Raw genomic sequence first — 72,089 nt, 5'->3', positions numbered from 1 at the left:
GCCGCATATTCAGCCGCAAACAATGGTCTTGTTCATTTTTTACGGGTCCGTTTACGATAGGGCCGTAGATTCATACATAGTGTGCACTGTGCAGCCGCATATCCTATACTTCCAAGCATACACACGAACCACCAAAAATACCGCCGCACAATTACAGCCGCAAATACAGCCGCACTCTTACAACGTGTGAACCGAGCCTAAATCTGTAAGTGTACCCTGAGGTACTCTCACAGAGTTTGTAGAATTTCACGCCATATCGTCATCTCTTATTGGGACGGTACTGGCGGAAAAGACGTGTCTGGGGGGCAGCGTACGCTACGCTACTCCCAGACACGTCACTGGATGATGAGGAGGATGAGGATGAATGGAGGAACAAAGGACCCCCCATTCATCCTCACTGGCTGTTTCGGTGTCGGAGGCAATAATAATGTATGCGTCCGATACCGAAAACACCCTGGGGGCCATCTTTATATGGGGATTGGTATATGGGGTATGTAGTGGTGTAGTGTAAAACTTTATTCAATGTAGTGTGGTGTAATGTAGTGTTTTTTTTACATGTTTTTTACAGTAAGTATACAAAAAAAACCTACGCCAAAAATGGTGTTGCTGATGAATGCCGCACTTATGTGCGGCACTTATCAGCAGACAGTGGCAGTAGGATATAAAAAAAAACCACCCTACGCCAAAAAGGAGGAGTTGCTGATTAGCAGCGCACTTTCGTGCGATGCTGATCAACACTCAGCGGCGATAGGGTGCGGAAAATAGAAAAAAAAAAAATGGGAAAATTTTTTTTTTTTTTTACTACATTCTGAACATCCCTGTAGTGGCTGATACGTGTATTACACTTATCAGCCGCTAGGGGGCAGCAGAGCGCAAGATCCGAAAATAGACGACGCTGGAGCCGGAAAAATACGAAAAAAGACGACGCTGGAGCCGGAAAAAGCCGATCGGGACTCACGGAAGAAGCCGAAGTCCCGACAAGATGAAGAGGACGCCGGGAACCCGGAAGACGCCGATCAGGACCCCGGGACAGGTGAGTAATGTACAAATACCTGCTCCGGACCCCTCAGCTACCTAGCTGAGGGGTCCGGAGCAGGTATTTATTACTTGTGGGGACTTTGATCGCCGTGAACGGCCGGCCGGCTGGCCGGCCGTTCACGGCGATCGGGACGGTGGTACCGTGACCACCATTACTTTTTACAGTAATGGCGGTCGGTGCCGTCCTCGGACAGCACCGACCGCCATTTTTTTCCGGGTCATCGGGCCACCGATGGCCCGGAAAGGTTCCGATCGCCGCTATGGGCTTATAAGCCAATAGCGGCGATCGTCGGCATGGGGGGGGTTAACAACCCTCCATGCCGACAGGGAGAGATGGCCTGCTATGTATTATAGCAGGCTATCTCCCCCGATCGGGACCCGGCCGGCCGCGGCGCCCGTTTAAAGGGCTGACGTACCGGTACGTCATGGGTCCTTAAGTGACAGTGATCCATGACGTGCCGGTACGTCATGGGTCCTTAAGAGGTTAAAGTTTTTTTTTTGTTTTTTTTTTACATTTTTTTATTTACATTTTCTACACATATTATTATTTTTATTTATATACATATTCGTTTTATATATTCTTCTTATATATTATTGTATTTTAATGCAATGTAGTATATAGCCATATGCCTTTCTTTATTGGTGTTACAGGTGTCTGTGTTGATTGAAGTGGGAGGGTCTGAGTCCTCCTCCCCTTTTAATGTCATCTTGGTTTGTGATATATAGTGCTGTTCTGTTTTATCAGTATCATGACTCTTGAGAAAGGAACCGGTGCGGTTCCGAAACGCGTTGAGTCTCCACAATAAAATATATATTTTTATTACTCACTGTGCCTCGATTTCAAGTTGGACCTGCGCCCCATAATCCGTGTAGTCTGGAGTTGGAGGTTGTTTACAAAACAGATGGTGTCAGTGAAGTTTATCCTGGCCGGTACTGAATTAGGATGCGGGTGCAATTCACCATTGCCTACAATTAGGGATGAGCGAACTTTTGAAAAGTTCGGTTCGGTTCGATCCCCCGAACTTTCCTGAAGTTCGGATTCTTACAAACCGAACCGAAAACGAACCTTGCAATAATGGCTGAATAATTGCAGCTACAATAGTGGGAGTGTGATAGAGTATAGTTTCGTGTAGTTGCAGTTGCTATTACAATGAAAAAAGTGGAAAAAATCAAAGTGCAAAAATAGTGAAAAAAAAATAGCTGGCAAATCGGCAATAATGCCGACTCCTCAAATGGTTAATATATTTAATTAATAGAACACATTTTCATTGTAATAAAGTCACTTTCGTTGTTCAATAATTTAATTAAAAAGAATCCATCATTGTGCAGTTAAATATACTGTTAAAATAAATATATATATATATATATATATATATATATATATATAAATAAATGTATATTTATATATATATGTACAGATATTCTGCAGCACGCTAGCATACGTGGAAAAAATGTGATTTATTTACACAAGGGTACAAAAAATATAGAGATGCGACGTTTTGACCCTCTCACAGGGTCATTATCAAGCATGCTTGATAATGACCCTGTAAGAGGGTCGAAACGTTGCATCTCTATATTTTTTGTACCCTTGTGTAAATAAATCACATTTTTTTCACGTATGCTGGCGTGCTGCAGAATATCTGTACATACTATTGGGGATCCCCGAGCCAGGGGACTGGCTCTGTACAGCACCCGCCTCATGAGCGTTTGCATGTGCGGCTTTCTCCTGTATCTATTTATATATAAATATATATGTATTTATTTTTTTACAGTATATTTAATTGCACAAGTATAGATTCATTTAAATTAAATTATTGAACAACGAAACTAATTTTATTACATCGAAAATGTGTTTTATTAATTAAATATTAATTATTACAGGAAGCTCTTTTAAAGCCGTTAATTCATATTCCCGGTAATAGAGCTCACTGTAATAATTAATACTTTACTTTAATTAAAACATCAAATGTTTCTTCTAATTATGCTATCACAATAGCATTATTAGAAGAAACATTTTGAATCATATGTGCGCTCAGCTGATCAGCTGATCGGCTGAGCGCACATATAATTAGCGGGTCTGCAGCACAGTGACTTCATTGTGCTGCGGACCAGTGAAGAGGACATATGGGGACATCAGAGGGTGAGTATACAGCTCTCCCCACCCCCTCCCCAGCACTGCACCAATCCCAGCAAGGAAGGGGGGTCACTTAACCCCTTCCTTGCTTGTATGGGCGCAGTCTGACATCAGTCTGGCCCCCAAGGGGTTAAGGGGGATGCAATGCATCCTCCCTTAACCCCTTGGGGGCCAGACTGTAAGCAGCGATCTGTAAAGATGCTGCATACTGTAAGGTGCACAACACCGCTCACGGTGATGGGTGTTTTTTGTGTGTTTCTCCCTTTTTGTTTTTCAGATATCAGTATCCTGTGGATTACGTCAGATTTGATGGACTATGACGATGACCAGCAGTTGTTTGGATTTTTTTTTTTAAATAAAATGGTCAATGAGGGGTGTGGGGGTGTTTTTATTTGAATACTTGGGGGTGATGGTTTGCCCTATGAAATATACAGGGTCCATAGAGAGGTATTGTTGCCAGGACTGCAGCAAGTGATAGAGGAGGCAGAGGAGGGAGGTAGTCTGCCTGTATCTATGGGGGATGCTACTATTGTGTTGTTATTAAAAGCTAGGAAGGATAAGTTAGAGGTTGGGTCGTACAGGCCGATCTCATTGATTAATATTGATGCTAAATTACTTGCTAAAGTTTTGGCCATGCGTCTGGGTAAGGTTATTGGGAAGTTGGTACATGAGGACCAGTGTGGTTTTATACCCAGCCGGATGACTAGATACAATATTAGGAGACTGTACGAGAATATGCAGTTGGCTGAGAGGGGAGGGTCCCACTCCATCCTGTCTTTGGACGCTATTAAGGCGTTTGACAGGGTGGAGTGGGACTACCTATGGGAGGTGTTTCGGCAGTTTGGGGTGGGGGATAGATTTATTGGCATGGTGCAGTTATTATACTCAGATGTAAGGGCTTCAGTGATGGTTAATGGTGTTTGGTCTGAACCCTTTAGGCTCAGTAGAGGGACAAGGCAGGGTTGTCCTCTATCTCCCCTCCTCTTTGCTCTCGGGGTGGAGCCCCTTGCATTGAAGATTAGAGCAGAATCAAGTATTGAGGGTTGTAAAAGGAGGGGCAGATAAAATATCTTTATACGCTGGAGATTTGTTGTTGTTCCTCAAAGAACAGGATAAAGCCATACCAGTGGTGATGAGTTTGATGCAAGATTTAGGTAAATTTTCAGGCTTAAAAATTAATTGGTCGAAATCGGTGTTGATGCCGTTGGATCAGGGAAGTAACTTATTGTTTCCGTTGTTACGGGTGTTGGGGGAGGGGGATAGTTTCACTTATTTGGGGATAAATGTTTCAAGGAAAATAGAAGAGTTTCATGAACTTAACACTATACGTTTTATAAAGGAGTTAGAGAATAAGGTTAATATGTGGCAAACTCTGCCGATCTCCAGAGCTTATAGAATAGTTCTCCTGAAATCTGTTTGTCTGCCCAAACTTTTATACATTTTCTGTGCCTCTCCATTGTGGATTGAGAATTGGCTCTTTAAAAGGATTAGGGTGTTATTTATCTCTTTAATTTGGGGACGGAAGAGAATCTGGATGAAGTTGGAGGGGTTGTGTCTCCCAGTAGAAAGAGGATGGTTGAATGTTCCGGATGTCAGTATGTATTTTCTTGCGTCACAATTTTTTGGTTGGTGAAATGGGAGAACAGTGCTTTTCTCAAAAGGTTGGGAAGGAGTAAAGATGGAGAGGAGAGGGATATCTTTCGTGTATTGGAATCAGGATGAATGGAAAGGATGTAGTATGGTAGTATTGTTGGTAAAAGTATGGAAGAAATTGAAAAGCTTGCTTGGAATAGAGGGTTTGTTGGAATTTGCACCCCTGTGGGATAACAGAATTCTTAGTGAAGTCAATAAGATAGGGATGCAAAAAATGTCAAAAGATTCCGGAATAGTATGTGTGAAAGATATTTGGGATGTGCAGGGGATTTAACCCCTTAACGACAAAGGGCGTATAGGTACGCCCTATTGCCGGTAAGGGCGTTCAGAGCGGGGCCGCGCGGCGACCCCGCTCTGAACCGCGGAGGTTCAAGGTGCCGCGTGTAGCCCGGGACCGTAGGTATTAGCGGGCACGGTCCGATCGCCGTGCCCGCTAATACAGTAATCAGATGCAGCTGTCAAACATGACAGCTGCATCCGATTACCGGATCCAGCATCTCCCTGGTGTCTAGTGGCGGAGATCGCTCCTCCGGGATGTTATCCCGGAGAAGCGATCTCCGTTTCTGAAGCCGGCCGGGGACCGCTCCAAGATGGCGCCGTCCCCGTCTCGGCACTCGTTTGTTTCCGGCTGCAGCAGCCGAAAGCAAACGAGTGCCGATCTCATGGATCTCTGCAGCATATCTATGCTGCAGAGATCTCAATGAGAGATCAAAGTGTATATACTAGAAGTCCCCTAGGGGGCTTCTAGTATATGTGTAAAAAAAATAAGAAAAGTGTTGTTGTGAATAAAAAGCCCCCTCCCCTAATAAAAGTCTGAATCACCCCCCTTTTCCCAGGTTATAAATAAAAGTAAATAAATAAATAAACAAACATGTTTGCTATCGCTGCGTGCGTAATCGCCCAAACTATTAATTAATCACATTCCTGATCTCGTACGGTAAACGGCGTAAGCGCAAAAAAATACCAAAGTGCAAAATTGGACATTTTTGGTCGCATCAAATCCAGAAAAATTGTAATAAAAAGCGATCAAAAAGTCGTATATCAATCAAGGTACCGATAGAAAGAAAATATCATGGGGCAAAGAATGACACCTGACACAGCCCCATAGACCAAAGGATAAAAGCGCTATAAGCCTGGGAATGGAGCGGTTTTAAGTGACGTATATTTGTTGACAATGGTTTGAATTTTTTACAGGCCATCCGATACAATATAAGTTATACATGTTACATATCGTTTTAATCGTAACAACTTGAGGAACGTGCATAACAAGTCAGTTTTACCCCAGGGCGAATGGCGTAAAAACACATTTCCCCCAAATAAACAAAATGCGTTTTTTTTTTTCAATTTCACCACACTTTGAATTTTTTACTGGTTTTGCAGTGTACTTTATGCATAAAGTCAGCCTGTCATTGCAAAGTACAATTAGTGATGCAAAAAATAAGGGCTCATGTGGGTTTCTAGGTGGAAAAATGCAACTGCTATGGCCTTTTATGCACAAGGAGGAAAAAACGAAAACGCAATAATCGAAATTGGCTCTGTCCTTAAGGGGTTAAAGTTGGGAGAGATTGAAGTGCGAATTTAATGTAGGTGAGAATGGTTGGTTGGAATACGTAAGATTGAAATATGCCCTGCGGGTATCGGTCCTGGCGGGGAAGTTCAATGTTCATGGGAACAATGTCCTGATAGACAAAATAAGAAGGGAGCCCTATCAAAGAAAATGTGTATCTAGAGTTTACAAAAGCTTTGTTGATCTGAGTGCGGGCAGGGTGAACAGCAAACATAAATGGGAGACCGAAATTGGGGAGGTAGGAGATGTCCAATGGTCAACGATATGTGGTAATGTGAGGAGAGTGTCGCTTGTGGGTAATCATAAGGTAACACAGTTTAATATTATACATCATTTGTATTATACTCCTATGTTTCTGGCCAGGATAGGGAAGAGGAAAGATGATAAATGTCCGAGATGTAGTATGGGACAGGCGGGGTTTGCCCATATGATTTGGGGGTGTGCGGAGTTGACCTCCTTCTGGGAACAGGTGTTTTATTTTCACACAAAATTACTGACATATTTTACTGTGTCTGAGCATGGCCTATGTCTTGATATAAGCTTTTGATTCTATATCACTTTGATTCTAGGAACGTTCCTCCTCATGTGCTGAAACTTGTCGACCTGGATATAGCAAAGCTCTTAACCAAAGAATACACTGCTGCTATCTATGTGTGCCTTGTGCTGCTGGGAAATATTCTAATAGAATGGGTGAGCAGAAGTGCATGTTTTAGAGACTAGAAAATCTGTTATCCCAGCTAAATCTAGGTTTCTGTGTTATTGCTTTCTATAAAGTGTTCAAGTAGTTGAAACACCTCAACCCAACAAAGTGCTTAGGATAAGCTGATAAGCTATTTATAAACACTGTGCCCAGCATGCATTGCTTTCTCTCAGCTCTCCATCACCGTCCTCCCACCTACCTACTCCCCTCCCCCAGCACTCCTGCCAGTTCCCCACCCAAAGCTGTCACAGTAGTGAGTGAGGTTACAGCACCTGATGAATGCATTCCCTTTCTGCTCTTTCCGTGGCATCATTGGTCACAAATGCAGCATGCTGTAACCACACCTCACTTTGCCCAATGTCCCAATAAAGATATATATGTATATGTGTATGTGACACGGAGATGGTGATGTAAGCTGGAGGGGTTGGTCAGAGATGGTGATGTCCATCAATCGGGGGGTGGGGGTTGAGCTAACAAACAAGATCCAGACAGGCCTCCTGTTACAACAGAAGATGATGTGTTGTCTCAGAAGAGAGGGAGGAGCTGGAGTCAATACACATTTTGTAGTTCTTCTGTTTTAGCAGTGGCTTTTACTGCTTTATTTCCCTTATGTCCCATCAGAAGCACAAGTAGTGGGGATTTCTTCACCCCGTGGCCCGATAAAACTCACAGAACTTTAAACCTCTTAATGACATTGTCAATTTTTTCTTTTGCGTTTTTGACTTTTTAGCGTGTTGTGTTCAGATTTATAATTTTATATAGTTTTATAATATCAATATTATTATGTGTAAACAGGATATACAGTGATAAGTGTTAATAGTTGCAATAATGATGCAGCGGTCTTTCGGAAGAGTACCACAAGGGAGCGCTGATCAGCACTCGGAATCCTCTTATATGGCCCAATATGGGGCTAAGAGAATAAAGGTCCCTTCACTCACAGCAGGTTTGGCCATCAGTATGATGCTGATGCTCTCCCGAGATTTTTTTTTTTTTTTTTTTTTTTGAGAGTCCGAGGAGCGTGCTCTCACCCAAGTGCACAAAAAGGTGCAGACGTGCCACACAAAAAAGTGCAACAAGGATGCGGTCTATCGCAAGCCCACTCTAAAAAGAGATGGGCCCCCAACCAACCACATTCCCTCCCCTTCCGGGCCAGAAGGCACCTGCAAAGGTTCGGGACAAATATCCTCTCACTGCCGAAGCAGAGAGAGGACCAATGCCGCTCATAGCAACCACCCCAGCGTTAGCTAAGGCGTTCGCCGATGAGCAGCCGTACCAAACGGTTTGGCTATCTCCCGAAGGAGACCCAGGGGTGCAGGGAGGCAAGGAACCTGATGGCCACACATGCCTCCCCTAGACCTCTAGGGGGACACCCAGAAGGGCGACCGCAACCTAGAAAATCCTTGTGACAAAACACACGTGAAAAGTGAACACACAGTGACAAAAATTAAATTAAATAAATAAAGATGTGTGCTGTGTGATACAGCCCGGACATCCGGCCGGATCTATAAAAATTACCCATAGCTCTCAACAGCCGGAGACCGGAAAGCTAAAGGTGAGTGTGCTCAAGGGGTGATAGTGAAGTACCGTGCTAAGTGCTTTCACTCAGTGGGATCCCATCTCCAGTGAGTTACGGCACCCTGGGGTCACCACTCCCAGGGCACTTCTGGCACCTCGGCTCTCAGCCCCCTCGAGCCCCTGGCACAGATCCGGAGGGTCATGGCATCTTGCACCGGCTGACTTGCCGCGCCAGCCACCTGCTCAACCCTTATTCCCTCCGTGTGTTTCCCTGCTCTCTCACGAGCGGTACTACACTTGATCTTAGCCAAAAGGCCGAGAAGCGATGCTCTCCCGAGATGCCACAGATAGACTCTCTGACCCCTTTGTTATCAGAAAGTCAAAACCACCACTAGAGCTGTCTGGCTGTGTCTCACCTCTCCCCATAGGTTATGGAGAGGGTAGGAGAGATGTGCTGGCCAACAGCTACTGAAGATGCATGGCCATATTAATTAAGCTTCAGGCTCTTGGGTCTATAACACACAGAGCTCCTCAAGGTGGCATCAATTGTTTTGCTCCAGACATCAGGAAAGGAAAGCTGTTTTGAAGACACAAGAAGACCAGGAGTCAAATGCAGAACGTTCAGATTCGGAAAAACGTTGCAGAACCCAGACAGTTAGGCAAGTCCGCTCAACACTAAACATAAGGGAAGTTTGCCATTTTTAATGTAAATCTGTTTTCCCTAAGTGCTTTCAGCAGCACAAAACTCTTTCTTGTCTGTATTCACTAAATTGCACAAAGCAGTGGAGTTTAGGAGGGTTCCGTTTAAAAGCATCTCTTAACCCCTTCCCTCCGCAGGACGTGCCGGCACGTCCTGCTTTGGGTGGGGAGGCTCAGAGGGGTCGTGCCACGTCGGAATGACCCTAATCCCGGCTCGGCAATCCATCTATTTGGTCTGCTGCAGACCAGAATAATAGAGCATTAATCTAATGGATCAGTGCTCTATTATATACCTATATCTGTAGGGGCAAAAATGCAAGCGCTATGGCCATTTAAACACAAAGATGAAAATACGAAAACGCAAAAACGAAAAATTACCCGGGAGGGAAGAAGTTAATAATGAAAAGCTTTATCTGCCCTTTCAGTCTGTAAGGGCACCGAAATCCCCACTATTTTTCATAAGGAAAAACAGATTTAGGCTATGTTCACACACTGTATTTTTGCTCAGTATTTTGGTCAGTATTTTGCAAGCAAAACCAGGAGTGAATTAAAGTCACTGTAAGGTTATGTTCCCACACTGTTGAAATTGAGTGGATGGCCACCATTTAATTGCAAATAATTGCCATTATTTTAAAACAATAGCCATTATTTGCCATTAAATGATGCCCATCCACTCAATTTCAGCGGTGTGGGAACATAACCTTACAGTGTTTTTAATTCACTCCTGGTTTTGGTTGCAAAATACTGACCAAAATACTGTGTGGAAACATAGCCTTACAGTGAAATCGTACACTTATGAATAATTTACTGTTTTTTTAGGAGACGATTCATAAATACCATTGTGTTCAATATGTTCACTTTTCTTTTCATCACTATTTTATGTCTTTCCTCCTTAGATGCAGATAAATGTGAACAGTGCCCAGAAGATGAATGGCCAAATTTAGGAAATTCTGGTTGCCTAAAAAGACCGCTAGATTTCTTATCCTTTCATGATCCACTTGGAATATTGTTCACATCACTTATTGTTATATTATATGTTTTCTCAGTTATTGTTCTAGCTATATTTATTAGATATAGAGAGACGCCTATAGTGAAGGCCAATAACAGGAATCTCAGTTACACCATCCTCATCTCCCTTATGTTGTGCTTTCTATGTTCCCTTCTGTTCATAGGTAATCCGGCCAAGCTGACTTGTTTGTTACAGAATATTATCTTCAATTTAGTTTTTGTTGTTGCTGTTTCTTCTATTTTGGCAAAAACCATCACAGTATTAATAGCCTTTAATGTCACTAAACCCAATAACAGATTTGGAAAACTTTTTAGAAATATTTCCCATGTGTTTATTGTATTTTGCTTTATAGGTGAATTTAGTATCTGTATATACTGGATACATTTCTATCCCCCATATCCTGATAGAGATTCAGTGTCTAAACCCGGGATCCTTATATTACATTGTAATGTCGGCTCCCAGGTGATATTTTATCTCGCTCTCGGGTATAACAGCTTCCTCGCTCTTCTATGTTTTCTTGTGGCTTACTTTGCTAAAAAGTTGCCCGATAGATTCAATGAAGCTCATCACATCACCTTCAGCATGTTGGTGTTCTGTAGTGTATGGATCTCATTTATACCGGCGTATATCAGCACTAGAGGCAGGTACATGACCGCCGTGCAGGTATTCGCCATCTTAGCTTCCAGTGCCGGACTATTAGGATTCATATTCTTCCCCAAATGTTTCATTATAATATTTAGACAGGAATTAAATGTAAAAAAGTCCCCGTATATTAGAAGCTAATAGTGTTTTTTATGACTTTTAAATGATGCCATAGACATTTATTATGACATTTAACATGTGTAGGGACTTTAGGGAATAACTCTTTAATTATGTTCTGTTCCACTTTTCCTGTAAATGTATATGGATTTGAATTTAACATTATTGTATCACTATGAACACCCCTTTCCATGGACCTATTATAGCATATGGACATCATGTGGCTGGAACGATTTCCTGCTCTGGACACGCTTATAAGTGCCAGAAAAGAGACTCGCTCAGCACAATCACTTTGGCACTGCTAGCCCTGACTGAAGCAATGAAAAAGAGAAGACCAGCTGTATTCCTATCTAAACCAATACAATTATACTTTTAGGACTTATCAAGTTAAATGTTGTTGTAAATACATGTTACTATACTGGATTGGATAAATGGAGGTCATATATTCATGCAATATAATGAGATGTGAAACAGATATGAATGAATAATTTCAGCTGTACCTTGGTACAAGAAGAGCTTACAGTTTTTCAAAATTGTAACTTGGGTTAAGAGCATTGCTCCCTGTACTGGGTGAAAGGGGGAGAGGGGCAGGGGCACGGTCTGCGCAGCGGGTTCCACAGCGCTGTACTCATACCCAGGAACTCTCCCTCACCTTTCAAATCAGGGCAGATCTGTCAACCCTTGTGTTTCTCTTCCTCTCGATTCCTGCTATAATGTGCCTGCACTCACACTCAGCTATACACACTGCTGCTATAATGTGCCTGCACTCACACTCAGCTATACACACTGCTGCTATACTGTGCCTGCACTTACACGCAGCCATTCAAACTGCTGTATATAAAGTTTCTGTCTCTGTTCCTGCCCAGCTGTGCGACTTTTACTTCCTGATTGGTCCATGCTGAACACACACCCCTTCCTCATTGCTGTCATGTGACCACACAGACCTCTGACAGCAGCCCTGCTTCTCTATTCTAGCCTTTTGTACTACGCTACTGCATTATGGGGATCTGAAGCTCTATCCTGTATCTACAAACTGCTGCTCTTTTTTCAGGTTTATGCTCTTACTACACATTATACACCACATGCGGATTGCTATACTGTACAGTAACTTATATATCACATATCCAGCTGCAGTGTTATCAGGGTTATACAGTTACTATACATTATACACCACATGCTGCTATACTGTACAGTAACTTATATATCACATATCCAGCTGCTGCTGTGTTATCAGGGTTATACAGTTACTATACATTATACACCACATGCTGCTATACTGTACAGTAACTTATATATCACATATCCAGCTGCAGTGTTATCAGGGTTATACAGTTACTATACATTATACACCACATGCTGATTGCTATACTGTACAGTAACTTATATATCACATATCCAGCTGCTGCTGTGTTATCAGGGTTATACAGTTACTATATATTATACACCACATGCTGCTATACTGTACAGTAACTTATGTATCACATATCCAGCTGCAGTGTTATCAGGGTTATACAGTTACTATACATTATACACCACATGCTGATTGCTATACTGTACAGTAACTTATATATCACATATCCAGCTGCTGCTGTGTTATCAGGGTTATACAGTTACTATATATTATACACCACATGCTGCTATACTGTACAGTAACTTATATATCACATATCCAGCTGCTGTGTTATCAGGGTTATACAGTTACTATACATTATACACCACATGCTGCTATACTGTACAGTAACTTATATATCACATATCCAGCTGCTGTGTTATCAGGGTTATACAGTTACTATACATTATACTCCACATGCTGCTTGCTATACTGTACAGTAACTTATATATCACATATCCAGCTGCTGTGTTATCAGGGTTATACAGTTACTATACATTATACACCACATGCTGCTATACTGTACAGTAACTTATATATCACATAACCAGCTGCTGTGTTATCAGGGTTATACAGTTACTATACATTATACACCACATGCTGATTGCTATACTGTACAGTAACTTATATCACATATCCAGCTGCTGTGTTATCAGGGTTATACAGTTATGATACATTATACACATCATGCTGATTGCTATACTGTACAGTAACTTATAATATCACATATCCACCTGCTGTGTTATCAGGGTTATACAGTTACTATACATTATACACCACATGCTGCTATACTGTACAGTAACTTATATATCACATATCCAGCTGCTGTGTTATCAGGGTTATACAGTTACTATACATTATACACCACATGCTGCTATACTGTACAGTAACTTATATATCACATATCCAGCTGCTGCTGTGTTATCAGGGTTATACAGTTATGATACATTATACACATCATGCTGATTGCTATACTGTACAGTAACTTATATATCACATATCCAGCTGCTGCAGTGCTATCAGGGTTATACAGTTACTATACATTATACACCACATACTGCTATACTGTACAGTAACTTATAATATCACATATCCACCTGCTGTGCTATCAGGGTTATACAGTTACTATACATTATACACCACATGCTGATTGCTATACTGTACAGTAACTTATATATCACATATCCAGCTGTTTCTCATTGTTTGTTTCTCATCTGTTTTAAATGTTATTCAGAATAAAAATCATCATTTTTGGGGTTTGGAGCCAATTGTCTACTTTGGTTTAAAAATAGATTTGGATTACAAGCATGGTACCGGAACAAATTATAATCCAAGGCCCCACTGTAAAAAAAACATCACATGTACAAAAAGTCCTTAAGCCGGCTTTCCAATAAAATGTCCACTTTCATCCACTTAATTTTGAAAATACAGAGATGAACCAACCTGTAGAACAAATTCCTGAAGAGTAAAAATGCTTTGATCACACAACGATTTTCAACAGGCATTATCTGATATTCAAAAAAAAAAAAAAAACAGCCGTTATAACGTTATGATGTTTAACATACCTTGGCGGCCGTCATTGCAATGAGGTCCGTTGGTTCAGTATATTATTTTAGTTTAGGTTGAATGATGGCCACGTTAAACACCCTTGGGTATACCTATATTTTAAGGTCCATTAAATTTTCTTAAAAAGATGGTGAAAGGACGGCCAAAAAAGCAACTTAACCCCTTCCCCCGTACAAGATTTTTGGCAAATTTCTAACTCCTCACATTCGAAGACTCATAACTCATATAATGAGACACAAAATGCTTTTTTCTTGCAGGACAAATAGACCTTTTTAATAACATCCTTTATTTTATCATATAACACGCTGCAAAACAAGAAAAAAAATTTTTCTGGGCAAAAATTGTAAAACAAAATCTGCAGTTATGCATCTATTAACGGATTTTGCTCCTACACTGTTCACTTTGCAATAAAACTGTAATGTGTAATTTTTATTATTTAGTAGTGATGAGCGAATACTGTTTGAATAGATATTCGATCGAATAGTAAGGTATTTGATCTATCGAATATTATCGAATAGTTCGCTGAATATTTGAAAAATATTCGATAAGCGTTCAAATCCCCCAGCTTCCGGTTTTTACCTCCAAGTGGTCAAATAGATGTTTTTCAATATTCAAATACTTGTTCCCATAGACTTTAATGGGATCGAATATTCGGGAGATATTCGTACGAATATCAAATATACGAATATTTCACTATTCGCTCATCATTATTATTTAGGTCAATATAATAATTTTTATTTATAAAGCGGCAACAGATTCCGCAGCACTTTACAATTGAGGGGCGTACATACATAGACACAAATCAGACACTGCAGAAAAACATATGCAAACGCAAGGAGTGAGGGCCCTGCTTACAAGAGCGTACAGACTGTGAGGAAAGGGTAAGAGACAAAAGGCAAGTTAGAAATTCTGATAGGCCTGCTTAAAAAGATGAGTTTTGAGGGCACATTTGAGGCTTTGGGTATTGGACATGAGTCTAACTTTCTTGGCTAATGCATTCCATAAAGCTGGTGCAGGTCAGGTAAATGAAAAACGGAGAGTGAAACAGAGCATGGAGAGGAGAAGCTAGTGGTCAACAGTGTCAAAAGCTGCCGAGAGATCCAGGAAAATTAGTAGGGAGCAGTCACCTTTAGACTTGGCAGTGAGGAGATCATTACAGATTTCAGTTAGCGCAGTTTCCGTAGAATGGAGAGGACGGAAAGCAGAATGAGGGGGATCAAGAAGAGAGTTAGATGGGAATAGACCAACTGTTCCAAGAGTTGGCTGTACAGCTAGCCAGAGAAGGTTTTTTTGTTTTTTTTTCCCAGAAGTGGAGTGATGACAATGTTTGAAAATTGAGGGAAAGATCCCAGAAGAAAGTAAGAGGTTAGATGATTTAAGTTAAGTAAGTAGTGAGAGCAGGAGAGAGAGACTGGACAAGGTGTGAGGGAATAGAGTCACTAGAGCAGGTTGTAGGACGAGAGGAGGAGAGGAGTCTGGAGACTTCCTCCTCTGTCACTGGTTCAAAGGCTAAGACGAATGAGGGGGATGAAATTTGAGAGGCAATGGGGTCAATACTACTTCGGGACTGGGAGATGATCTCCTGACGGATGGTATCTTTTTTGTCTTTAAAGTAAAGGCCCTATTACACTAAAAGATTATAGGCCGTATGTGGCCAATATCAGACGTTACGGGCGATAATCATCTTTTGTAATTGAAGACAACGATCAGGCAACAGGAACAATGTCAGCTGATCGTTGTTGTCGTTTATCTTTCAACATGTTGAAAGACAAATGACCAGGATAGCAACAACCTGTTGCCATTGCGCCATTGCCCACGCGGAATAGGAGCAGCGGCATAAGACCGCTGCCATCCTCCATGGGCTGCCCGGATGTGTGCCAGGGTTGTGGTCGTCTGTGTTTGGGAAACGGGGGGGGGGGGGGTGTCAATGGTTGTTTTGAGGATGTTGTGATAGTATTTGGCAGGCAGATTAGGACAGGAGAGGGAAGAGATAGGAACACAGAAAAAAAAAAGGAAAAAAAATTGGTCAGCTCTCCTAGAACACTGTTCACACTAGGCAGGAGCACGTTGCCATGGCTGAAATTGCAAACACACAAAAACACAGAAAAATGCAACAGCTCACCGCAACAGCAAGATACAGACCCACCATAGACATGAAAATAATTAAAAGCAGCCCCCCCAACTGCCCAAAAAATTCCCACAAAAATAATGAGTCTCTTGGTTACTATTTGCAAACAGCGTAAACTGCCTCACCACGATAAGGTGGACTCATATCGAGGCAGACCCTACACTGTATGTAGACTATGGCCTCTCCATGGCATATAATACGCCTATGCTCTGGGCATGCAAGATCCGTCTAATACCTGCAAAAATAATTGCATCACCTGGGTGAGACAGGTGGAGTGCACGACCAAATAGAGGCAGCCACTCCCCCAACTGGAACACAGAAAAAAAAAAAAGGAAAAAAAATTGGTCAGCTCTCCTAGAACACTGTTCACACTAGGCAGGAGCACGTTGCCATGGCTGAAATTGCAAACACACAAAAACACAGAAAAATGCAACAGCTCACCGCAACAGCAAGATACAGACCCACCATAGACATGAAAATAATTAAAAGCAGCCCCCCCCAACTGCCCAAAAAATTTCCCCACACAAATAATGAGTCTCTTGGAAGAGATAGGAGGCAGTGATGACTGTATATTGGGTTCAAGGGTGCAATATTGGAGGTCAGGGGTCTTGTCTAGAATATAATTGGACCATCCCCTTGATCTTCAGCCACAGATACCTGCCAACAAAACACAACTACTGGCAGGAAGATAAACACAAAGATTCTCTCTAGTTCGCTAAAATTCAATCCTTTATTTGAATAATTGCTAAAAGGCCGACGCATTTCGGGCTTACTAGCCCTTAACCATGGGTCTGTTCTGTCGGGTCATTTGCGACTCACAGGTAGAGAGGCCATCACCCAGAATAAGGTGGGAAACAATCACAGTCCATTCCCCACAGCTGTAAATGAAAGGGCAGCATGCATATCCACGCCGCAGGAAGACTTGCCCGTCACAGAAAGAATCAAAGCAAACAAAGTTTAACAGGGAAGTGGTCAGACAGCAGCAACTTAGCAGGTGAAGTTGGGTGTGTCCATGCAACAATAAAGTGAGCAAAGAGAATAAGCCGGTTCAGACTAACAAAAAACAAAACATAGAGCATGCACAAAATAAAACTAAAAGTACAATCACAGTCGTGCTCTGGGACCCTAGAACCATGATGAGGACCCTACAGTTCTTACAGGTCTAGTGTCCCAGAGCAGGTGTGCTACTACTGTGTATGTTTATGCTCGGGACTGAAGGTTGCTTTCACACTCTGGACACTTGGGGGGAGATTTATCAAGGGGTGTAAAATTTAGACTGGTGCAAACTGGCCACAGCAACCAATCACAGCTCATCTTCCAGCTCTGGTGAAAGGAAAGAGGTGCTGTGATTCGTTGCTGTGGCCAGTTTGCACCAGTCTAAATTTTACACCCTTTGATAAATCTCCCCCTTGGTGTCTCACTTTTCTGTATGTATTGCACAGCTGAAGGTATCACAAGGGTTAATATTACACTTATTCTGTGTTGTTATTGTTCAATTCTTAGACTGGGTTCCACACACACCAAACACTCAGATCCTGTTCCTTCCAGAAGATCCCCAATAGTGGGAAATAAGTCCCATCCTCTACTATAAGAGCTACCTGAAGGTCCTTAGGTGGGGTCCTCTAGCCAGATCTAGTTATTTCTAGAGAGGGTGGACAGATTGCTGTTCCTGCAGAAGTTTACTCCAGGGCCTGGCCTGTGGACCAGGTCTCCAGACAGGGACTCTATGCTACTGATTTCTCTCAAGTGCCTTTAAAAGTACTATGCAGTGAAAAAAAAAACAAAGCTGGGGTAGCTAACTCAAAGGGAAAACCTTGTCTACGTCAAGTTGACTATTCCTTATCTAGTCAGGACGTTCCAAATAAAGTATCCGTTCGGCTGCATTGGAGCAAAGTGGGACTAAGCCGAAGTACTCCATTGATCTTTGCTTGGCCATCTCGAGGAACCTTGAGGGGCAAGATTCGCCCAGTTATGCAACCCCGGGGCTTGTGCTACAAGACCTTGCACTCCATGATCTCTTCTGGCAGAAGGCGGTGTCTCCCAAACTGTGAGTACGAGTTTCTTCTATCAAGATTGTCTACAAAGCCAAGTCACTCTGACAGAGTACTGTTACTACTTAGCCAAGGCTCCTTGGTGGCCCCTTAGCCTACACAAGTGAAGTCTAACCAAGCTACACCTAACTTAACCTACAAAGCCAAAAAACACAGAAGCTATTCACACTTACATACTGTACCTCAAGTATCCAGTCCAAGAGTACAGTGTTTTTCAGAAGGAGAAAGGACTATTTGAACTGTCTACATTTTGCACCTTACTGCCAAAAGCACTATTTTGTGTATTGCACTAAAGATTTGCTCACTAAACAGTTCAACCCGGTTAAGAACTTGGACTCTGTGGTTACTTGGTTTTGCACCTTCCACTTTGTTCTATCTTTACCTAGTGCCAGTGTGAGGGTGAGCATACAACTCTTGGCCACCATGACAAGTGCTTAAGTGGTACCCCTAACACCCTGCCCACTGCTAACTCCAACATCTAGCAGGAGCACTGCACCGGCCTTTGACCCTTTTCAATTAGCCCAACTGTGGTTATTCTCATGCAGCATTTTTTGGAATACACTTGAGAAGACTTTGCCCCCTTCTCCTGTCTCACTGACACCCACCAGCTCTTCAGAACAGATGACCCTACCATTTTGGGACATTTGTTCAGGCCTTTCTATCTCTGCCTGCAATTAGCAACCTTACCCTTGTGTGAATAGAGGACATTAATTAGAGATGAGCGAGTAGGGAAATATTCGAAAGCTTGAAATTCGATTCAAACGGACAGTGATGTTCAAATATCGAATACCATTAAAGTCTTTGGGAGAAAAATGTTTGTTTCTTGGAAACCTAAATTTGACCACTTGGAGGGCACCTCAGAAAATGCTGCAAACACCTCTGAAATCAACTGGGACAACAGGGAAGCAAGTCTGTGTGCATCTAACATACCCAAACCACAGTATTACGGCATTATCACAGCCTCTCAACAATACACTCCAAACACAATATAACCTCTATGTAAAGTGGAAAAAACACCACTCTACATTAGCATGGACAGAAAACCACATTCTAAGCAAAAGAAACATTTTCATGTGCCCCTTTAAATCACATTGCCTATAGATGGCAAACCACACCCACCGTTTACTCTCATTGTATGTGTGTGTGTATGTATGTGTGTGTGTGTGTGTGTGTGTGTGTGTGTGTGTTTCTATGATGTGGTCAGACACATCCTCTTTAAATTTTCAAAATCATCTGGCACTTTCAGATGCCCTTCATTACACATACAAGGATGTGGGTCTCATGGGAAAATGGAGTTAGGGGTCCTTGAGGTGAGCCCTTTCAAAATGAAGTTAGAGGCCCTTTAGATGAGCGCTCTAAAAATTGATTCTGTGGCCCTTGAAGTTTTTAAGTCAATTCAATAAAAAAAAAAAATATTGAATTAGATATTGAAGATTAAAACAAAACATCAGATAAAGTGGCCTCTATCAACCTGCCAGCTTCTGCCTTCGAAAAATCTACAAAATTCAAGGAAGGCCTAGGACACCCCTAACAACCAGAAATAAAATGGTATGAGATGGACAACACAAGGATCCTCCCGATTAGTATGATTACACTTCTAATCCTATGTATGTCAGAGAGGACAAGTGCGTTAGCCTTGGCAAACCAGGGTACAGTAAATCACATGCCTAATCACCAAAAAGGTCCCAGGTATGACACTTGTTAAACTTGGAGCTGGAGGTGCGGTCAGTGTTGCAGAACAGGGAGACAGTACTGCAACATTTACCTATTTTTTTATTTTTTTTTTTATGTAAACCAAACAAAATTTTAAATTTAAATTTTAATTGAATTTGATGGTTTTAAAATTAAAGATAAAAAAAACACACACTAATACCACCTCTACTGACATGATTAATCCTGCATTCTAAACAGTGTGTACTTCCACTTAAAGGCATAGGGAAAGAAAATTAGCAATCCAAACTCAGAGTAGTGACAAAAAATAAGGTAAGAGCGCCAAAAATTGAGCTTTAGGCCCTTGAGGTGAAGACAAGTCAGAGTTGAGACCTTCTACCTTCTTAAGATTGATTTTGATGCCATTAAGGTGAGCCCTCCAAAAAGTCATTTTGAAGCAGTTGAGGTGAGTCCTACAAACATTATTTTAGGCCATTGTGGTGAAACCTACAAACATTATCTTGTAGGCCCTTGAGGTGAGCCCTTGAAAAAATTATATGGTTGGAGTCTTTTGTCGTCGGGAAGGCCAGCACCTCCAAGGTGTAGAGGGACAGTTCCAGCCACGTGTCCCGTTTGGACATCCAAAAAGTGTAGGGCGCAGAGGGATTGGGGAGGACAGGGTTACGGTCGGCCAGGTACTCAGAACCTGGAGGGACAAAGCAAAACTCAAGGAACCCCAAGAACCACAAAAGCAAATTCAGCTGAATACAATGTGCATGCTTATAATGGAATTAACCGTTGATTGAAGTGTGCAAAATGCACAGACGGCCCACAGAGTGTCATTTATGGGCCACCCACAGTCACGGACACAAGACCAAAAAAGTCTAAAAAGCCCAGACCATAAAACATAACCATATAAGTGACGGTCCTATTCTTTCCCCATCCAGGCTGCAGGCAAATGCACATACAAGGGAACCTATAGTCATTTGCTTCGGCCCATAGTCTAGAATAAGTCCAACACTGCCTGAAATTACAAACAGTATTAGGACCCTGAATTACAGATGTGTACAAGGGGTCTGAGTGTTTGGCCAGCAGCTATTGGATGTGTATGGTCAGCTTCAAATATTTTTATCTTTACTGCTGAGATACAGAGGGCCGCATAGGGCTCGTCTCTATGATGTAATATTACAGAATCATAAACCAATAAGGGAGAAAATAAAGTTGTAGTTATTTCTTATCACACAAACATGTTTGGAAGAAGATTCCACCTGCGGCAATAAGGGAGTGATACAAAAATAAATCAAGAAACACCTGCGAATGACAAATTCCCAAAGCTTCTCTGTACATAGGATGTAATGCAGCAAGATGTGTATATAAGGAGCTCCGCTGTCTGCACTATGGCTTCCTTCCCCAGCATGCTGCCTGTGTGATGGAGGGACAGACCTAAACCTGACTGGGGGTCTCCCCTCCTGGTGACAGAGTCAGGATTTCATCTGCACATCAACATTCTTCAAGATTTTTGGAGAATTCCTAAGTAACTTATCACATCAAGTCTGACTGGTGACTTCTATTCCGTATGATCTACAGCTGCACAAGAATGATCCTGTGTTTTATATGGACAATGCTCTGTACAATGTAAGTACTGGGATATAGACTGTGTATATAATGTATAGTGATGATGCTGGGCTTACATCTATGTAACAGAGTGTGTGTGACCAGATGAGACCCTGGGACCTGGAGTCTCCACTTACCTTACACTTATTCTTCATTCCTCTTCTTCTTCATACACTTGTATTATAATTATTGTGCAAGTTATATATCTTATACAGTACTTTACTACTTGAAAAAATCCAGTATGTGTGTTTAACCCTTTAAGGATACTGTTTTTTTTTTTTTTTAAATAAAAGAGTCATCACTCTTATTTTTCCTCTACAAAACTGTATAGGGGGTCAGTGCCCTGTTACGCCGCTCTTTATTCTAGTCATTCTAGCATCAATTATACTAAAAAACACAGGAGAAGAAATGTACAGAAAAATGCAGATCCCCTTTTCTGACTTCTGTAACTGTATGGGTGGAGGGGGGGGGCTATTTATTGGGCAATAATCTGTAGTTCTTTTGGTATTATGTTTGTGTAGATTGGACCTTTTGATCATTCATTTTATTTTTGGGTATACTATAGGAGCGCCCCACCACCACCACCATTATACTTTAATAGTTTCGGACACATCTGTATGAGACAATATCATTTTATTTTATTTATTTTTAGGAATGGGGGGGGGGGATTGATTGGATTTTCTTTTTTACTACAGGATGTATTTATTTATTTTTACAAATGTTTACATTTTATAAGCATACAATAAAATGTAAACGTTTGTAAAAATAAAAACATCCATCCTGTAATAAAAAAAAAAATTATAAAATAATATAATACTTCCGTCAGTCTTTTTCAAAAGCAAAATCAGGAGTGGAACTGACAGGGCAAAAAGATGCAATAATGAAAAGGTTTGCACGGTTCCTGGGTTTTCAACAAACTCCTGGTTTTGGTTGAAAAAAAGACTGACAGGAATACTATGTATCATTATATTATTGCTGGGAGATGAGCTGCCACACCAATGACTTGTGATGAGCGAACATGTTCGTAAATGTTCGTATGTTAGTACGAACATGGCGCTAATTGTTTGTGTTCGTCACTCACGAACAATTTGTTGGATGATCGGAATGGTTCTAACGATAATTTTCAAACATAATCGAACTTGCGAACGTACGCCACTGCGGAATTTACATTTTGCGTCTGATAATCTGTATGCTTGTGCGTTACTCCAGACAAAAACCTACGCAATCTGTACGCAAATGAAATGCGTTATTTACGCTTTGCACCTGATGATGTGTACGCATGTGCATAGACCAAAACATACGCGTATACTGTATGTTTGTTATTTGTTCGTGAATGTTTGGCGAACGCGATCTGATTATGATCATTTTTGTTTATGTTCCTTTTCGGGATCTGAACCAAACATCGGGATGTTCGCTCATCACTACTAATGACATGCAGTAAGGGTACGTTCACACTGAGGAATCTGCGCAGAATTTCAAGCGGATTCCGCATCAAAATGCACTCGGAATCCTCTTGAAATTCTGTCCGTAAAATATAAACATTTCTATTTTGCATTGAATATAATGGGCTGTCTGCTAGTTCGTGCACACAGTGGAATTTCCGTCAGGAAAATTCCGTTGCGGATCCACTTTGTTAGGAATTGGAGCTGCACTGCGGCTGGAGGGCGCTCCACACGATATCAGAACTCTGTTTTATCTGGAATTTGGACTTACTGGACTTTAATATTTTTTCTTTATCTTTTGGTATGAGTATATACAACAATTCAAGTTGAGTATTGGTGGAAGCGTATGTGTATACCTGACATCTGTCCGAGGAACGAGCGCGGGATTCAAACTTATGCTACGTTTACACCGAGCGATTATCGTGCGAATTTGCACGATAACAATCGAATTCGAAAGATAATCGTACGTGTAAACGACGAACGAGAAATCGTTAATTTTGATCTTTGAACATGTTCTTAAATCGTCGTTCGCAAACAATTGTTCCGTGTAAACAGTTGTTCACTGATTTTACCTATGTGTGAGATAGGCTTAAGCGATCGCAAAATGATCGCAAAACGAATTTTCTGTACGATATATTGTTCCATCTAAATGCTGATCGTTATAAAAAAAAAACGTTACTTCAAAATCGTTAATCGTACAATCGGGCGAATTATCGCTCCGTGTAAATGTAGCATTAGGGTCTATTTACACAGAAAGATTATCTGCCAAAGATTTGAAGCCAAAGCAAGGAATGGATTTAAAGAGCTTTCCTTTATGACCTGATCTCTGCTTATAGTCTGTTTCTGGCTTTGGCTTCAGATCTGTAGCAGATAATCTGTCAGATAATCTTTCTGTGTAAAAGGACCCTAATGCTGGGTTTACACGGAACGATTATCGTGCGAATTTGCACGATAACGATCGAATTCGACTGATAATCGTACGTGTAAACGCGGCGAACGATCGAACGACGACCGAGAAATTATTCATTTTGATCTTTTAACTTGTTCTTAAATCGTCGTTCGCAAAAAATTCGCTGATCGTTCCGTGTAAACAGTCGTTCACTGATTTTACCTATGTGTGAGATAGGCTTAAGCGATCGCAAAACGTTTGGAAAACGAATTTTCTGTATGATATATCGTTCCTTCTAAACACTGATCGTTATAAAAGAAAAATTGTTACTTAGAAATCGTTAATCGTACGATTGGGCGAATTATCGTTCTGTGTAAACCCAGCATTAGTGTTCTGTATGGTTTTCTCTGTGTGTGGAGGATACAGGAGATGCTTTTATTCAAGCAGCAGGTGCATGTACTCTGATACATAGGAGCAATGCAGGTTTTTGTTATTTCTTACAGTTTTTGCTTGATTCCTTTAGCCCCTTCCCGACCTCCTGAATTTCAATTTGTCACACAAGTTTTTTGCTCCTTCCTTACCTCCTAATGTCCAAGATGTTATATATATATATATATATATATATATATATATATATATATATACAGTTGTACCTTGGTTTAAGAGTAACTTGGTTTAAGAACGTTTTGGTTTAAGAGCTTACACTTTTTCAAAATTGTGACTTGGTTTAAGAGCATTGCTTTGGTTTAAGAGCTCCCTGTACTGGGTGGGAGCGGGAGTGGGGGAGGGGCATGGTCTGCATAGCGGGGTCTACAGCCCTGTACTCTGACCCAGGAAGTCTCCCTCACCTTCCAAATCGTAGCAGATCCACTTCAGACTGGGGCTTGAATCAGGGGACAGGACTGTGGAGGTAATCTCTCCATAGCTGTAACCCTTCTCTCCCCGGACAGAGAGTGCTGCATGTATGTGCCCACATATGTCCTGCTCATTCCTTCATGCTCCCCGCAGTCTCTGTCCGCCCTTGTGTTTCCCATCCTCTCCATTACTGTACAGTAACTTATAATATCACATATTCTGCTGTTTCTGAATGTTTGTTTCATTTGTTTTACATGTTTTTCAGAATAATAAATCATTATATTTGGGGTGTGGAACCAATTGTCTGCATTTCTGTGATTTGTTATGGGGAAATTTGTTTTGGTTTAAGAGTGGATTTGGATTACAAGCACCGTCCCGGTGCTTTTTTTTTGTGGTGTGTTATACTTTTTAAATTATTTCTTATTCTTTTGTCTGAGTACTCCATATAGTAAAACTGAGTTCGTCCAATTGCAAAAAAAAAAAAAAATTTGTATAGGTAATGATTTATTTATTTGAAAAACTAGTAAAAGAAGAAGGATTTAAATTTTTATTAAAGTTTTTTTTTTTTTTTTTAATTAAAGATTCTTTTTATGTTTGAAATTATTTTCTTGTACTATAGTCATGGGACATAGATGAGTGAATAATTCACATTTAACGTATTTTCCGTCATATAAGACGCCTTATTAACCCCGAAAAATCTTCTTAGAAGTCGGAGGTCATCTTATATGCTGGGTATTGCCCCTACAGTATATGGAGCTGAAAAATGGACACATCCAGCGTATGGGGTTACCATTATAAAAAAACAAACATTTAACTCAAGAAGGGCTTTACATTTTCCGGCATATAAGGCGAACCCCTGACAATCCTCTTAAAAGTCAGGGGTCATCTTATATGCCCAGTCGCCTTATACACCAGAAAATACGGTACAAGATTAGAGATGAGCGAACCTGGAGCATGCTCGAGACGATCCGAACCCGAACTTTAGGCATTTGATTAGCGGTGGCTGCTGAACTTGGATAAAGCCCTAAGGCTATGTGGAAATCATAGAGGCAGGGTAGGCAGTTGCTCTGGGGCCCGTGCAGGAGGGGGGCCCGGGGGAGAGGGTAAGAGTGTGTGTCCTTCTTTTTAACCCTTTATGTATTGCAGTGTACAAGTGACCCAATGTTTACTTACATGCTGCAATACAAAAAAGGGTTAACAAGCAGAAGTCAAAGATCTCTGCTTCACTACTCTCATAACCCCTGACCTCTGTTCTCCAGCTGCACAATCAAGTAGGAAAATGTACAGAGGTCAAAGGTTATCAGTGCACCAACAGTAAAGCATATATATATATATATATATATATATATATATATACACTGTATATATGCAGTGCTTTGTGTTGTGCGTAGGGGAGGGGGGCCCCTTAAAAATGTTTGCTATGGGGCCCCGTGAATCCTAGCTACGCCCCTGGCTGTATCCATGTTTTCCAGACATCCTTAGAGCCTTATCCAAGTTCAGCAGCCACCGCTAATCAAATACCGAACGTTCGGGTTCGGATCGACTGGAACCCGAACCCGGTTCGCGCATCTCTATACAAGATGTCTAATTTAATAGGGATTAGAGAAATCGAACTGCAAAATTGGAGTTTTCGCCTGAATACACATTTCCAAATAATGAACGGAGACCCAAACAGTCACGTGTCTGTGCGTCTGTTCGTTGTCCTTCAATAAAGTTTGTTGAAGGGCTGCTGAGCTGGCGGTTCAGCAGCCAATCAGCAAGCTTGTACATGTCACCATTGCCCTGACAATTCCAGCCAGGACCCACAGGACATGTGACCCTGGTGTATAATTACGTGCTAAGCGGCTGATTAATTCTCATGCTAAAAAGTCACTTTAGTGCTCTGAGGATTGGACTACTGTCCCCAGTACACCGATTTGCTCTAAAAGATTTACATATTTTTGTCTGATCCAGCTCTGGAGCAGACAACATACAATTATACTATTACTATGAAAGAAACAGGCAAAGTCTAAATTCATGCCGGCCACAAGCAATGATGTTTTTGGGCCTTATAATTTTAATTTAATTTAATTTTTACAATAAATGCCATCAGTAAGGGGGGGATGGGGCTACAGATGAGTAAACTTTTTAGGAGTTCAGTTCATCAGATTTACAGATTTTTCATAAAAAAAATAATGTTTGACTGAACCTTACACAAACCGTGCTAAAACAGTTACACGATTGCAGCTTCAATAGTTTGACTATAGGTGCTTTTTGCCATGAAACCATGTGAAAAGTTAGTTTTTTTCCCATTTAAAATGGAAGAATCGGCAACAACGCAACTTATATCACGCAGAAAAGTAAAAAGCATAAAAACACACCAAAAAAGCATGTTTTTTTCAATAACCATGAGAACAAACCCTTACAGAGTACAGGAAGCAGTAAGTAGTGGAAACAGCGGTCTCAGTGACCTCACAGGGCCGAAGACAGACAGATGTAAAATTTATTTAGACCTTACTTCACCCATAAATGGTTTGGCCACATTAGCCAAAGTGTAAATGACCCCACAGGGCCTAGGACAGAAAGTTGAAGGTGGAATAAATAGTAGAAGCAGCCATTTCCTGCATGTGGTGACCCCCGATCAGAGGATCAGCTGGTCACTTGCTAGATGGTGGGTTGTGACACCATTCCGGTGGTGGATAGCCGAGATACAGCCGGGGTTTGCAGTGGGGGAATGGGCTGGAGGTGGAAGGTTTCTGAGACAAACTGTTGCTGGTTTAGGGGCTAGAGATGGAGGAAGGCGCCAGCAGCAGCAGGCCAGCTGATGCCTTGCCTAGGCTGTCAGGAATGTGACTTTGCGCTCCTCGGTCCGTGCTGGGCAACATAGGAAGCGCTGAGCCTCTGGTTGTTTTTTGTTTGCAGTTCTGTCTGAATGCTGTCTTAGTTTCCCAGCCACACCCGCATTGCCTGTTACACTCTGGCTATGCAGGGGTTACTCCTTATAAGACCTGTCCAGCTGAGCTGGGGGCTGGGATCAGGGCTGATCCAATCAAGTGCTGGACCCAGTCCCTGATTCCAGATAAAAAAGCAGCAGGCTCTTCATTTCCCTGCTGGCTATTGAGTGTTACTCGGCTAAGCGCTTCATCTCTCCTGGTTCTGTTACTTCTGTTGCCTGACCTATTGCTTGATCTTCCAACCTGCTTTGTCTGCTGCCTGCCCTGACCTCCTTGTCTGTCTCTGACTCTTCTTCTGCCTTACGTTTTTGTACCTCGCTGACCGCCGTTGCTGACCCGGACCGTAGACTTTGCATTATTGTGTTTGTTTTGTCTGTCTTGTTTTGTGTATCACCTGGTGTAGGACAGGGACTGACACCGTGGTTGTCAACGGCCGTTTAGGGCCGTTGAGGCAAGTAGGTAGGGTCAAAAGGTGGGTTCTAGTGGTTAGGGCTAACTGTCTCGTTCTGTTCCCTACCTACGTCCGGCGCATTTGTTGCATTATCAATCAGTGGGTGCAGTAAACATTTCCTATAATCAGTCAGTGGGTATTATGAAGCTAGTGTCTATTATCAGTCAGTGGGTGCAGTGCTTAAAGTTAACCCAGTGTTTCCGCTCAATGGAGTTCCAGCTTAGTCAGATTACTTGATAGTCGGTTCATGTAAACCTTTAAAAACACATGTGACAAAAATACAAAAAAAAAAAAACCCTCGTCCATTTCCAGTTGTCCTCCTCCCACAATTAGGTTACATTTGTAGCCTGTTCCTACTATTGAGGCACCTGTACTGGCACTATCCCCCCATATAAATAACTTATTAGGCTCCCTCAACCATTCACAGATGAATGTACAGTAAATTACGCAAGGTAACCTGCCTTCCAGCAACAAATTGCTGCTGGTAGTAGCTTCAGAAGGTTTTTGTATGACAGCTAAAGGACATCCTCGTCCTTGCTATATAGCCCGCCATGACAAAATAATTTTATAGTCTTATACCACTCAAGAAACTAAAAGAATTAAAAACAAGTTAAGAGTTAAAAACCATAAGAATTAAAAAAGAGTTAAGCCTTAAAAACTCACCCAATACGTAGCCTTTGGTGAACCATTGTGCGACATATAATAATATCATGGTGTTATTGTAAAAACCCCAAGAACAGTTATCGGCCAGTCACCACGCGGGTCCGTAAAAATGGAACATGAATGCTACCATTCCCTGTCTCAAGTGCCAGTGACTAAAACCCCCACATTTTTGGTCTAACTGGTGTAGCCATGGGCAGTAAAGTGAAGATGCAGTTCTTTTAAAGTATTTAAAGTATATATAGTTTATTATAAAGTTTATATATTTTATGCCGCTGTTCCACCAACTTCCACTGCTATCCATGGCTGAAATTGAATGATTGGCTTATTGACATTTTTTTTTTTAAATTGTGATTTTCCAATTCTTGACACTTTTACAAGAACATGTCTTAACAAATTTGTCATTGTGTAATAGTCCCAGTATTGTAGCTCCTTTGGTTTGGCTGTTTTATTGAAATTCAAATCACAAAGCACATAGTTGTTACTGCCAATTGGTGACTTGAAAATTGCTGTGTGGTATGAGGTTGCCCAAATGGCCTTTGAGGAAGTCCATCACTGCAAATCTCTGCTTATACCACAAATCCAGCATGTTCCAATGTGTTGGCGTGCTGCAGATCACACCTCTCTGAATGGAAATGCCTTCTTGGAAAAAATAATGCCTGCATGGGACTCTCCACTTTCGATGGGCATAATTCATCAACTCTCTAAATGGTTTTGAGTCGACTAACTGAAACAGAAGGCTTTGCATGACAATCAACTTTGCCAGGAGACCAATCAGCTTCTGTGGCATCAGTGGCAGTCAGGGTTCACCAGCCTTTGTTGGAAGCACCAGTTGTCAGTCTTCTACATCGGCAGTCATATTACAAAGTTATATCTTTTTAAGCAAACAATGTAAATTTATTTTCTATTGGCTGGACTATCCACTTATATCCTTGATTACCAGAAACATGTCTGTTATATCTGAATATGAGAATATTGAGAAAACACAAGCTAGAGGTACCTGTGATAGGGAGCAGCTGGGACCACATTTTGTGTTTTTTTTTCTTTATTTTAAATGATAGAGGTCAATGGAAAATTTATCCAAATGGATGGACACAAATGTATCCCCTTTTTCATCTATTTTTTTACATTAAACAGATCCGTTAAACGGACAGCAAACATACAGTGTGAACCCAGCCTTATACAGTATAATAAATAATAAAATCTCTTTCTTTTCTCAGACGGAAATGGCTAAAGATCCCGACTGTAGTTTTGCTCTTACTTTCCGCCTTACACACAGCTAAAATGCAGAAATACTGTGCGCTCCGCTCATTGGGAGATATACCTAGGCATCGTATACTTGGAGATGTCATGTTGGGAGGAGTCTTTCAGTTAACTAATGGATATAATTATGGGGATCTTGAATGGACATCCCCCCCGGAAGATCATAAATGTAGCAAGTATGTACAGCCTGGAAACTAATTTTCTTTTCATTTTGAACTCTCTAATATTTCCTCCATCTTGTGTTCCTATAAGCTGTAATGTAATGCCTATAGCTGTCCATACTTCTCCCAGCCAGACCCTTATCAACATGCATGCCTCACTTGGCTAAAAATTACTATTATTTTTAACGATTATGGTGTCTTTACACAGAGAGATTTATCTGGCAAATTTTTGAAACCAAAGCCAGGAGTTGAATTGAAAAGAAGAGAGATAAATCTCTGTGTAAACGCACAATAAAGGATGGTGATTCACATTAGATGATTGTTGGCTGAGCACTCTGATTTTGGTGGGACCAACCATCTAATCTGTATGGGGGTGTTCCAGTTCTTAGTAGACAGCAAATGCCAGGGAAAGAAGTATTTTTCATGTTGGATAACAACATGTCCAAAACTTTCTTCTCCAAAGAGATAAGCCACTGACGGAGATATGGGTAGAGCAACAACAGTTATCTTAAAGGAGAGGTCCAGTGAAAATTATTATTAAAGTATTGTATTGCTCCCCAAAAGTTATACAAATCCCAATATACACTTATTACTGGAAATGCTTATAAAGTGTTTTTTTCCCTGCACTACTCCATCAAGGCTTCACTTCCTGGATAATATGGTGATGTCACTTCCTGGATAACATGATGATGTCACTTCCTGGATAACATGGTGATGTCACTTCCTGGATAACATGGTGATGTCACGACCCGACTCCCAGAGCTGTGCGGGCTGTGGCTGCTGGAGAGGATGATGGCAGGGGGATGCTCAGTGTCCCTCCAGTGCCCTGTGTCCCTCAGTGTCCCCCTGCCATCATCCTCTCCAGCAGCCACAGCCCTCACAGCTCTGGGAGTCGGGTCGTGACATCACCATGTTATCCAGGAAGTGACATCACCATGTTATCCAGGAAGTGACATCATCATGTTATCCAGGAAGTGACATCACCAATTTATCCAGGAAGTGAAGCCTTGATGGAGTAATAAGTGCGGGAAAAAAAACACTTTATAAACATTTCCCATAATAAGTGTATAATGGTGATTTGTATAACTTTTGGGGAGCAATACAGTACTTTATTAAAAAATTTTGCCGAACTTTTCTTTTAAGTTTACAGCCATTTTCAAATCAACTGGTGTTTGGAAGTTAAAGGGGTATTCCACAGTATTCCACAGGATAGGGGACAAGTAACAGATCACAGGAACTCCGTACCTCCCTGCGATCTCCAGATCAGTCCCCGGCTCCTTTGTTTAGAATATAGCCGTGGGTAACCCTCGTCGCTTTTCATTCTCTGTGGAGCCGCTGGAAAGCCGAGTGCTGTACTCTGCTCTCTCCAGCGGCTCCATAGAGAATGAATGGAGCCGCAGGTCATGTGCCGTACCTGTGGCTGTATTCAAAACAAAGGAGACGGAGTCATTATACTCTCCCTTTAACTGCAGTAATTAAAGCCAGTGCACCATCAGGTATATCACTTTTTTTCTTTTTACATTACCCGGTTAGCACCGGCATAGGGATCCCGGTGGCGAGGTCCTTTTTTCAAAACACTGCCCGATTTTCGGTGCTCAGCACTGTTCTCTTCTTGTGCGTTGGCCTGGTTCTAAGGGGAGGGGATATTGTCACGAAGGGAGGAGCCAGGCCCACCCCCAGTGCATAAAACTAGGCCTGTGGACAAAAAGAGAGTGGCACAGAGCGCAGGAAGCGGGTGGCATTTTGAAAAAAGGACCTCAGCATGGGGATCCTCGCTCCAGTGCCATCCAGATAATGTTTAAATAAAAAAAAGTGATGTACCTAATTGTATATTCGCTCTAATCCTTTTATTGCTGTCCAGCCGTCCTTTGTTGTGTTACTGCGATGAAACTCCAACGGATCAGCAACTACGGACAAAATTATAGAATGTGTGAATAGGATTAGAGAATGTGTGAATAAGGCCCTGATGTGAACCCTAATGGGAACACGGACTGAATTGAATATATGTATGTGCATATATATATATATATATATATATATATATATATATATATATATATTATTATATTATATTATATTATAGTATATATTATTACTAATTTTCTGCACATTACTGATTTATTTTCAGGCCTCTTGCTCAGTACTTGCGCCATTATCTTGCATTTGATTTTGCTATTGAGGAAATTAACAAAAACCCGAATCTTCTCCCCAACATCACCCTGGGATATGACCTGTATGACACCTGCGTATTTCCTGAGCAAGCAGTACAAGCCACGATGAGAGCTCTGTCAGGAGGGGTAAAGCACCACTGGAACTATAGATGCGGCAACAACGGTAAAGTCATAGCGTTTATTGGTCATCTGCTTTCTACTCCATCACAGTTAATAGCACAGATGCTCAATCTATATGGACACCCCCAGGTGAGATAGTCTTTTTAAAGTAAACTATAACATATGTGAACAGTAGAGATTAGCGAGAAGTATTCGATCGAGTAGGTATTCGATCCAATACTACGCTTTTCGAAAAATACTCAGTTTCCATCAAGCATCCGTCTGAATATTCAGTAAAAATTTGATTTCCTTCCCACCTTCCCTGGCGCCTATTTTGGACCAATAACTATGCAGAGGGGGTGAGAGGCCCTAGGAGCAAGTTGGCATCGCGAGAACCATGTCTACATTCATTGGCTGGCTTACACATGTGACCTCCAAAGTACAAAAATTTGGGACTTCCTGCTTGTCTTTAGATGCCATCTTGGACTTAGACAGGGAGAGAGGCTGCTGCAGGTTAAGGGAGGTTTTAGCGGATTTTAGGCAGGAAAGACCCCACAAGCCCTTGTTAGGGCTTCTAGAAGACACAGCACAGGATATTCCGTCCATATATACAGAGAATCAGCCTGTACAGCAGCTGCTTTATTCACACAAACAGGCAGCTGGTGTGTATTCTGAATGAGCTGCCCTGGGTTTATTTGCTACTACAGTATAACTTTTGCACAACAACCTAAGAGATAGTTTTGTTGGAGTACGTAGAGTGTGAATTTAGCTGACTGTAACAAGGGGTACTACAATACACAGCATAGCATATACATCTGCATATAAAGTAAATAGGCAGGCTACCTGTACAACATATATCTATATTCATAGTAAAATACATACGTCCGCTTTTCTACCTATACTGTATACACCAATGTTTGCTTAGCTGCTGTTAGCTAGAAATTGTCGCAGTGCAGTACATGCGCTCTGCGAACAATAAAAAACAAAACAAAACAAAAAATACAGTGATATATAGTGATATGGTGTGTGACAGGGCCGGGGTAGTGATATGGTGTGTGACAGGTCCAGGCTATTGATATGGTGTATTACAGGGATGGGGTAGTGATATGGTGTGTGACAGGGCCGGGGTAGTGATATGGTGTGTGACAGGGCCAGGCTAGTGATATGGTGTATTACAGGGACGGGGTAGTGATATGGTGTGTGACAGGGCCGGGATAGGGATATGGTGTATTACAGGGACGGGGTAGTGATATGGTGTGTGACAGGGCCGGGATAGGGATATGGTGTGTGACAGGGCCGGGCTAGTAATATGCTGTGTAACAGGGCTGGCTAGTGATATGCTGTGTGACAGGGCTGGGCTAAGGGGGAATTTACATGGGGCAGATTGCATGCAAAAATTTCAAGGAAAGGGGGGACAAAATGATTAATCAGAACAAACCGCACAAGGAGTAATTTTTAGAGAGTCACATGATGCCAGTAATGTTACCCCAAATTCAAAAAGTAGAGGGGGGGGGGTGTCATGCCACGGTCCTGCTCAGTCTAGTAACTTGAAAGACGCAAGTTATTGCGTTATCTGCGGCTCACAGGATTTAGTCACTGCCCCCTTCTGCTCCATCCTCTCCTACCTGTCTCCACCCTGGGTTGAGCCTTCCATAAATCAAATTTGAGTCCCTTTAGGTCAACTCTCCAAAAATTGAAATGGACACCTCTGGGTTGAGCCTTGTGTCGGTTTGCCTAATTTTTTTTTTTTTTAATGGCCTATTAAAAAAAACGGAAGTGCAAAAATGCAAATTGGCCCGCTCCTGTAAGGGACTGTGCTATTTGCATTTTTGCACTTCGCTTTTTTTTTCTCCTTCCTCCATAGCGATTGCATTTTTTCACGTAGAAACCCACATGAGCCCTAATTTTTCTCGTCACTAATTGTACTTTGCAATGACAGGCTGAATTTTTGCATAAAGTACAGTGCATAACCAGGAAAAAATTCAATGTGTTGTGAAATAAAAGTACATTTTTTTTTAATTTGGGGGGTATTTGTTTTTACACCATTCACCCTAAAACTACAGTATATGTTCCTCAAGTCGTTACAATTACAATGATATGTAACATGTATAACTTTTCTTTTATCTGATGGCCTGTAAAAAATTCAAACCATTGGTAACAAATATATGCTCCTTAAAATCCCTCTATTCCCAGGCTTATAACGCTTTTATCCTTTGGTCTATGGGGCTGTGTGAGGTATCATTTTTTGTGCCATGATATTTACTTTCTATCAGTATCTTTATTGCGCATATGCGACCTTTTGATCGCTTTTATTACAATTTTTCTGGATTTGATGTGAACAAAAATGAGCAATTTTGCACTTTGCAAGTTTTTGCGCTCATGCTGTATACTGTGCGAGATCAGGAATGTGATAAATTAATAGTTCGGGCTATTACGCACGCGGCGATAGCAAACATGTTTATTTTTATTTATAACATGGAAAAAGGGAGGGTCATTGAAACTTTTATTAGTTTTTTTTTTTTATTAATAATAACACTTTTTTTTAAACACTTATACTAGAAGCCTCACTGGGGTTAGGGTTATTCCCCTGGGATTAGGGTTGTTCCCCCTGGGGGACTTCTAGTATAAGCACACTGATCTCTCATTGAGATCTATGCAGTATAGTAATACTGCATAGATCAATAAGATAGGCACTCTATTGCTTCTGGCTGCTGCAGCCGAAAGCAATTGAGTGCCGAGCCGGGATTGGCACCATTACGGCGCAGACCCCGGCCGGTGCCAGATGTAAGGATCGCCCCTCAATGACTATGTCACGGGGGGCGATCCAGCCCACTAGACACCAGGGAAGGCTTACTGCAAGTATTCAGATGCAGCTGTCAACTTTGACAGCTACTTTTGAATACTTAATTAGCGGGCACGGCGATCGGACCGCGCCCGCTAATAGCCTCGGTCCCTGGGCTACATGCAGCACCCGGGACCGCGGCAGTTACATAGTTACATAGTTAATACGGTTGAAAAAAGACACATGTCCATCAAGTTCAACCAAGGAGGGGATGGATACAGGGAAGGGGGAGGGGTGATAGGTTCTATACATATGCATTTATATTATTTTGCTCTAAGAACTTGTCTAGGCCGGTTTTGAAGCCCTCTACTGTTTTTGCTGTGACCAGATCCTGTGGTAGACTGTTCCACAGATTCACAGTTCTCATGGTAAAGAAGGCTTGTCACCTCTGGAGATTGAACCTTTTTTTCTCCAGGCGGAGGCAGTGCCCTCTTGTCTCTCCAGGCGGAGGCAGTGCCCCCTTGTCCTTTGAGGGGGTTTTACCTGGAACATCTTTTCCCCATATCTCTTGTAGGGGCCATTTATATATGTAAATAAGTTAATCATATCTCCCCTTAAACGTCTCTTCTCCAGACTAAACAAATGTAATTCTTTTAATCTCTCCTCATAACTAAGATGCTCCATTCCCCTTATTAGTTTAGTTGCCCGTCTTTGTACCCTCTCCAGCTCTAGAACATCCTTTTTATGAATCGGGTTCCAAAACTGGACGGCATTCTCCAGATGAGGCCGCACCAAAGCTTTATAAAGCGGTAATATTATATCCCTGTCCCGGAGTCCAGGCCTGTTTTAATGTATGACAATATCCTGCTGGCCTTAGAAGCAGCTGACTGACATTGTGTGCTGTTCTGTAGTCTATTATCTACAAGTATACCCAGATCCTTCTCTATCAGCGACTCTCCCAGAGTAACTCCCCCCAGGACATATGATGCTGCGGGTTATTACTCCCCCCAGGACATAGGATGCTGCAGGTTATTACTCCCCCCAGGACATATGATGCATGCGGGTTATTAGTACCCAGGTGCATAACTTTACATTTATCCACATTGAACCTCATTTGCCAAGTGGACGCCCAAACACTCAGTGTGTCTAAGTCATCCTGTAACATCTGCACATCCTCCATAGACTGTACTGTACTACAAAACTTGGTGTCATCTGCAAAGATAGAAACATTGCTGTTAATTCTATTCTCAATATCATTAATAAACAAGTTAAACAGAAGAGGGCCCAGTACTGACCCTTGGGGTACACCACTTATTACCGGGGACCATTCGGAGTAGGAATCATTGACCACCACTCTCTGGGTACGATTATTAAGCCAGTTTTCAATCCAGTTACACATTAAATTTTCCAAACCGATAGACTTTAACTTACCCATCAGACGTCCATGAGGAACTGTGTCAAACGCTTTTGCAAAATCCAGGTACACGATATCCACAGCCGCGCCGCCATCCAGGCTTCTACTTACCTCTTCATAGAAACATATTAGGTTGGTTTGACAGCTTCTGTCCTTAGTAAAACCATGCTGGTTATCACTTATAATACTATTAGCCACTACATATTCCTGGATGTAGTCCCTTATAAGCCCCTCAAATAGTTTCCCCACAATGGACGTAAAGCTTAAGGGTCTATAGTTACCTGGGGAAGTTCGAGAGCCCTTTTTGAAGATCGGCATTACATTTGCCTTACGCCAGTCCCTCGGCACAATACCAGTAAGCAAAGAATCACAGAATATTTCATACAAGGGTAGTGAAATTACAGAACTGAGTTCCCTAAGAACTCTGGGGTGCAATCCATCAGGCCCTGGAGCTTTGGTTACATTGAGTTTGTTTAATTTATCTTGGACCATATCTATAGTAAATCAGTTCAGTACATTACATATGTTAGCAGCACTGGCCCCACCCACCTCAGTACTGGCCCCACCCACCACAGCTCCATCCTCTTTTGTATATACAGAACTGAAGAACCCATTAAGTAACTCAGCTTTCTCCTGATCCCCAGTTATTAATTCCCCTTCACCATTATTTGGGGGTCCTACATGCTCTGACCTTATTTTTTTTGCATTAATATATTTGAAGAATTTTTTGGGGTTTCTTTTGCTTTCTATAGCTACCTGCCTTTCATTGTGAATTTTTGCTGCTTTTATTACATTTTTACAGGTTTTGTTGACTTCTTTGTAATGTTTAAATGCTACAGCTGACCCCTCTGATTTATATTTTTTGAATGCCCCTTTTTTCTCATTTATAGCCCTTCTAACCTCGGTTGTAAGCCATGTGGGATTGGATTTTAACCGTTTATATTTGTTACCCATAGGAATATATTTGGCAGTACAGTTATTTAATGTGGATTTGAAGATTTCCCATTTATTAGCTGTATCCGTATGTGACAGCAGCCGCTCCCAGTCTATGCCTTGAAGTTCAGCCCTTAACCCAGGAAAATTGGCCCTTTTAAAATTAAGAGTTTTTGCCCTCCCAACATGTTTTTCTTTTCTACGCTTTAAGCTAAAAGTCACTATATTGTGGTCACTATTACCCAGGTGTTCATGGACAGTGACATCCCCAACCAGAGGCTCTGAACTCCTCTAGGGGACCGCTGGACGTACGGGTACGCTCATGGTCGTCTAGGGGTTAAGCCAGTGGTCAAGGAGGAAAAGAGCTGAACCATGCACTTCATACACTTTGTTGGGTTGATAGGAGTACATTAGAATTGTCTGTCAGAGCTTGAGAACACATATGGCACATCATGTTTTTCTGCTTTCCACCCTTACAGATACAAAGTCTGAGTTAATCCAGTGGCTGTTCATTTTGACAAACGTCATCTCTGTCAGTTGACAGGCGGCTAAGCTTATCTGTGATAATGCCCCCGGCTGAGTTGAATACCCTCTCAAAGAGAACACTGGAAGCAGGGCAGGCCAGCACATCCTAGGTGTAGAGGTACAGTTACAGCCATGTGTCCAGCTTGGACACCCTTCAATTGTAGAGCGAAGAGAGATCAGGGAGGACAGGGTTATCGTTAGGATTATGCTCCTAATAGACCTTGCAGTGGTGGAAGTTTCCAGAGGGGGTGCCATGAAAGTGTCCCTCACCTTCGAGAGTGTTCCCCTGATGGCTGTGGATTTCCTGGATGTCCCCAAACTCTGCTTGGAACTCTCCTCTCTCTCTCGCCAGCGATGTTAGGTGGGAAGATTCCCATCATGTTCTGAAGCTGGGCCTTTTGTCATATTACGTCAAAGGATTGCTCCTCTCTTCTACAGAAATAAGGGAAGATATGTTATCCTTATACTGGGGGTTGAGAATTGTGAAGATCCAGTATGTTTTGTCACGGGAAAAGCAGACCAACATGAAGTCCGCCATATGTGCCAGACTCTGAATCGGGATCATTTCGTTTCCCACACCAGAAGGATGACTCTTCATCTCCTCCTCTTATTGCAATTGCCGATTGGAAGCCGCCACAAGTGTGGTGAGTGTTAGGCTCTGTTACGCCTTCTTCCATCCCATGTTTTATTTATAGTTTTGAGGTTTTTAAAAGTTTTAGATTAGATCATGTTATTTTTGAAGTTTAGGACATAGTTTTTTATCTTGTTTCTGTTTATGTCTTTTTAGGTCATTTGGGTCATTTTACCAGATAACAATAGCATCATCGCAGCTGACCATCTTGGTGGACTCCTGAAATATGCATAAAACATTACATATGTCAGCCATTCGTGGCCACTCATCGGTAGCAAACTGCGGAAGCTGAGCGAGAGGCGCACGGGTGTTTTGGAGCTGTTACTCCATTAATACTGTCTGCTGCTCCCAAACCCTGTCCAATATGAACTTTCTTCAGGTAGCTCTGGCAGCCTGAAGGAAGTTAAAGACACGGTTTAATCCCAAGTGGGCTGGCCATGGTACGCGTCTGAGTTCTCTAAGCATCAGAGCCACTAACAGGTCTGTTGCATTACGTGCAGTACCTCAAAGGTGCAGTGCTTTAGTTCATTGTTTTGCATCGTGCAAATTGTTTTTCTTTCTCTTTTTCAGGTCACTCCTGCTTTGACTGAATTCAAAATTTTGCATCTTGCCAGCCCAGGGATTTCAGAAGACCACAACACCACAAGGAGGAGGAGGGGTTCTAAGACCTGTCTATAAGGGTTGCAGAAACCATGACAGAATCAGGGCTTTAAATCTTGGGTGGGGGTAGCAGGTAGCCTGTCCCTGGGTGCAACCTGGTCCCCACCTTCAAGGCGTTGACCCAGTGTGCTGTCAGGGAGATGTAGCGTTTCTGGCCTCAAGTGCTTATCCACATTTGGTGGTCAAGTGGACTTTTGCGCTAACCACGTAACTCAGGGCCTGCCCGATGTTACAGTACACGACACAATGGGAAAAGTTATGATAACTAGCGGACGGAATAGCGAGGTGCTGCAGCCACCATCAGGTCGTAGAGGGATTCAGTCTCCACTGCTTGAGTTCATTGTTTTTCATCTTGCTAATTGTTTCTGTTTCCCTTTTTCAGGTCATTCATGGTTGGAAGGAAGGAGGGTCATAGTGAGGTTCCTGCAGTCTAGTAATGAGACTAAACTGTGTAGATGACCTGGGTGGTGGGCAGACCTGGGTGGTGGGCAAGTGACTGGAAGCATTATTGTCTATCGATTTTACCTCCTGTTCCTGCTGCTCGGGCCACAACAATGCTGTAACCCCCGCTTTACTGTCTGATGAAGCCAGGGATGCTGGATGAGCGCAATAACAGCCCGGGAGCCATGGTACCCTTAATCTGTCACCAACCCTCCTTGCAAACATATGCAGAGAGTTTGCATGTATCCTCCATTTTTGCATGGGGGCAGGGCTAAAAGGGGCATGGTTAGCAGGGGGCCCACAATTTCTGAACAACCTGGGGCCAATGGTATGCTTAATCCGCCCCTTTTGCTAATTTTTTCTTTATATGTCTTTTTCAGGTCACTCGTGATTGGACTGTTTTCGGAGTCCCTACTCAATTTGGAACGGTATAGTGCGCAAACCGCCCTTAACCTCTTAATGACGCATGACGGGTATACCCGTCATGCGGCCGTTAAGAGTAAACAGAGAGGGCTCCCGGCGTGAGCCCTCTCTGCAGTGCGCGGTCCCCGGTTGCTAAGTGCAGCCAGGGACCGCGTGTATTAGCCGGCGTGGCCGATCGCCGCGGCCGGCTAATTAACTATTCAAATGCTGCTGTCAAAGCTGACAGCTGCATTTGAATAGCAGCTGTGCCCCCTCTCCCTGGTGTCCAGTGGGGATCTCCCCCCCCCCCCCCCGCGATGCGATCGCGGAGGGGAGATCCGTTCTAATGAGCCAGCCGGGGCTCAGCATCGGAATGACGCTGATCCCAGCTCGGCAATCTATTCAGATGGTCTGCAGCAGACCATTATAATACAGCACCGATCTGATGGATCATTGCTCTATTATATACACAGGATTGATCTCAATGGGAGATCAGTACTGTGTATATAGAAGTCCCCCAGGGGGCTTCATATTACTGTAAGGGAAAGTAAAAAAAAGTGTTTTTATTAATAAAAAATCCCCTCCCCTAATAAAAGTCTGAATCACCCCCCTTTTCCCATTTTACAAATAAAAATAAATAAATAAATAAATAAACATGTTTTTTTATCACCGCGTGCGTAATTGCCCGAACTATTAATTAATCACATTCCTGATCTCGCACGGTAAACGGTGTAAGCGCAAAAAAATCCCAAAGTGCAAAATTGCGCATTTTTGGTTGCATCAAATCCAGAAAAATTGTAAGAAAAAGCGATCAAAAAGTTGCATATGCGCAATCAAGGTACCGATAGAAAGAATGCATCATGGTGCAAAAACTGACACCTGACACTGCCCCATAGACCAAAGGATAAAAGCGCTATAAGCCTGGGAATTGAGCGATTTTAAGGAACGTATATTTGTTAACAATGCTTTTAATTTTGTACAGGCCATCAGATACAATACAAATTATACATGTTATATATCGTTTTAATCATAATGACTTGAGGAACATATATAACAACTAAGTTTTTCCATAGGACACACGGCGTAAAAATGAAGCCCCCCCAAAGAAAAATAATTGCGTTTTTTTTTTTCAATTTCACTGCGCATATAATTTTTTTCTGGTTTCACAGCATATTTTATGGAAAAATTCAGGCTGTCATTGCGAAGTACAATTAGTGACGCAAAAAATAAGAGCTCATGTGGGTCTGTAGGTGTAAAAATGCAAGTGCTATGGCCTTTTAAGCACATGGAGGAAAAAACTAAAACGCAAAAACGAAAGTTAGCACAGTCCTTAAGGGGTTAATTTGTCATTTGCGCACATGTTAAAATATCTTATTACTTATATTCTTATATCTTATAACTTCCTTACAGGGTGTAAGGTCAGGATCCACCTCTAGTAAAGAGTAGCTCCGACTGCACACCTACCCTTTCTTATTCCCTAGTATAGTTTCCCTCTGTTCTCCTGAAGACCTATAATACATACACGGCAATTGATCACACTTTTATTGCTAGTAAAATATGTTTATTAGCGAACACATTAATAATATAAGTAAAAGCAGATAAATCACCACAGTAAATGAACCTTACCCACCCGCATATTACAGTCATGGCCAAAAGTTTTGAGAATGACACAAATATATTTTCCCATGATCTGCTGCCCTCTGGTCTTTATGTGTGTTTGTCAGATGTTTTTTATCACACACAGAAATATAATTGCAATCATATTATGAGTAACGAAAGCTTATACTGACAGTTAGAGTGAGTTAATGCAGCAAGTCAATATTTGCAGTGTTGACCCTTCTTTTTCAGGACCACTGCAATTCTCCCTGGCATGTTCTCAATCAACTTCTGGACCAAATCCTGACTGATAGCAGTCCATTCTTGCACAATCAATGCTTGCATTTTGTCAGAATTTGTTGGTTTTTGTTTGTCCACCCGTCTCTTGATGATTGACCCCAAGTTTTCAATGGGATTAAGATCTGGGGAGTTTCCAAGCCATCGACCCAAAATCTCTATGTTTTGTTCCCTGAGCCATTTAGTTATCACCTTTGCTTTATGGCAAGGTGCTCCATCATGCTGAAAAAGGCATTGTTGATCGTCAAACTGCTCTTTATTCATGGCTGTGTTTTTAGGCAAGACTGTGAGAGAGCCGATTCCCTGAGAAGCAACCCCACACATGAATGGTTTCAGGATGCTTTACAGTTGTCATGAGACAAGACTGGTGGTAGCGCACACCCCGTCTTCTCCGAATAATTTGATTACTGTGAAGTAGAGATGGGCGAGTACTAAAATGCTCGGATGCTCGTTATTCGAGACTAATTTTTTCTGATGCTCGGTTGCTCGTTATTCAAGACTAATTTTTCCCAATGCTCGGGTGCTCGTTTCGAATAACGAACCTTGGTGGTGAACCCCTAAATTACATAGTTTAATTGAGATTGCCGTTTACAGCATGGGGATAAATCCCAGGATGACTTTTAAAGACTGAGATTGCAGTTTACAGCAAGGCGATGAACCCCAGAGTGGCTTGGTTAGATTGAGATAGCATCTAAACCACCCCAAATTTTAGCCTGACACAGCATGGTGGTGACAACAGAGTAACTAAGTTAGATTAGGTAGCAGGTAAACCACCCAAAAATTCAGCCTGACAAAGCATGGCGTTGACAACAGAGTTACCAAGTTAGATGAGGTAGCAGGTGAACCACCCAAAAATTCAACTTGACACAGCATGGCGGTGACAACATATTAACCAAGTTCAACTGAGGTAGCAGGTAAACTACCCAAAAATCTAGCCAGACAAAACATGGCGGTGACAACAGATTGACCAAGTTCGACTGAGGTTGCAGGTGAACCACCCAAAAATTTAGCCAGACACAGCATGGCGGTGACAACAGAGTCACCTATGAGATTGTAGTTGACCCTACTAAAAAATTGTTTTTGAGTGTCTGTAGTTGACCCTTCTAAAAAAAATTGATTGGAGAGAGGGCCTGTAGGTGGCCCTCCATAAACATTGTTTGAAGAGAACCAGTTGGCCCTCTGAAAAATTGCCTGTTGGCTCAGTGTTTGTGTAAGAAGAGATGGAGGAGGAGGAGAGGATACTTGAAGACTCTTCATTTTGAGCTGCTTTCCCCCCGTTGAGAGTTGAATTCTGGTGAAATCCAGGCTTTATTCATTTTAATAAGCGTCGACCTGTCAGCTCTTTCAGTTGACAGGCGAGTATGCTTATCAGTGATGATGCCACCAGCTGCCAGTTCGGGCCACTTGTCCAACTTTGCAACTCAGTAGTTGTATGGAGCAGAGTGATCACGCAGGACGTTGGCATGTTCAGCTAGGTAGTCCCTCACCATCTTTCTGAACAACTCTGTTTAGACTGGGAATGGGTGACATAGTCTTGCTGGAGTGCCATAAAAATGGCAAAGGCCTTAGAGAGTTTTCCCCTGCCAGTGATTGACAAGCTGCCGGCTCCCCTCCTCTCCCCCGCTAGTTGGCCCACAGAATTACGTCCTCTGCCGCTAACGGTGTCAGAAGGATAGGATAGTTTCAGCTTGTGCACCAGGGCCTGTTGATATTGATTCACTCTCATACTCCTTTCCTCTGCAGGAATGAGAGTGGAAAAAAGTTCTGCTTTGTACCGGGGGTCCAGGAGGGTGAACAGCGAATAATCGGTCCCAACACGCAAGAATTCCCTCTCCTCAATAGGCTGACTCTCCATTTCCTTCTCATCCTCCTCCCCCCCCCCTCCTCCAAGAAACAGACCTGAAGGTGGTCTGGCTATCAAGTTGTCATCTGGCAGTCTACAATCACTCTGCGGTGCTGGTAAACCCTGGCTAACATGTGTAACATGGAATTCCATCCCATAAACACGTAACACAAAAGTCGGTGAGCTGGCAGTTGTAAGCGCCGTTGCACTGCCCAGAAGGTTGCAGCATCTGTGGTTGACTTGCGGAAATGTGCACAAATGCGTCGCACCTTGGTGAGCAAATCAGACAAATTGGGGTAGGTCTTGAAAGGATCCGCTGAACCACAAGTTTGAAATCGTGGGCCAGGCATGAAACATGTGTGAGTCTGCCGAGTTGCAGAGCAGCCACCAGGTTCCGCCCGTTGTCACACACAACCATGCCTGGTTTGAGGTTCAGCAGCACAAGCCAAAGATCAGTCTGCACCATGATTCCCTGTAATAGCTCCTGGGCGGTGTGCCTCTTGTCACCTAAGCTCAGCCGTTTCAGCACCGCCTGTTGTCGCTTACCCACGGCAGTGCTGCTGCGCCTAGAGCTACTGACTGAAGGCGCCTTGCTCACAGATGGTAATTGAGAGGAGGAGGGGTTGGAGGAAGAGGCATAATAAGCCTGAGAAACCATGACCGAGGTAGGCCCTGCAATCCTCGGTGTGGGCAGCACATGAGCGGAACCAGGGTCAGACTCAGTCTCAACCTTCACCAAGTTAACTCAATGTGCTGTCAGGGAGATATAGTGTCTCTGCCCGCCAGTACTGTTCCACGTGTCTAGGAGGAACGTCTCACTAAACGCATTGTTCAGGGCACGGATGATGTGCCAGTGTAGCGCTGGGACGACACATTGGGAACAATAGTGGCGGCTGAGGAACAAGTACCGAGGGACAGCCACCGCCATGAGGTTGCGGAAAGCCTCAGTCTCTACCAGCCGATAGGACAGCATCTCCAGCACAGCAGTTTTGAGATGTGGACGTTTAGGGCTTATGCATGTGATGGGTGGAAGTGTACTTGCGCTTAAAGGTCTGATATAAAGACAGCTGAATGCTGAACTGGGACACATTGGTGGAGGGTGTGGAGGATTGTGGAGGTGAAGGGGTGGTTGTAGGGTGGTAGGCACTAGTGTCTGGGTCCTGGGGGGGGGGGGGGTTGACTCGCAGAGCCAGCATGTGACACAGAGGAAGGAGCAGTGGTGTGACCCAAAGGAGGTGAACGGCCTTGGTTCCACTGAGTTGGGTGTTTAGCACTCATATGCGTGCGCATGCTGGTAGTGGTTAAGCTGGTAGTGGTGGATCCCCTGCTGATCCTGGTGTGGCACAGGTTGCACACCACAGTCCGTTGGTCGTCCCTACTTGAGAACATCTAGGCCTCGGCACGGGAGCTTCACTCCGTGAAACAGTAGCTGATGTACTTGCTCTGGCCCTGCTTCTCTCTCTGGCCACCCCACTGCCTCTTCCAACCTTTTCACCTGCCTCCCCCTCAGAAGCATTGTCTTGACTAGGCTTACCAACCCAGCTCGGGTCAGTCACCTCATCATCCACCAACTCTTCCTCCGATTCCTCTCTCTGCTCCCACCTCAGATTTACTACTCTGACAACAACGTCACTGTCTGACAACCGTGTCTCATCATCATCATCTGACACCTCTTGACATACTACTTGCAAGTCCCCACTCATCTCCCACAGACTGCGAAAGTTTGATATTTTGAGCATCGGGACAGAGCAACTGCTCAGGTTGCTGCTGAGCAGTGGTTTGTGACTCTGGGAAGGGTCCTGAAAAGAGTTCCTGAGAGTATGCCAGATCTAAATAAATAAATTACTAGACACATTATACGCTATCCACGTCATCAACTGTTTGCACTGTTGTGGTTTCAAAAGTGGTGTTTGTACCATGTGACCCTGTAAGTTGTGAGATGAAGCTAGGAAGTGAACCTCTGCGGCATTCCACTGCTCCCTCATCAGCAGGTACTGTGTTATCCAGGACCTCGGCCTTTGCCCACTACATCATTTAGACGCCCACACCCTTGTCCTTTACCCTTACCCCTGGGGTTCAACATTTTGTCTATTCACTAGACTACGTTTGGTGTACCGAAGAGCACACACTTGTTCACTGGACTGGAGTATATGTAACTGAGAGGACACACTGATTCACTAGACTGGGGTGAATAAAACCGATAGCAAAAACGTGTTTACTAGACTGTGGTTGATGTACCGCAGAGCACACACTTGTTCACTGGACTGGAGTGAATGTATCGGAGACCAAACACGTATACACTAGACTGGAGTAAATATAGCTGAGAGCAAAAAACGTATTAACTAGACTGTTGTGAATAAAATGGAAGAGCCTAAAATGTACCGCTAAAATGCTTTGTTAACTAATAGACAGCACTCATCAGTATTAGGCAAGCCAAGAATATATACCCCTATTTTTTTTTTCTTTTTGTTTGTTTGTTGCAGTATGCGGCCAGGATAGGTGTAGCTGCACTACAGGTCCCAGCAAGCCAAAAAGCTGCAGCATAAATGAGTACTGGGTGGACTTTTGGTGTAGTCTATGGAGTGTACCAGGTACCAGGTGCTGTATGTTTTAGGGCACCCATTGAAGTGGACACTGTGCAGCCAGGATAGGTGTAGCTGCAATACAAGTCTCAGCCAACAGCCAAGAGGAGGCCAAAAAAATGTAGTTGTAGCCCTTAGAAGGACCATCGGGTTCTTTGTGGATACTTCCTGCCTAACAGACACTATTTTCCCCACCCTAACACTCTCCCTGACAGACAGAAGCTCTTTCCCTAAGCTCATCCAGCGTGCGTCTGAAGCGAGCATCGCCGGACCTGATTCTTATATGCCCAGGTCATCTGATCTGGCCAGCCAACCACTGCTATCGATGTGCAGGGGTTCCCATGTGATGCTAGGAGGTCCCAAAGCCTCTCCTGCATGTTAACTGGCTGAGAAAAAGCCGCCAGACATGCAGGGAGAGCAAGATGCCATTTCCTTGAGTATCGCAAGATGCTTGCCCATGTAACAAGCTCCTCCGAGTGCCCTAAAACTCGAACGAGTGCCAAGCTCGGACGAGCATGTTCGCTCATTTCTACTGTCAAGGTCATATGGTTTAGCCAGCCAATGAATGTAGGTGATTTTTTTTCACTGCCTGTGTGCTCCCAGTGCCTGTCCCACACCCCCTGCATAATTATTGGTTAAAAAAAATGCCAGGGAAGGTGTGTGTGTGTGTGGGGGGGGGGGGGATCAAATTTTTACTGGGGTTTTGATCCAATACTTGATCGAAATCAAGTATTTTTAATAGTGTAATATTCGATCGAATACCTACAGTACTTGATCGAATAGTCCTCGCTCATCTCTACTAAGCAACTAAGTACCTGTGTGTGCTACTGACAAAAAATACTATCTTATGAAAGGACACGTACACTTTAAGGGATTAATAATTTTTTTTTTCATGTATTTATCAGATAAGTTACGGAGAAAGTTTAAATAACAAATTGAGTTTTCCATTCTTCTACTACACCGCACATGGGCCGAACACTGTGAACAAAGCTATAGTAAAGTTACTGAAGTACTTCGGCTGGACGTGGATTGGAATAGTGACTGTTAATGTAGATGATCTCCTGAAGGCCACTGAAAATCTCATGGAGGAAGTTTATAAAAATGGGATTTGTGTGGAATACTCCTATATCATCCCTGAAAATGTTGTGGAAATAAATAAAAGGTTTTTAAATTTGACAAATTCAAGAGTTCTTATTCTTAATATTCCAATTCAGTCGTGTGAGTTTGTATTAAAAATAATGTTAAGGAACCCCAAACATTTAATATTTACAAAAGATATACTGTCCGATCAATGCCTCTTAGATGACAGATATTCATTTATGTTGGATGAAGTTTTATTCTTTGTTCCTCGGAGAGGCAACATTATTGGTTTAAAGGAAGTGCTACAAGGAGCCAACCCTGTGCTTTACCCCAAGAACAAGATCCTAGAAAATGTATGGCTTTCATATTTTAACTGTGTTCCACCCGATAAGTATTACAGTGAAATCTACTGGTGCGGGAAAAACTTCACACTGGCTAACCTTCCTAACACGATGCATGATGTTGAGAACCTTCGGACCACGTACAGTGTTTACCTTGCAGTTTACGCTGTTGCTCACTCCCTGCACAATATGTACATGGCAAATTATAAAAGAGGAAAAAACCCTGGATCATTTATTCAAAGGATTTATCCAAAACCGGTGAGTAAAGCAAATATATATAGCTATATAGACAGGACTCCTGCAACAACATAGGACAAAGTGTCAAAGGATCAAGATATTCCAATTTTGCTCCAGTTCCATAAGTAATCTTTATTTGTTCAAGGTCAAAGGTCTTAGGTCACCTTTTATTTTAGAAACTATAGGTAAAATGAAGTTGGTCATGTAGCATTTCTATGGAGACCGCAAATGTCTCCGAAATGTATTGCCGCAATCAGATTTATAATATCTTTTGTGGTTTAAAAGTTATCTGCACAGAAATTGCAATGACAACAGAGAATGTTCCATGTGATGCACAGCTACTGTATGTGATGTGTTTAATGTGTTGCTTATGGTGCTGAACACAGAGCTGAAGGCTCAATTCTATCATCATCATCAGTTACTTCTAATGAACAACAAATGCTTTGAACTTTCTGGGGGACATTTATGAAAACCAGCATATGAGTTTGCCAGTTTTAAATTAGGCTCGGTCCCCCTTTCCCCGGCCACATTTACGAAGGGGCCTCGCCTCCTCCCCTCCTTGCCGTGGTTTGGCTAACACCCCGGACACAGCCTTTGTAAATGCCCTCCTCTGTGTTGAAAACTTATTATCCAATTCACAGGAGTGCTGAGGGAGGGGAGTAGGTAAGGAGGGAGGACTGTAATGAAGAGCTGAGGGAAAGCAATGCATTCTGGGACATGTAGGACAGAGCAATTGATGAAACAGGAAGTACAATGACAAAATACAGAACTAAGACCCCCAAACTAATGGATGTTTGGTGGTTTCAGAACTGGAGCAAGCTGGTAAGCAATGCTATATGCTTGTGCAGCATGTTTATTTTTTTACCTGATCCTGGAGTAGCCTAATGATTTATTTAATTTGTTTCAGCTAAACAAATTCTTAAGAAATCTACATTTCCAAACACCTTCTGGGGATGATATTATTTTTGATGAAATGGGAATATCCGATACCAGATTAGAATTATTACATGTTGTTGTTTTTCCAAACAAAACCTACGCGAAGGAGCCTGTGGGAGAATACATCCCTAATGCCAATGGAAGTGACAGATTTGTCATCAGAAAGGGTTACGTTCAGTGGGAAGAAAGGAATAGAAAGGTATGGTATATGTATATCATTTGCTTGAAAATCTTGGTTGACTGTTTTGAAAAGATTATCTGGAGAGTAGAATAGTCCTACCTCTTCTGGTCTCCAGTCCTCCATTTACTCCTCTCTGGCCGATTTATAATATACTTCAGAGACAAGAGTGGGATGGGTGCATGTTGCAGGCTATGGTCTAAAGCTACTCAACATTACCGATGTTCTCGTGTCATCGGACAGCTATTAGACATGGCATGCACCAGCCTACCTCCTCTTGAAAATATATTCTGAAATGACCAGAGGGAGAAAGTGCTGCATTGGAGAGCAGAACAGGTAGGACCTTGTCTGCTCTCCAGATTTTAGGTAATTTCGACAAAAGTATAAGGTGTAAAAGGACATTTAGTCTTTCTCACATCTGCCATCTTCTTTTCTGACTCCTGGGGATAGACAGATTTGTCAAACAAATAATTATAATCAACTGAAACATGATAGAGAAATTAGATGGGATATACAAGCAATATAATGTGCAGAAGTAGTGCTACAGCTCATGTACACACATGGCAGCTTATCCCAAAAGTTACAGGTACACACTTTAAAGCGAATCTGTACCAACAATCCACTGGCCCAAACTGCTGGTAGGATAGCCACCTTAAATCCAAGATCTTTCCTGGGGTCTGTTTAGCTGTTGATGGAGTTATTAAGTCTGGCATTTTTTTTTGCACCAGGTTTAAAAATGTTCCCACAGTGCTAAGGCTCTGACAATTTATGTATAGGCGCAATGCCTCTACATAAATCCCATGTGCACCGAAGCCCCTGCGAACAAAAAGAAACCTACGGCAGCTCATAGCCGGTATAGGTGTCCTTAACATTTTTCCATTGGAAAAATGTTAAAAGCAGCTTATCCCCCAAAAGTTACAGGTGCACACTTTAAGGCTATGCTTACACACAATAAAATAAAGGCAAAAAACAACCTTAATTTTGAGCAAAAATATGGCCAAATTTTCAATGTAATAATGTGCTCTATTTACTTCTATTAGGGATTGACTATCAGTGCACACACAGTAGAGAAAAACAGGCATAATTGAGTAAGGGCATATAAATAATGAACAGGCTCATTATTTACAACTAGTGATGAGCAGACCCATTCGTATTCAGGTTCGACCGATAGACAGGGCAGTATTTACCAATAGGCACTCGTGGTCCGGGGCCTAGGGCAGCACCTTGTAGGGGGGCAGCACCAGAGAAGAACTTTTTTCTCCATTTTTGACTTGCCAGTAAATTTACAGTATAGAGAGGGAGACTGGTATGATGGTGTTATCCAGTCACAGTATGGCGGTGTTATCCAGTCACTGTATGGTGGTGTTATCCAGTCACAGTACGGTGTTGTTATTAGCGATGAGCGAATACTGTTCGATCGAATAGATATTCGATCGAATAGTAAGGTATTTGATAGTATTGAATATTATTGAATAGTACGCTGAATATTCGATAAATATTCAATAAGCGTTCAAATCCCCCTTCCCTTTTCCTGAGGTGTCATTGTGGACTTGGTGAACCTCCAAGTGGTCAAATAGATGTTTTTCAATAATCGAATACTTGTTCCCTTAGACTTTAATGGGATTGAATATTCGATCGAACGTTCGAATATCTGGGAGATATTGGTATGAATATTCAAATATTTCACTATTCGCTCATCATTAGATGTTATTTAGTCACAGTATGGTGGTATGGTTCAGGTCTGGTATGGCGGTGTTACCCAGTCACAGTATGGTGGCCTTGGTAAGGTCTGGTATGGGGGTGTTGTCCAGTCACAGTATGGTGGTATTGGTAAGGTCTGGTATGGTGTTATCTAGTCACAGTATGGTGGTATTGTTCAGGTCTGGTATGGGGGTGTTTTCCAGTCACAGTATGGTGGTATTGTTCAAGTCTGGTATGGCGGTGGTAAATGTGAGGCCTGGAGCTATTTACTACCAATCCTGTGGTGAGAATTCCCTCAGACAATATGCAGACTGCTCTAATCATTAATTCAATGTGGAAATTTGTTTATGTTTTAAACAGGAAAAACCATGAAAAAGATGCGATTCAGATAACATTTGTACATGTAGAGAAATGCATGTGGCCAAAACCACACTCCCATTTCTTCCCTAGTAGTCATGTGCTGTTACCAGGATAAGGGGACATAAGGGTCTGGTTTCAGCTGCATGTGGTGATGTACAGTAAATGTGGGAACGCGGCCTAAGACTGATCAGATATCAAAATATTGATCAGTTGGTGAGTGAAGATGAGGGTAGGTGTAGTGCCGGGGGGCAGAAGCAGCTGTTAATATGGCCCTGCCGATAGGTCAATAGGGACATGAACTTTGGGGGCCAAAAATGGCTGTAAAATGGGTGTAGGAAGGAGTAAATTGCCCTGCAAAATTGGGCCTGGAAAGTATATAAAATAATAAGGTAAAATAAATATAAAAGAAAGAAATTAAGAAATAAATAAAATTTAATTAACTGAATTAATAAATAATATTAAAAGAGGATGCGGACCTCCAGGTGGAGAAGGAGGAGGAGTAGGTGGCTGTAGAAGGTAGAGGCTGAGGAGGAGGCAGTAGCCAACACTGCAGATTTGCACATAGGTTCCCTTAATGAGGGACCAGGACTGACAAATAGAAGGTGAGCTCTAGCCAGGTGTCCAGTTTGGAAACCCAAAAATTAAATGGGGAATAGCCATCATTTAGCAACATAAAATATGTTGAAATATCTGCTGTGGGTGTTGGTGCATTTTGTGGAGTTCTGAGGGAGGTGTTCCACACTGCGGGTATGCTCACCCTCTCTTACGAGGCAATAATGGTCCCCAAACTGTGGTGGCAACCTCCTCCTCAGACTGTTGCTCCCCCCAATTTCCTTTCAAATATTGGCAGCCCTAGACCTTGGTGCATTTGCTACTGGCCACAGGCCCTCTGCTAGGCTTTTGTCCGAGCTCCCCCTTCTGCCCTGTTTCTGGCGCTTGACCACTACACCTTCCTCCAGACTGTCATGGCCTTCAGTCCATGTGGGGTCTACTACTCAGTCATCACCCCTCAGGTCATTTTCTGCCCACTCCTCGATGTTGCCCTACACAATGGTTTTCACACAGCTGAATGTGTCATCAATTAGCAGTTGTGTTTCATCATCGTCTGACACATCAGGGGCCAGTCCTGCACCCACTACCCTCATACTCATACATGTCCTCATACTCTACCAGAAGTGGTTGGGCGTTGGTGCATTGCAGGTGTTCAACTCAGGCAGGTGGAAGAACCACTAGGGGCATGGGAACAGAGTCGCCAAAGAGCAATAGCAATTGTTCCATCACCTGAAATTGCAAACACACAAAAACAGCAATAGCTCACCACTAATGGTAGGATACAGACGAAATACAGATATAAAAATCATTAAAAGTAGCCCCCCCCCCCAACTGCTAAAACAGTCTCGATAAAAATAATGAGGCTCTTAGTTACCCAAGTTACCACTAGTTTGCAAATAATGTAAACCATCCCATCACGTTAAGGTGGCCTCGTGCTGGGACAGACGTACACTGTACTTTGGCCTCTCCTTGGCATATAATAAGCCTATGCTCTGGGCATGCAGGATCCAACTACTACTGGCAAAATGCTCACCACCTGGGTGGGATGGGTGGATTGCACGACCAAGTAGAGGCAGCCACTCTGAAAAAAAGACAAATTTGGTCAACTAAAGCTTCCAGTTGGTCTTGAGTGACCATTCGCTGGCCTATCAAGTGACGCTGTAATCCCTGCTGCCTGCTCACCCTACAGGTAGATCTTTTATTTTCTAGTATAACAGGCACAAATTTCCCACATCTTCGGACTGCATCTGTTATCATGGACTTTGCGCACAATAGGTGATAAAGCCTGTATTTATGCTGTTTGATACTCAGAAAATTGCTAAAAAGCTGAAAACATTGGTGTACTTGTGTTTTTATTGGACTCCCATGTCTGCTCCCTTAAACAGCAGCAGCTCCATCACCACCAGCAGTGGCACCATTGCTACATCCCATTTTTGTGGCTTTTTTCATGTTTTGATCAAAACAATTGCCTATCTCTGGCATGACCAGGAGTATTGCAGATTGCAGGGGTTCTAATACCTACCCTCCCCCTTCCCTTTTCTCCATTCTCTTCCCCCTCTCCCATTTCCCATTAATAATGACACCAGACGCTGCTTAGCGATGGGAAATAATGGCCAGAGTGGCTTCTTTATTGAATAAATAACATTCCAAAATATATATAACATCTGTATTAAAACTCCCATAACCATCAATGTAAACGCATCCAAAACATTTTACATACTTGGGAGGTCAAGGATGACCCATACAGCATTATAGAAGAAATCCCAAGTTGCACCATGCTGGCTCAGGGTTGAGAAATATACCATGGACTGCTACAATTGGTTCTTATGGAACTTTTGTGTAGAAGTCCACCTAAGTGGTAATCACCAACACCATGACCCAACTTTCTTGCCAGGTAAAGGAGCGGGTTCACCACCCCTCAAATGGACCACCAAAACCTCCTCACTCATTGCCATCCATGACCACATACTCCACCGACTTTCGCAACAAAGCAGTTTATCCAACCACCCCTAGCCAGAACATTTACAAGAAAGTGCAAGCAGGCTTATTCCAGGTATTGGCACATTGACCAATGGACAATCTTCCCCTTTCTGGCTATTTAACAACCAAAGCTTACCGCTCTCCCCTTTGCCCCCTAGCTGCCTGCCCTCCTCCATGTCTCCTTAGTCCTAGCCCTCCTCCTGATTTGCCATTAACGCCTTACCCTGTAAATGCTCCTTACCCTGTTAACCCCCTACTGTCCACATCGTCATGTACAGGCTGCCACAAGGCTGCAACCATTCTTGTCTTCTGACTCTGACTAACAATTTGTGTAGTTATGGTTGAATTTAAAGAACCCTTATTTTGATTAATAGAGAACCAAACTATGTTTGTGGCCATTGACTCTTAACAATGGTCGGAACTGTGGTTCAATTTAAATGAGAACCCTTCCAAGGCTAAAAATATCCCTGGCCTCCAACTGTTAAAAAGGAGAGGAATTAGGGTTGAATTTAAACAAGAACCTTCTTTTGGGCTATACAGTGGACCAAACAATGTCAGTGGCCTCCGACTATTAACAATCAGTGCAGTTGTGGTTAAATTCAAAGGACCCCCCCCCCCCCCTTTTTTTTTTTTTTGCATACACTGGACAAAAACTCTGATCCTTTTCAATTAGCCCAGCTGTGGGCATTGCCATGCAGCATAGACTATTTTTTTTAAAATAAACTTGAGAAACCTTTGCCCCCTCCTCCTGTCTCACTAACAGCCAAAAGCAGCTCAGCACAGACGACCCCACTGTTGTGCCCTGAAAAGGCTATCACTGTCTACACCAACCAACATTATTATACGCCAGGGTCACATATCATGCTGGCTCGGATCGCCAGGGCAACAGTGACGCATACAATTTTGCTGATTGGCTTAGTAGACTTTCAACAAACTTTTTTACAGGAGAATGAACAGGTACATGAACAGACGTATTACTGACAGCAAAAGATAGCCAGCAGCACTCACCATGTATTAAAAAATCGGTCTTTTTTTTTCAGTATATAAGTTAGACGGCAGCGGGACGTTTCGTGCATGCAAGCTTCCTCAGGCCTTGTGGTACTACTAGGCTTGAAGAAGCGTGCATGCGTGAAATGGCCTGTCTTTTTCACATGTTTATATATTGTTTTATTTTCATACAAAATTACTGCCGTATTTTGGTATTATTTTACTGTGTCTGAGCATGGCCTATGTCTTCTTATAAGCTTTTTAATATCACTTTGATTCTAGGAACATGTCTCTTCATGTGCTGAAACTTGTACTCCTGGATATAGCAGAGATCTAAACCAAAGAATATACTGCTGCTATCTATGTGTGCCTTGCTCTGCTGGGAAATATTCTAATGGAATTGGTGAGAGAATCGTTGTGACATGTACCCCGTTCCTCTGCACAATGCAAAAGAGAGTATCTTGGCTTTGTCTGGAAAGTTCACTTCAAGCATGAGTTTCCCCAGCAAAATCTAGGTTTCTGTGTTATTTTTTTCTATGAATTGCTCAAGTAGTTGAAACACCTCGACCCAACAAACTGTTTAGGATAAGCTGATAATTAGGCAATTTTTAAACACAATGCCCATTCCCAGAATGCATTGCTGGCAAACAGAGTCCAAATCCAAAGAAGGTAACAGCATCTCACAAAGACGCATGTAGATGGAAAAAGAAAAAAAAACTTTTATTCCATCATGGCACAGATAGCAACGTTTCAACTCCAATGGTCTGCGGCTGCATGTAAGACTCCTAGCTCCTGTCGGTCCCGATCAGCCAATCAGTGCATGGCAGCCCCGATTGGCTGATGGGGAACGATGGGAGCTGTGAGCCTCACATGCAGCTGCGGCGCCGAGCAAGTAATGCATGCTACGGGTGGCGGGATGTTAATGTTTCAATAAGTTTTTATTGAAGTTTTTCAAATATTATTACAGCCAGTATATGAAGCAAATGTAAGGAATACAGTATACAGAGGAGTAAGAGAAGAAGGTTATGTTCAAACAACACACAGCATTTCAATATCGCATTTAACTTATAAAGCATAAAATGTTTAATTGTCCATATGCAGTGCTAGTCTAGTATTGTAGTAATGAGAGTTTAAAAGGCGGGATAAGAAAGGGAGATGAACCAAGTAGTTCCTTATGTAATTCTTAGCTTATATAGTGCTAATAAGAACAATATGAATAGTGCTGCATATGGACACAGATGAAAGAAATGAAATGTATAATAATTAACATGCTAAACCACATCGCATGAAACATAAACAAGGACTGCTATAGCAGCCAATATACAATAGGAAAAGTTATGTTATGAAGCAGGTTAAAGCTCAATAACGGCGTGAAAACTGCTACAAGAGCATGCACGCCAAGATGGACTGGGGGTATAGAGTTCGGCCTATAGTAAGGGGGCTAGAAGATAGTCCAGTCGCTTAGGGACCCACACCAGGAGTCAATCAGTCGCTGGCCCTCCTCTGGCTCAGTGATAATATGTTTGGTTTGGTGATGTAGGAATAACAGACGCCCTGAGGAGAGCCATTTATAGTGGATGCCAGCGTTCCTGAGTGAGCCAGTAATTTTAGAAAACCTCCGGTGTTTCAACGTCTCAGATCCGCGTACACTGAAATGTCCTTATATCTTTTCTTCTCTTCTCGTCGCTGTCATAAACGCTGATTTCACGTGCAAGTAATGTACTCTAGCGATAACATCTCTGTTTGCAGTTGGAGGGAGGGGGAGAGGTCTGGGGATTCTCCTTACCCAATCAATGACCAACTCGCGAGGGAAACAGTTAGGCAGTACATGTTTCAGTAAATTCCGTACATACGTTGGTAATTCAGCAATAGTAATGGATTCCGGAATATTGCGCAGTTTTATGTTATTTCGCCGATTGTAGTCGTCAAGTGCCATAATTTTGTTGCGTAGGGTATTGGATTCTTCTGTCATACGGTTACATGTTTCTGATACAGCATTATGGGCATTGATCACCTCGCTCAATTTCAGTTCCGCTAATAATGGCCTATCCGTTATCACTCTCACTGATGAGGAAAGGGAAGAGAAGAGTTGGTCAATTCCAGTCAAAAGTGTATCTCTGACGGATGTGAGCATATATTTTACCAGAGAGGGGGACATTTGAGTATCACATGAAAAATATGAATGTAAAAGTTTTTCGGAGTCCCTCTGCATAGTCACCAATAGGGGAGACCGCAGTGTTTAAGTGTAAGTGACAGGGGCAGTCCCCTGTCACTTACCGATTGGGACCCCTGCAGTGTATCTGCGGGGGTCCCGATCACTGTATCGGACCGCTGGAGGTCCTCCTTGAGGTCCGATCGGCTTTCTGCTTTTTGAGTCTGCCACAGGCAAGCTCAATGAGCAGAACGCCTATAACCCAGATCAATGCTATGCCTATGGCATAGCATTGTACAGTGTCTGCAATCTAATGATTGTAGGTGAAAATCCCCCAGGGGGACTTAAAATGTGTAAAAAAAAAAAGTTAAAATGTTTTTATAAAAACCCCAAAGCCCCTCCCCCAATAAAAAAAATTAACCTTTCACATTATATAAATAAAACATATAAAAATAAATAAATAAACATTTTATATACCCTAGTGTGCGTAATTGTCCGTAATTGCGTAATTGTGTTTTGTTCTGTAAATCTGCATGTTCGGGCTGACCTATAGAATAATGGTATCATGTTGCTTTTACCATATAGTGCATTACGTAGACTCAGAAACCCCCCAAAAGTTACCTTATTGCATTCTTTTTTACGATTTCACCAATTTAAATCTTTATAAATAATATTTTTGGGATTCCATCATACATGTTATGGTAGAATGAAAGATGTCCACTGGGTCATTTTGAGCCTGGTCCTCAAAGCAATAATTAAGCTTCGGGTTCTTTAGTCTATGACTTTGGTCTATGGTCTATCCCAACATGGAACCTCTCAAGGGTGCATCAATTGTTTTGCTTCAGACTTGGGCCACTGTCTTCTACCTAATTTGGAAAAGAAAGTTGCATTTAAGACACACAAGGACCTATTGGATATTGTATGAAATCAAAGAGAAAATAGCCTCCTACTCATCAGAAGGAATGAAGTTTAAATGCTTCCTGAGGGTCCATCTTACCAAGACTTTCTGCATGTCTAGCTGGGCACACTTTAGGGCCCTATTACACAGAACGATAATCGACCAAATCAGGCCTATTATCTTTCTGTTTAATAGAGACAATGATAAGTTGATGACAACGATCATCGGCTGAACGTGTCTTCAAATGTGACACCAATATCATTGACCTCCTACCGCGCATTGCTACATATAATAGCGATGCATGGCCAAAGGCTAACGATTGAATAAACTGTTCATACATTACCTCTCCGCGCTCCTGGTTGTCTACTTCCCTCTGCTTGCTTGTCTGCAGCTTCAGAGTGGTGTCTGAACTAGCCGGCTGCTCAGCCAATCACTAGCCACAGTGGTTCAGACCAGTGATTGGCTTTGAAGCTGCAGCCCCAGCGCTGGGAAGGAAGCAGAGGGCAGGAAAGGACCGGGAGCATGGAGAGGTATATACAGTTTAGGAGTCACTAAAAGATTATTGAACTGTGTATTAGACTCAGTAAATGAGTTCGTTTACATTATTGATCAGGCAGTTATCGGCCCGTCTAATAGGACCCTTAGTTTCTATAGAACAGATCTGTAGTGCAGCCTCATGGTCTACTCCGAATACATAAAAGTCTCAAGGAAAGATCTTCGGAGGACATTCTTTTGGGAGGTAAGAACTGTAGGATTCCCTGAGGATTCTTATTACTTCATTCCCACTATTTGTTCTGCTGATAGCACATAAGAAGTGTGGAGCGGCGTCAGGACAGGGAGGTCGGGGTGAGATCAGACAGTGGGCCCTAGGTCTGACCCACCCACTGTCCCTACCTACTTCCCTCAAACGGCCCTAGGCAGCCGCGGAAATCCACGCAGATGTTCCCTATACTGTATAAGTGTAACACAGAATGAGACAGACAAACAAACACAACAAAGGGGAGTCAACAAGCCAAGTCAGAACCAAACGGACAGCACAGTACAAAATCAAATAACAATCGGATAGTCAAAGGTCAGATGGGAGGTCAGGTAACAAGTCGAGCAAGCAGAGGAATTAGGAACGGGGATAGCAGGAATAGACAGGGGAAGCTGGGATCAGGATATGAACCTTAGTAGCCAGCAGGGAAGGACTGGCTCTGTTTTCATTTATGAGGATCAAAAGCCTGGTCCGGATCCCTATTGGACCGGAGCTTGATCCTCAAGGATCCGGACAAGCAGAGGCAGGTATTCATCAAACAACACTGCTTAGCTGCAGCAATCAAGGCTAGCAGTGAACAATGTAACTCCTGCATTGCCAAGAGGCAGCATCCAACCATTCCAGCCGCTGGGAGTCAAATGCAAAGGATGTCGTAGAACTCAAAAAATTCGGCAAGTCCGCTTAACAATACACTAAGGGATGTCTACCAATTTAAATGTAATTCTATTTTCCCTTAGTTCCCTCCATCTCTTTTTTAGTTTTTTTCTTGTCTGTATTCAATAAATTACACAAGGCAGTGGAGTTTAGAAGGGGTTCCTTTCCTATTTGTTAAGTTGAAAGGTCTAAGGGAAAAGAGATTCACTTTTAATCGTAAAGTTATCAATGATTTACTGTTTTAGGAGACAATTTACAAATACCATTGTGTTTAATAAGTTCATTATTGTTTTTTCACTTTTATTTGTCTTCCCTCCTCAGATGCAGATAAATGTGAACAGTGCCCAGAAGATGAATGGCCGAATTTAGGAAATTCTGGTTGCCTGAAAAGACCGCTTGATTTCTTATCCTTTCAGGATCTACTTGGGACATTGTTCACATCACTTATTGTTATATTATATGTTTGTTCATTTATTGTTCTAGTTATATTTATTAGATATAGAGAGACGCCTATAGTGAAGAACAATAACAGGAATCTCAGTTACACCATCCTCATCTCCCTTATGTTGTGCTTTCTATGTTCCCTTTTGTTCATAGGTAATCCGGCCAAGCTGACTTGTTTGTTACAGAATATTATCTTCAATTTAGTTTTTGTTGTTGCTGTTTCTTCTATTTTGACAAAAACCATCACAGTATTAATGGCCTTTAATGTCACTAAACCTAATAACAGAATAAGAAAATGTTTTAGGAAAATTTCCCATGTGTTTATTGTATTTTGCTTTATAGGTGAATTTAGTATCTGTATATACTGGATACATTTCTATTCCCCATATCCTGATAGAGATTCAGTGTCTAAACCCGGGATCCTTATATTACATTGTAATGTCGGCTCCCAGGTGATATTTTATCTCGCTCTCGGGTATAACAGCTTCCTCGCTCTTCTATGTTTTCTTGTGGCTTACTTTGCTAAAAAGTTGCCCGATAGATTCAATGAAGCTCATCACATCACCTTCAGCATGTTGGTGTTCTGTAGTGTATGGATCTCATTTATACCGGCGTATATCAGCACTAGAGGCAGGTACATGACCGCCGTGCAGGTATTCGCCATCTTAGCTTCCAGCGCTGGACTATTAGGATTCATATTCTTTCCCAAATGTTTCATTATAATATTTAGACCTGAATTAAATGTAAAAAAGTCCCCGTATATTAGAAGATAATAGTGTTTTTTATGACTTTTAAATGATGCCATAGACATTTATTATAACATTTAACATGTTTAGGAATTTAGGAAATAACTCTTTAATTATGTTCTGTTCCACCTTTCCTGTTACTGTATATGGATATGTATATGGATAGAGGGATATTCCCGCCTCAACCAATATAAACTCATTGGACAAAAAAGTAGTCACCCCTAAAGAAATCATGAAAATCATCATTTAATATTGGTTAACTCTGCCTCTGGCCTTGATAACCTGTTGCAATATTCGCTCACTAAGGGTATGTTCATGCTATGGATTCAACGTGGAGACTTAAAGAGGATTCCGCCATGCGGCCTCGGCTTTAACTTCCACCCATGCCATACACTCAATGATATTCTCCAGCGAATCACGCTGTCCGCCCAAAGAATTGACATGTCAATTCTTTGGGCGGACAGCGGAATTTGCCGGTGAATATCATTGAGTGTATGGGATGGACGCAACGTCAAGCAATGGCCGTGCAGCAGAATCCATTGGACCCTTCCCTGAGTCTGAGCAACCGGAGCAGTCCATCTGTCCCGATGCCCAAACTATACAGCTCACGCAGTCAGTGGGTGGTAAGAGTGGGGACTTGCACACCGGGTTTGAAGAGGTGTCTGATGATGACGATGAGACCCGGTTGTGAGACAGTGAGTTTGTTGTCATGGATGTAACTCAAAGTGGGGAGAAGAGTTAAGAATTAGAGGAAGAGCTTGTGGATGAGGATGAGGTGACTGACCCGAGCTGGGTGGATAAGCCTAGTGAAGACATTGCTTCTGAGGGGAGGCACGTTCAGTCACAGACTTCCGGTTGGAAGAGGAAGAGGGGTGGGCAAAGGGAGAAGCAGGGGCAGAGCGAGTAGATCAGATTCAGTAACTGTTTCACGGAGTCAAACTCCTGTTGCCAGGCCAAGATGTTCGGAAGTCTAGAGGTTCTTTAAAGAAAGAGCGGATGACTGACAGACTGTAGTATGCAACCTGTGCCACACCAGGATCAGCAGGGGAGCCACCACTACCAGCCTAAACACTACCAGCATGCGCAGGCATATGAGTGCTAAACACTCCACTCAGTGGAACCAAGGCCATTTAGTGACTGCAAGTCACACCCCGGCTCCTTTCCCTGTGTCACGTGCTGGCTCTGTCAGTCCCTCCCACCCAGGCCCCAGGCACGAGCGCCTCCCGCCTCGAAAGCCCCCAAAAACTAGTGTGGCCAGTATATTTTTTTATTTCTTTATTTCTTAGTGCAGCCATATCCAAGCTCACTGCTAATTACCCTAAGTAAATAGCAGTGAGTTTGGTTGCGTGTGAGAATGTGCGGAACCTGGTGGCAGCTCTGCAACTCGACAGCTTCACGCATGTACCATGCCTGGCCCACATCTTCAACCTAGTGTTGCTGTGGTTCCTTTAAACCTCCCCAATTTGACTGACTTCAACCAGGGAACGTTACCCCAACTGCTACAGTCAAATTCAAAGTCAAATTTAAACTCAAATCAGCGGTGGGGAGAAGTGGTGAGTCACATGATGCAGGGAAAGTTACCTCAACTGCCACAGTCAAATTCAAAGTCAAATCAGCGGTGGGGAGAAGTGGTGAGTCATATGATGCAGGGAAAGTTACCTCAACTGCTACAGTCAAATTCAAAGTCAAATTCAAACTGAAAACAGTGTTGGGGAGAAGTGGTGAGTCACATGATGCAGGAAAAGTTAGAATATGAGTGCTAAACACCCTACACAGTGGAACCAAGGCCATTCAGTTACTGCAGGTCACACCTCTGCTCCTTCCGCTGTGTCATGTGCTGGCTCTTTTACTCCCCCTGCCCAGGCCCCAGGCACGAGCGCCTTCCAACCCACACCCACCCCTTCACCTCCACTATGCTCCACACCCTCCAGCAAGCTGTCCAAGCGCAGCATTCAACTGTCTCTACAACAGAGCTTTGAATGGAAGCGCAAATACACTGCCACTCACCAACAGGCAGAAGCCCTAAATGTGCACATAGGCAAACTGCTGAGCCTGGAGATGCTGCCCTATCGGCTGGTAGAGACAGAGGCTCTTAGGAACCTCATGGCGGTTGCTGCCCCTCGGTCCTCCACTGTGTCAGGCCTAATTTTTGGGAGGTTCCACGCCTGCCTCATCTTAAGGCTGGTAATGGCCACTTTATGGTCTTTTTTTTAATCTTCAATTTCAATTTTCAAATCAAATCAACTTCAATTCAAGTGCTATTTTGCAGGACTGTCAAGTCATCTATTGTATCTCCAAGATACACGCCACCGTTTAAAGGAACAGACAGTGAAAATGGTGGATCCTAATTTAGCATCCTTGTGTTGTCCATTTCGAACCAGGCAATCTGTGGATGTCAACTTCTGGGTGTTCTCTGCCGTCCTTTTATTTTTTAGCTGTTTCAAAAGCAGTAGTCAGCTACTGGTCAGTCTAGTAATTAAAAAGACAAGTTATTAAGGGAGGGGGGAGGAGGGAGCAGTCAGCTTGTCAGACACTGGCACCGTTCATAGGAACAGACAGTGAAAATGGCCTTTTTTAAAATCTTTAACTTCAATTTTCAAATCAAATCAACTTCAATTCGACTGATAGTCACATTCAAATTTGACTATTTTGTAGGACTGTCTGTTCATCTATTGTATCTCCGTGGTGTCAGGCTAAGTTTTTGGGTGGTTCATATGCTACCTGTGTTTTAATGGTTCCCTGTGTTCTCACTACCATGCTGTGTCAGGCTAAATTTTGGGGTGGTTCACGTGCCCACATGGTGGAATTCCACCCTACAGATGGTAGCCAGGGTTTACCAGCAACGCAAAGCAATTGTGGAATGCCAGATGCCAGAGTAGTCGTAGATGTCTGCTATCTGTCAGGTACTGGGCCCCTTTGAGGAGTCAACACAGATGGTCAGCGGTGATGCTGCCATCATTAGCCTCACCATCCCGCTGCTGTGTCTGCTTTAAACCTCCCTGCTCAGCCTGAAGTCTGAGACTTTGCTTTTGTTTTAGAAGACGGGGGAAGAACATCCGCCGTTAGATAGCCAGCCCATCCTCACGTCTGTTTCTCAGCACAAAGTAGAGGAGTAGGAAGAGGAGCAGACTGCTGCCACGACTGAAGAGGGTACCCATGCTCAATCCTTAGCTGTTGAGCGTGTATGGCCTGAAGAGGAGGAATTGGTGGAGGAGGAAATTGAGAGTCAGCCTATTGAGGAGAGGGAATTCTTGCATGTTGGGACCCTGTCGCACATGGCTGACTTTATGTTAGGCGGTCTTTCCTTTGACACTCGGGTTAAATAAACTTTTGACAACACCGTCTACTGAGTGTTCACCCACCTCGACCCTCGGTACAAGCAGATATTTTCCACTCTCATTACAGCCGAGGAACGCAGTATGAGAGTGAATCAATATCAACAGGCCCTGGTGCAGATGCTGAAATGTTACTTCCCATCTAACTCCACTAGCGCCAGAGGACGTAGTTTTGTGGGCCAAAAAGTGGAGGAGCTTGTCAAGAGGCAGGGGAACACTCTCCAAGGCCTTTGACAGTTTCATGGCACCCCAGCAATACTATGTCACCCGTCCCCAGTCTAGACAGAGTAGGGGGGAGGCCTTCAGAAAGATGGTAAGGGAGTACCTTGCTGACCTGGCTACTGCTTCTACCTGGGTCATTCTGTTCTCACCGCCATGCTGTGTCTGGCATAATTGGTGGGAGGCTCATCTGCTACAGCTTCTACTTGGGTAACTCTGTCCTCACTGCCATGCTGTGTCTGGCATAATTGTTGGGAGGCTCACTTGCTACCTCACTTTTAATGGTTCTCTGTGTCCTCACTGCCATGCTGTGTCAGGCCTAATTTTTGGGAGGTTCCACGCCTGCCTCATCTAAAGGCCGGTAAAGGCCACTTTATGGTCTTTTTTTTATGTTTAATTTCAATTTTCAAAGCACACCGCAGACATTCACTCCCTAGCTTTTTCTCGCAATTTACGGGGCCTCAGGGTACACCGCTATTGAAACCGCAGCAGTGTGAACAGGTGATCACGTGGAGAGAACATACAAACTTCTTGCAGATGTTGTCCTTGGTGGTATTTGAACCCAGGACCATAGCTCTGCAAGATTACAGTGCTAACTGAGCCACTCAAATTCAAACTCAAATTTAAACTCAAACTCAAATTCAAACTCAAATTCAAAATCAAATTTAAACTCAAAATCAAATCAGCGGTGGGGAGAAGTGGTGATTCACATGATACAGGGAAAATAACCCCAACTGCTAAAGTAGTCAGGGGGTGTCATGCCCTAGCCCAGGTCAGTCTAGTAACCTTAAAAAAAAAGTTATTAAGGGGGGAGGAGGGGAGCAGTCAGCTTGTCAGGTACTGGCAGGGGAACACTCTCTAAGGCCTTTGACCTTCAAATTGACCTTTAGGTGTTTGACCGTGGTTGCATGTGCCTCACCCATCTTGGTCTGGGTCAGCACTATTGTCTTGAGGTTGACCACCAGGCTGTTGGTCAGAATTTGGCGTAATGGTGCGATTACACAGCCACAGAGGCATCCATGCATGCTGCTCCTGCTGTTTCCTCTCCATTTTCGTGGTGTTCCGTGTCAGGTTTTTGGGTGGTTCATATGGTACTAGTGATGAGCGAATACTGTTCAATCGAATAGATATTCGATCAAATAGTAAGGTATTTGATCTATTGAATATTATCGAATAGTTCGCCGAATATTCAATAAATATTTGATAAACGTTCAAATCCCCCTACTTCGGTTTTTTTCCTCTAAGTGGTCGAATAGATGTTTTTCAATAAACGAATACTTGTTCCCATAGATTTTAATGGGATCAAATATTCGATCAAAAATTCGAATATCTGGGAGATATTGGTACGAATATCGAATATTCGAATATTTCACTATTCGCTCATCACTATATGGTACCTGTGTTTTAATAGTTCCCTGTGTTCTCACCGCCATGCTGTGTCAGGCTAAATTTTGGGTTGGTTCATATGGTTTCCTATGTCAGGCTAAATTTTTGGGTGGTTCATATGTTACCTGTGTTTTAATGGTTCCCTGTGTTCTCACCGCCATGCTATGTCAGGCTAAATTTTGGGGTGGTTCATATGCTACCTGTGTTTTAATAGTTCCCTGTGTCAGGCTAAATTTTGGGGTGGTTCATATGCTACCTCTGTTTTAATCCTTCACTGTGTGATCACTGCCATACTGTTGGCCATAATTTGGTGTAATGGTGCGATTAGGCAGCCTCAGAGGCATCCATGCATGCTGCCCCTGCTATTTCCTGTTCATTTCCTAGGTGTTTCCATCATTTTCTGAGGTTGACAGGTTTTCACGTGACCTCCCCTCTACCGAGCTTGGGTCCTCTGCAAAAATGCTCAAGTTTCCCATTGACTTCAACTGGGTTTGTTACTCAAAATGAGCACCCGAGCATCGGGAAATATTTGTCTCGATTAACGAGCTCCTGAGCATTTTAGTACTCGCTCATCACTATATAAGGCCCTTGAGGTGAGCCCTTCAAAAACTGATTTTGTGGCCCTTAAGTTGTGCCTTCCAACATTCCCATTTGATGTAATAAAAAAAAAAAAAGTTAAATGAAAAATTGAATTGAATTTGATTTAATTTGAAATTGAAGATTAAAAACAGCCAATAGAGTGGCCTCTACCGGCTAGAGACACCCCCAACCAGTTTGTATCCAGAAATAAAATGGTATGAGATTCTGATTGAAAGTTAAAATGCCAAGTTTTTGCCCCACACCCTGATTTAATTGTGCATGGGAGCCTAATTATTGGACGACACTTCTTTTTAATTAATGTTATGTCAATGAAGGAAAGAGAGTCTATAGTTAACCCCTGTCCATCAGTAACATGTATATATATACGTTCCTACTGCACATACCCTGTGTAGTAGGAACGTATATATACGTTCTTGACTGAGAGGCTTCTGATGTGTGCAGGACCGCTGCAGTGAGAGCGGTCCCACACACATCAGTGTGTCCAGGGCTGGAGGTAATGAGAGGCAGCTGTGATCCCGCAGCTACGTCTCATTAACCCCTTAAACGTCGCAATCTATAGTGATCGCAGCGTTTAAGGTACTCAGTGACAGAACAAGCTTCTGTCACTGATTGATCCGGACCCCTACAGCATGGATCGCTTATGCCGACAGGCGGGGGTATGGCTGCATTCCCACGTTCCGTGATGCTGACGGATCACGGATGTGGAATGCATGTACTGGAGTCCCCCCGCGCCCGGACAGCATCTGTAATTAGATGCTGGGAGCGGGGGAGACTGTATTCATAAGCGCCGCGCTGTAATAACTCAGCCGCGCGGTGCTGTTACTACAGTGCGGCGCTTATGAATACAGTCTCCCCCCTTCCCGGCATCTAATTTCAAATGCTGTCCGGGTGCGGGGTGACTCCGGTACATGCATTCCACGTCCGTGATCCGTGGGAATGCAGCCTTAGTCACTTATCTTCGTCCTGTCGGATCATGTATATCCATTGTAACAGACAATGTGGAGAAGTTGTAGATGGAGTCTATATTTCCCCAAGTTTTATCAGAATGTATGCAGTAGGTCTGGTGTAAAGCCTGGTAATGGTGGCTGATTTCCAGGCCACAGCTAGACAGTCCGGGTCTTAGACCTCTGAGACAGAGTAATCAGGACTCAGGTGTGATGGCCTTATAAAAGCCTGCTAAGTGCTCAGATCTCTCTCTCTCCCTGGGGAAAAGAGCTAAGGCCAAGTGTCTGTGAGAGCCCTGCACTAAAACTGCATCAGGTTGTATGGACTGTGCTATATTGTGTTTTGTTGGTGCCAGGTACTAGGCCTGCACTGAGTTAGCCAGGAGCATTTATGTTTAGTTAGAGCTGGACAGGCATAGGCTTTTATTTTGATGTTTTATTTTGTTTTGCTACAACCTGAGAAATAAAACTGACTGCGGTCAGTTATACCAAACCTTTGTGAGGACTGACTCCTGCATGTGTCCCTGCCAGAGTGCCTGTCTACCCCAGGAGACCCTTTCCTGCTACCTAATCCCTTACAATTGGTGGAGGATGCGGGCACAAAAATCTAGCAGAAGAGACCACTGTGTGAAATTTAAAGGGCCAGTGTTCTTTTTGTGGTTCTGATATGGACCAATATTTGCGGTCCCTGCCAGTCACCTTACGGAAGTGGGTAAGCCATGGGGATCCCAAAATTGCTGATCAGCTGGTGGAGATGGTCGAGAGGTACACTGCAGCTGAGGAACTGATGAGTCTGCCACAGCGCCCCCTAGCCCCGCAGCGGAGAACTCCAGGCCTATCTGGTAAGACTGTTCTGAGGGTAAAGGGAACTGGCAGAGCTGATAGAATGGTGCCTACACGTGGAGAGACTGAAAGTCAGGGACCTGAAGCCTGGCAAGCTGTGTCAGGAAGGTCAGTGACTTCTAAGAGACTCAATAAAGACTTTATAAGATGCTTTAGATGTGATATGCCAGGACATGTTGTTGCTAATTGCCCTATGACTTATGAACCTATGCAATGTGATGCTGCAGCAATAAACCGTCGTTTATCACTTTACGCTAGGCTAGCATGTGTTCCATCGCCTGGTGGGGATAGTGATAAACAAATGTGCATGATTACAGTAGAAGGTAAAAGGGTAAATGCCTTACTAGATTCAGGTAGTCTGGTCACTCTCATCAAATCTGATTTGGTAAACGCAAGGAAAAGTCAGGTTGGAACCATTGATGTCATTTGCATACATGGGGATACCTGTAGTTACCCGACTGCGATGGTTGATATACATACCCAGTGTGGTCCTGTTAAATTTAAGGTTGGGTTAGTGCCAATGCTGATGCATGATGTCATTATGGAGCGGGATTTCCCACAGTTCTGGGAGCTGTGGAAAAATAGAGTTTCATCTAATATGCCTGTAGGTCATGAACCTGAGTCTGTGAGCATAACTCCAGGTAACCCCAAAACGTTTCCTTTTTCTGTCATGGTTGGGGAAGCAGAGGAAACTAGTTCTATTGATGGGGCTTCTACAGATCGGGGAGACCTGACGACAAATGAGATGCCTGACTTGGATGTGAGGAGGGACTAGTTTGGGGCAGAGCAATTAAAAGATCTGACCTTAACTAGAGCCAGGGAAAAATGTGAAGGTTATTGATGGGTCACTGGTTGAGCAAGGAACCAGTTTATCTTTTCCCCATATGGCTTAAAAAAATGATTTGTTGTATCAAGTAGTGAAAAAGGAAGAAGATCCGGTGGAACAGTTAGTGGTCCCTAAAGCATATAGAAGAATGGTACTAGATCTTGCCCATGGTCACATTATGGGGGGACATTTGGGAAATGAAAAGACTACTGATAGGATCCTACAAAGATTCTTTTGGCCCGGGATACACAGAGATGTGAAAAATTATTGTGATTCTTGTCCTGAATGCCGGCTTCCAGCTCCTATGGCACATTATCGTAGTCCCCTGGTGCCCCTACCCATTATTGAAGTGCCATTTGAGCGAATAGCAATGGACCTGGTGGGACCTATTGTGAAATCTGCTAGGGGTCATTAGCACATATTGGTCATATTGGATTACGCTACTCGCTATCCTGAAGCTATACCCTTACGTAATACCTCATCCAAGAATATAGCTAAAGAATTAGTACATGTATTTAGTCGAGTAGGAATACCAAAAGAGATCCTTACAGACCAAGGTACCCCCTTCATGTCAAGAGTCATGAAGGAATTGTGTAAGATGTTTAAGGTTAAACAGCTGCGTACATCTGTCTACCACCCACAGACTGATGGGTTGGTAGAAAGATTTAATAAAACATTAAAAGCCATGCTAAAAAAGGTGGTGGATAAAGATGGGAAAAACTGGGATTTTCTTCTCCCCTATCTTATGTTTGTAGTCCGTGAGGTCCCTCAGTCATCCACAGGGTATTCTCCTTTTGAATTGCTGTATGGTCGCCACCCCAGAGGGGTCCTGGATATAGCCAAAGAAACTTGGGAAGGAGAAGCTACTCCCTATAGAAGTGTTATAGAACACATTTCACAAATGCAAGATCGTATCGCAGCAGTAATGACCATTGTAAAAGAGCATTTGACCCAGGCCCAGGGGGCGCAACAAAGGGTATATAACCGCAATGCCCAGGTACGCACTTTTACACCAGGTGACAGGGTTCTTGTTCTTATACCAACTGTTGAAAGCAAGTTCCTGGTAAAGTGGCAAGGTCCTTATGAGGTGGTAGAAAAAGTAAGTGACGTAAATTACAAGATTCGTCAGCCAGGGAAAAGGAAGCCTGAACAAGTGTATCATGTTAATCTCCTAAAACCCTGGAAAGACAGACATAGTCTTGTTGTAGAGACCTCCTCTCCAACAAAGCAGGTTTACTTCAATATGTCTTTGTTACCAGAAGTAACAGTACCGGAATCTCTGGCCAATACACAAAAGTTAGAAGTACAGGGTTTCCTTTTTCTCTGAACTTCCTGGCCGTACCAGCCTTATTAAACACGACATTATAACTGAACCAGGTAAAGTAGTTAAGCTACGACCATACAGAATACCAGAGGCCAGGAAAGGGGTAGTCTCTGAGCAAGTTAAAAAAATGTTAGCCCTTGGTGTTATTGAGGAATCCCATAGTCAATGGTCCAGTCCAATAGTGGTGATTCCAAAGCCAGATGGTAGCTGGAGGTTCTGTAACGATTTCCGTAAGCTCAACACCATTTCTAAATTTGATGTTTACCCCATGCCAAGGGTCGATGAGCTTATCGACAGATTGGGAGGTGCCCGATATATTACAACCCTAGATTTAACTAAAGGGTATTGGCAGATACCACTTACTGATGAAGCCAAGGAAAAAACTGCATTTGCCACTCCTGATGGGTTGTTCCATTATGTTGTTTTACCGTTTGGTTTACATGGTGCCCCAGCAACCTTTCAAAGAGTGATGGATCAAGTGTTAAGACCCCACCGGCGGTATGCAGCAGCATACCTTGATGACATAATCATCCAAAGTTCAGACTGGGAAAGCCATTTGCCCAGAGTACAGGCTGTAATTGACTCTCTGACGAGGCAGGATTTACTGCAAATCCAAAAAAATGTGCAATTGGGTTGGAAGATGCCAAGTACCTGGGGTACACAATCGGTCGGGGTCTGGTAAAACCCCAAATTAATAAAATTGAAGCCATCCAAAGCTGGCCTCATCCAGCAAACAAGAAGCAAGTTTGTGCTTTTTTAGGGATCACCGGCTACTATAGGCGGTTTATTCCTAATTTTGCCTCCCTTGCAGCTCCTTTGACAGACTTGACCAAAGGGAAAGACTCAGTCAGGATTAAGTGGACACCAGAGGCTGAACAGTCATTTCTAAGGGCCCTTTTACATGGAAAGATTATCTGACAGATTATCTGCCAAAGATTTGAAGCCAAAGCCAGGAATGGACTATAAACAGAGATCAGGTAATAAAGGAAAGCCTGAGATTTCTCCTCTTTTCAAATCCATTCCTGGTTTTGGCTTCAAATCTTTGGCAGATAACCTGTCAGATAATCTTTCCGTGTAAAAGGGCCCTAACTCTTAAAAATATTTTGTGCTCTCAGCCGGTGCTGATCACTCCAGACTTTAAAAGAGGATTTATTTTACAAACAGACGCATCTGATGTTGGTCTTGGGGCGGTACTGTCACAGGTACGAAATGGTAAAGAACATCCTGTACTATACCTAAGTAGGAAACTGAATGACCATGAGAAAAAATATGCAATTGTTGCTACAACCTGAGAAATAAAACTGACTGCGGTCAGTTATACCAAACCTTGGTGTGGACTGACTCCTGCATGTGTCCCTGCCAGAGTGCCTGTCTACCCCAGGAGACCCTTTCCTACTACCTAATCCCTTACACCATGTATAGAGTCTGCTGATCTCCGATAACACTGATCTATACTATGGCATTGCATAGATCAGTACATGCAATCTATTGATTGCATGTTTTACAGTGATAAAAATTGCGTAAAAAAAAAAAAAAGAGTGTAATAAAGGAAAAGACACTTAAATGCCACCTTAACCAGCTCTGTAGGTGGAAAAATAAAAGCGCTATGGCTCTTAGAATTCGGGGAGGAACATTGCATTAATCTGACCCGGGCTTTTGTGCATCAATGGGCTCTGTCTTAAAGGGGTTTGAACAGTTTGGTATTATACTGCGGAGGTGAGCCGCACCCTAGGAGCCCACAGAATTACTTCTTCGTCATGATGTAGAGGTTTCCTTTCTTTTCCCTTATTCCTGCAGAGCACAAATTTCTGTTCTTTGTTTTGTTTTTGTTTCTTTTATTTTTCTTTATTCCCTTTTCCTTAAAGTTAATACCTAATTTGCTATTTTTCTGTTTTATTTATTTGATACTCAGAGATGTATGGATCCTTGTACATATACTTTGATGCATATATTACTAAAAAAGAACCAATAAATTATATTGAAAAAATAATAATAAATCCACCATGTGTTATCTATCTCATTAAATCGTCAGCTGGAAAAATTGTCCCCAACTACATGATTAATCCTTCAACTGGCCAATAATACGAATAATCATTATAATAATGC

General features: G+C 42.7%; 2 protein-coding genes across 2 annotated transcripts; both read left to right on the top strand.

The window, feature by feature from the left end:
- Positions 1 to 10,444: 10,444 nt before the first annotated feature.
- On the top strand, positions 10,445 to 11,098 carry LOC138789370 (vomeronasal type-2 receptor 26-like). Its single transcript, XM_069967981.1, has one exon. It carries the CDS (start codon positions 10,445 to 10,447, stop codon positions 11,096 to 11,098), a length of 654 nt encoding a protein of 217 aa, XP_069824082.1.
- A 35,852-nt stretch (positions 11,099 to 46,950) lies between these two features.
- LOC138789369 (vomeronasal type-2 receptor 26-like) lies at positions 46,951 to 64,075 on the top strand. Its single transcript, XM_069967980.1, has 7 exons — positions 46,951 to 47,070; positions 47,409 to 48,182; positions 49,069 to 49,296; positions 53,783 to 53,941; positions 59,733 to 60,503; positions 62,370 to 62,690; positions 63,890 to 64,075. Exons 1-7 carry the CDS (start codon positions 46,951 to 46,953, stop codon positions 64,073 to 64,075), a joined length of 2,559 nt encoding a protein of 852 aa, XP_069824081.1.
- Positions 64,076 to 72,089: the final 8,014 nt, after the last annotated feature.

Source organism: Dendropsophus ebraccatus, chromosome 4 (assembly GCF_027789765.1).
Source record: "Dendropsophus ebraccatus isolate aDenEbr1 chromosome 4, aDenEbr1.pat, whole genome shotgun sequence".
Classification (NCBI taxonomy): Eukaryota; Metazoa; Chordata; class Amphibia; order Anura; family Hylidae; genus Dendropsophus; species Dendropsophus ebraccatus.
The sequence above is the reverse complement of the archived record's forward strand: the minus strand, read 5'-3'. Positions and strand labels throughout refer to the sequence as shown.

What these genes read in the sequence shown, in the direction of transcription:
- LOC138789370 (XM_069967981.1), top strand. Translation starts at nt 10,445, where the DNA reads ATGTTGTGCTTTCTATGTTCCCTTCTGTTCATAGGTAATCCGGCCAAG.
- LOC138789369 (XM_069967980.1), top strand. Translation starts at nt 46,951, where the DNA reads ATGCTTGCCCATGTAACAAGCTCCTCCGAGTGCCCTAAAACTCGAACG. An exon ending in GGGAAGAAAGGAATAGAAAG is followed by an intron (nt 49,297 to 53,782) that starts GTATGGTATATG and finishes CTTTCTTGCCAG; the next exon opens with GTAAAGGAGCGGGTTCACCA. An exon ending in TGCAAGCAGGCTTATTCCAG is followed by an intron (nt 53,942 to 59,732) that starts GTATTGGCACAT and finishes TTATCCTTTCAG; the next exon opens with GATCTACTTGGGACATTGTT.